The sequence below is a fragment of the Rana temporaria genome, chromosome 2, assembly GCF_905171775.1.
Source record: "Rana temporaria chromosome 2, aRanTem1.1, whole genome shotgun sequence".
In the NCBI taxonomy this organism is placed as follows: Eukaryota; Metazoa; Chordata; class Amphibia; order Anura; family Ranidae; genus Rana; species Rana temporaria.
Window position 1 is genome coordinate 389,843,675 of NC_053490.1, and position 72,089 is coordinate 389,915,763.

General features: G+C 44.1%; 1 protein-coding gene across 1 annotated transcript; it reads right to left on the reverse strand.

The window, feature by feature from the left end:
• Nucleotides 1-15,396: 15,396 nt before the first annotated feature.
• On the reverse strand, nucleotides 15,397-43,503 carry CD164L2 (CD164 molecule like 2). The gene is made up of 6 exons (XM_040339668.1): nucleotides 43,290-43,503; nucleotides 32,208-32,303; nucleotides 30,798-30,875; nucleotides 27,210-27,254; nucleotides 18,443-18,587; nucleotides 15,397-15,986 (listed from the first exon to the last, which is right to left on the reverse strand). Exons 1-6 carry the CDS (start codon nucleotides 43,348-43,350, stop codon nucleotides 15,968-15,970), a joined length of 444 nt encoding a protein of 147 aa, XP_040195602.1. The 5' UTR covers nucleotides 43,351-43,503; the 3' UTR covers nucleotides 15,397-15,967.
• Nucleotides 43,504-72,089: the final 28,586 nt, after the last annotated feature.

Consider the following 72,089-nt stretch of genomic DNA (forward strand, 5'->3'; position numbering starts at 1 on the left):
GTGTCCGTACCTGGCCCCACTGACTACAGCAACAGGAGGGTAAGACAAGGGTAAGACCAGAAATATACTGCAGCAGTCCCTGTTTGGCACTCCTTTCATTAGAAAACGATCAGTACCAGCAGAATCGTGAGTATATTACATTCATCAGAGTGGTGAGTATAATGCTTTACCATGAACTAAGAACTCGGAACCAAAATATATATATTTATATATATTAACGGGACACTTGCATGGGAGGAGTCAACAGGAATGATACAAGGCAGGCAACAAGGGACACAAGGGATATGTGCCTATTATTGCTATTAATGCTATTTTCTGCTATGTTCTGTGCCTGTAATGATATTGCTTTTCTGTGGCTTCTCCCTTGTTACCTCTCCCTTCCCTATGGGATAAATCAACTAAGATACAGCGAGACCCTGCTATGTGGAACACTCCTGGAACCCCTCGGGAGGACAGCAATATAATATAGTGCACATTGTATCTGATTTTTTACAGTAAACACATGAATCGGTCGTGAACGGGACTAAAAGTGGTAATCTTTCTGGGAAAATATAGCATATAGTGCAAACTCATCATATAGCATACATTACAAACTCATTATATTGCAGAGCTCTGAGACCTTGTAACAGAAGGTCACGGGGCGAGACCGACACCTGGAACTGATATACAAGAAGGGCCAGTAAATGAGCTGTTTGCTTCAATTATCCTCTATGCATTGGTAAGAAGAGAAATGTCATAATAAACTTAATCGGTGTAGGAGAAACACCAAAAGGGATTGTACGTTGTATAAAACTGTTTAAAACAAAAATTAAAGAGATACTGGACATGAATACTAAAGAAAGCTACAGACAGACAGGTAGCGTACAGACAGCAGTGGACACTTATGTATAAAGGTTACAAGTAACCGACCAGCTGAACTGTATACTATATACTGGAAGTCTATGTGTGGAGTGATCACGATACATTGAGAACATGTTCTGAAACTGGATAGCTGGACGGGAAAAATTCATAGCTTATAGCTACACTCCCCTGTAAGTACTTTACCCGTGTTTCGGAAGTGAACAGTTTTAAGACAAGGAAAATCCTCGGTTACGTATTGACAAAAAAACAGTTTAATACAGCCATATAAGTGAGCTGTTTGTGAGCTGCTCATTAGAGGAAAAAAAAAAAAAAATGGCGTAATCATTTTGGGTGGTGACGCCCAGAATTTCCTTTTAGGCCCTGTAGCCATATATAAAAGAGAGAAAAACAAGAAAAGAGAATACAATGGACACCTCGGCCCCCACAGGTCAAAAAGTGATTTTCTATAAAGGTTTAATAAATGGTAGTAGCCTCATCTTGGGGACTATAAGAAACATAGGTAAAATAAGCAGGCATACTGTAAGTCCAAGAGGGGTGAAGAATGACCACAAGGGGAAAGGTAACGAAAGGAGGGGCAATTCCAAAGGCCCCCCAGTTAAGCCAAAGCCCAGGCCCGATGTGCAAATTTGTGACACACGCGACAAACGGAGATCCCCAGCACTTAGAAAAATCATTAACTGGTAGAGGAGGACAAGCAGAAAAGGATAAGAAAAAGGATAAGAAAAAAGGAGCTACCAATATATTGGCTGACTTAGAAACACTCTCAGAGTCACTCCCAGAGATTAGAACAGATCAAGACATAGAAACAGACCTCGAACAGGGAAATAAGGAAGAAACGCAGGACATGACACTTTTGCCAACAAAAAAGGAAATGGAAGGAATGTTCGCTGCCTTAGAACGTTCACTCAAATCGCAAATGGAAAAAATGGAGAGAAACATGGGGCATATACTGGAAAGAGTGGAAGAAGTGGAGAAAAAAGTTGACCACAATGTAATCTCAGTTAAAAAATTAGAAGATGAAATAAAATCATTAAAACTGAATCAACGAGAACAGGCGTACAAACTAGAAGATCAGGAAAACAGAGATAGAAGGAAGAACATTAGGATACGCGGAGTTCCAGACACAACACAGGCTGAGGACCTTCCAGAAATAATAAGGAAAATATGTAATCCAATATTAGAGAGAGAAACAACCTCCCCCCTAAGAATAGAACGAGCGCATAGGATAAGACGTTCGAGAGAGAGGTCACAGGATTACCCAAGGGACATTATTGTTTGATTTGAAAGTTGGGAAGAGAAAAACCAACTATGGAGAAAACTGAGAGGGAAGTCGCCATTAGAATACGATCAACATATTATTAAAATATACCAAGACCTGTCACAAGAGACGTTAAAAAGAAGAAGAAGCTTAAAACCCCTGTTAGGAATCTTACAGGAACATGGTATACAATATAATTGGGGATTCCCAGCCTGCCTAATAGGCAGGAAAAACGGTATCTCTGCAAGATTGAGGTTCTTAGAGGAAGTTCCAGAATTTTGTCAGCGACTGGACATCCCAGTACCACCCAAAAAAGATTAACAATGTTGGAGCGACGGCGGAGGGGGGGGGGAGGGGGGGGGGAGGGGGGCTCAAATATAGTAAACAACGGGAGCGGGGTTGGGGAGAGGGAGGACCTGGAGAGTACTCCTTCCCCAGTCTCCCATGCGTGGGACATAGGAGACCGGGCTAAAATAGAATTCCACCTCAGCCGGAGGAGCAAAAGAGCGCCTGGAGCGCCAAATAAGAAAAGCTCCAAAAGACCAAAGGGTCAAGGATCAACCAGAAGGAAGGGGGGGGAGGGAGGGGATGAGAAAGCCCCATACGAAGATCATAGGGGCAAGATATGAGTGGTGGGGGGGTGAGGGGAGGGAGGGGGGGAGAAGGGGTTCGGGTGGGGGAGGGGAGGGGAAGATTAGGAAAAGGGGCCCAGATCTGTGTGCCATGCAACAAGGAAAAACAAATGCACTTGAGAAAAGCACAAGCAAAAAAAAAAAAAAAAAAAAAGAGAAAAATATGACAAATATAAATTTCTTAACATATAATGTAAGAGGTCTCAACTGCCCGGAAAAAAGGCATATGGTATTAAGAGAGGTTGAAAGGTACTCAGCGGAAATAGTTTTTTTGCAAGAGACTCACATAACATTGGATTCTAGTGTTAGATTGTATTCTCGGGCAGTTCCCACCTGGTACTACGGGGACTCTCCAAAGAAGAGAGCCAAGGGGGTCGCCATAGGAATAGGGAAGAATATCTCCTTCACAGTAGAAGACAGGAAAGTGGACCCAGAAGGCCGCTATTTGTTTTTAAAAGGAATACTCCAAGGGAAAAAATACACGTTAGCAAACATATATTGCCCAAACAGCCAACCACATAAATACCTGAGGGGGATCTTGAATGCTTTAATGGATTTTAAACTTGGACATGTAATACTCGCAGGAGACCTCAACCTTTCAATGGACTATCAACTTGATAGTACGTCCGGGGCACAGAGGCGAAATATTAAACAGCTAAGAATATTAGGGAAAAAAATGCACAGTCACTGTTTAATAGATCCTTGGAGGATAACATATCCAAATAGAAGGGACTACACCTATTACTCTTCTGTGCATGGAACATACTCAAGACTGGATTATATAATGGTAGACCACGAGTTACTGGAAGAGGTAGTTAAAACCTCAATAGGGGTAACTACAATCTCAGATCATGCCCCGGTAATAGTAAAAATTAGATTCAAAGAGATAGAGCAAAGAAAAGGATCATGGAACTTAAATGAAGAACTTGTAGGGGACAGCGAGGTAAATAACATAGTGAGAACTGATTTGGAGCAATATTTCACTCTTAATAATACACCTGAAGTAAGGGTAGCCACGGTATGGGAGGCCCACAAGGCATACATTAGAGGGAAACTAATTTCGATAGGAGCAGGGAAAAAAAAAATAAGAAAATTAAACATGGAAAAACTAACAACTGAGCTATTTGAATTGGAGCAAACGCATAAAGAGCGAGGAGAAAATGAAATATATCAAGAAATTGTTGCAAAGAGGGCCCAGCTCAGAGATTTGATGAAGGTTGAAACAAGGGACATATTCAAAAACGTTAGAAAAGAGAGGTATAAATGGGGGAATAAACCAGGGAAATATTTAGCAAGAATATCCAGAAAAAAAAAAAAGAAAAACTACATAGAAAAAATAAAAAATCAAGACGGCCAGATGAAATATAAGACGTCTGAAATTGCGGAATCCTTTCGGACTTTTTATAGTTCATTATACGCAATAAGAATAAATGAAACTCAAGAGCAGGAAAATATTAGAAAACAGAAAATTAGGGAATAATTAGAAGAAGTGAAATTACCTAAAATCTCTCAAAACGACATTTAATCCCTGGAGGCTCCAATAACTCAAGATGAGATATACAGAGCTTTCCAGGAAACACCGTGTGGTAAGAGCCCAGGTCCTGATGGCTTGCCGATTATATATTACAAAAAATTTAAAGAACTCTTGGTCCCAGAGATGTGTAATTATTTTAATAAAATAGGAGAGGAAGAGGAAATAAGAAAAGAATCCCTATTGGCAAATATTACTATTATCCCTAAAACAGGAAAAGATGGAACTCTGTGCTCCAACTACCGACCAATCGCACTGCTAAATGCAGACTTGAAGGTATATGCGAAAATATTAGCAACTAGGATAAAAAGTTTAATGCCGCAATTAATAAACACAGATCAGGCAGGTTTCGTAACAGGCAGAGAGGGGAGAGATAATAGCATAAGGACCCTGCTGTTATTGCAACATGACCCAAAAAAGAAACCCCCAGTCGTACTCATGTCTTTAGATGCCGAAAAAGCATTTGACAGAGTCGACTGGGGCTTTATGATGGAAACCCTACAAAATATAGGCCTGGGACCAAGGTGCATGAAATGGGTAAAGAATCTATATAGTCACCCGACGGCAAGGGTGAAGGTCAACAGGGGTATGTCGTCTGTGTTCGAAATGAAAAACGGAACCAGACAGGGGTGCCCGCTCTCACCTCTCCTATATGTAATAGCTCTGGAACCATTGTTAGCAAAAATTCGGGAAAACCCGGATATAGGGGGGGTGAGAGTGGGAGACGAAGAACACAAGGTGGCGGCGTACGCGGACGACATACTCCTATATTTGACCCAATCTAGGGTGTCCCTCCCTAATATTATAAAGGAAATAAAAAGATACGGTGAACTTTCAAATTTTAAAATAAACCCGATAAAAACAGTTATTTTGAATTTGGGGATAGATAAAAAAGAAGCTGAAGAACTACAGAAAGAGTTCCCATTCACATGGGAAAAAGAAGCTATAACGTATTTAGGAATAAAAATTACATCAAGATTTGAAAAACTTTACTCGGTTAATTTTGTCCCCCTAATTAACGAAATTAACCAAGACCTGAAAAATCTCGCAAAAAAACACATTTCTTGGATAGGTAAGATCAATGCGTTTAAAATGATGATATTACCGAAGATTACATATAAACTTCAAATGCTCCCAATAAAAATACCGCAAAGTTTTTTTAAAGTAATCAAAACAGTAATCCTGAAATACATATGGACAGGTAAAAAGGCTAGACTAAGTTACTCATTGTTGAGCATGAAAAAAAAAGGAGGGGGGTTGGGGCTCCCTGATATAAAAAGATATTACTTCGCTGTTAATTTAGCTAGGTTGGTAGAATGGTCAAATACATACACAAAAAAAAAATGGGTACGAATGGAAGAAATATTAAGTAGCACACAATTAAATAGAAATGTATGGATACCACCCAAAATGAGGGAATTGGGCACAAATACACATAGCATAACAAGGAACGTACTTAGAATATGGGACACAATATTTAGACGGGAAAAATGGGAGTATAACTCTCCATTGATCCCTTTAGTAGGCACAAATTTTTTTTCACCAGGTAATGGAACACGTTTTGGAAAGCTACTGGGGGAGAAAAAATTAAAAGATATTGTCACACGGGGGAAAATTAAACCAAGACAAGATATAAAGATAGGAGAAGGGGAACACATGTTGAGTGAATGGGAGTACATGCAGTTAAAACACTTTGTGAGCACATTACCACAACCAATTAGGGAAGACAAGACACTACACCCAATAGAAAACATTTGCAATATGGATAAGCCCCTGATACACGGTATATCAAAGGCATACGGGATACTAACTGAGCTTGAGTCCCAGGAAACTCTCCCCTTTTTAGAAAAATGGGAAAACGATTTGGGTAAAAGGATTGATAAACAACAAATGATAGGTGCAGTATACAATCATGCTTCGGACAACACCACCATCGAAGCAAACTACAAATGTATGGTCCGATGGCACTTGACCCCACTGAGAATGAGTAAGATCCACCCAAATAACTCAGAGCTATGTTGGAGAAATTGTAAGCAAAAAGGAACAACTATGCATATATGGTGGGACTGCCCGAGAATGCAGGAATACTGGAAAGAAATTTTGGAATATATTGTAGAAATAACGGGGGAGAGGATTCTTTGCAGCCCGCTGACCTGTTTGTTTCACGGAACTGAAAAAACAAAAAAACAATATGGAACAACGTTGGTTCCAGTGCTGCTAAATGCAGCAAAGGCTCTGATCCCAAAGAACTGGCTACACCCAAAGAGGCCTTCAATTAAAGAGTGGATAGAAAGGGTGGAATATATAGAAGAGATGGAGTATCTTGCCTGTAGAGAGACAGGCGGCGAAGACAAATACAGGGTGGTCTGGGAAAAATGGAAAGTGTTTAAATCTACAGAAAAGTTTGTCCAGGGAATGGCAGAAGCAGATAGGTGAGAAACCTAAGAGAAGACAGCATGGCACACAGATCTAGGGAGAGGGGGGAAAGGGGGGAGGATAAGGGGGGGGGGGAAGGGGAAAAAAAAAAAAAGGGTTAGTCATGTTATAATAGTAAGCAATGCAGCCAGACTGGTTAATCGGTAAAAGGATAATTCGAGATTTTCCTAGCTTGTGACGGAAAATATTAATTGTATGAAGACAGGAGGCGAGTATCTTATGCATTATCTTTCTTTAATAATGCCCATAGCAGAAATACAGTAAACATTTATTGTAACTTAAAAAATTCAAAGAACTACCCTTCCCAGCAGTCCCTGGGCCAGTGTAGCCCCTCCCAGACCGTAGCCTATATAAGGGACTGTCTGAGGTAACCTATTCCTCTTTCTTCATGCAAATTAGTGTAAACAGGAACCGAAAGTCCAATTAGACATCTCCGCGGCTGCCGGGAACCTTCCGACCGGAACACAACATCCGAATCTGGAGGAAACGAAAGGACAAGGCCAACACGGACCAACTTCATCCGGACCAGCTTCATCCCAACGGGGACTATAGGAAACCCAAACCATTCGGAGCCGACCGGTCAGTTGTCCTCAGGAACATGGACCAACGGATTCAGTCAACGGCATCCCGACTCCGGATCTGGAACGCAGTAGGAACCTCCATCTGCGGTGAACTAAACCCATGGATCGAAACGGACAGCAATCCCAACGGGGATAGTGAAAACGAACTCCCGGGGCGTACCAGCCTCCGACTTGCAGGGTGCGTGGTTCATCAGTCTAGAACGAGAGAGAGACAACCTCGTGACAGGGTTGGGTTGGGAGGGAAGATACTCGCCTCCTGTCTTCATACAATTAATATTTTCCGTCACAAGCTAGGAAAATCTCGAATTATACATCAGACAGGAGGCTCATATCTTATGCAAGTTCAAAGCTATAACAATGCATATGACCAATAACAATCAAAATAATCCACAACACTGACATAGATATGTGTACCTCCTGTTCAAAGCGGGATTGGCGGAAAAGCGGTCGCTGACAACAGTCCGCCGCTATAGTAAGTCACAGAGGAAACCGGGAAGAGAGGATTAACGTAGGAAACGAGGAGTTGAAAGACTTGCGAAGATCGCAGCGAGGCTGTCAAGGACATATAAGTCTGTAGACAGCGGACCACATACAGTTGTGGATGTGCGGGAAAGAACGGGTAGAAAAACCGATCGAAGTACCGTCTGGTCCAACGCACGACGGAAAAAGACTTGAGTCTCTGAGGCGAGGAATGACGCCTGGATATGTCCAAAGCCTTGACGTCTGACCCACGATGATGGAAATCAGACACAAGAAGACAGTAAGCTCGAAAGACAGTAACCTCAAAACAGAGTGTCAACGTCCCCCAGCCCGAGAACATGATCATGACCTTGGAAAAATCTTAAGTGTGCTGGTACATTGGGCGATTTAAACTTAACGCCTTCAAAATTGACACACCAACGGATCCAAAGAGTCCGCCCGATAATTGGCTATTACAGACCCTGGCGCTTGAACGGGGTCGACCCGTCGTTGATCACACCAAGTAACCCAGAGTCCCCAGGTAGATCGAGATGCTGATCTAGTCCCGGGGCCCAGTCCAAGGCAGGGAATCCCTAGCTGTTCCCGAAAGGTCGTAGTCTGCGACCGGAACCCCGATACTAACCATGTGAGGAGAGGTAGGATGTGCTTCGTGAGTAGAGGGTGCAGATCCCCGTTCGGACCAGCGAGGAGGTGGGGGGAATGAGGAAACAACCTGGGGAGTTCCACCGTCATCCTCAGAAGGAGGGGAAACCATGGTTGCGTCGGCCACCACGGAGTGAACCGCACGACTGATGCCCTCCGGCTCGCTAAGTGAAGGAGGACCCTGAGGGTCACCGGGAACACATGGTGCGCCTCCGGATCCGGCCTCCGGTTGTAAGAGCGCGGAAACTGGTGGCTGATACGGGGAACGAACAGGTCCATAGAGAAGGATCCGCGAAGTGAGCGAGGATCAGGGACCCTGACCGGTGCGATCGCCAATCGTTGGAATCGGTCAGGTAATGAGAATCCAATCTGCCACCCTATAGGGATAGTCTGTGGCATATCCCGCAATCGGGACGATGTTGCATTCCAGGCAGAGGTGCCCGAAGTCTTACTAGATCCGCTAGGATTCTGGATCAGGGGCCCACCAAGCGATCGACGTACCGGACTGCGGGTACGTTGTCCGAACGCAATAGCACACAGCAGATGGACGTGCGTGGCAACAGACTTCCGATGGCAAAAAAGGCCGTCAGGGGTGTACGTGTTGATGTGCAGCCGAGGGTTCTCTGCGGACCACGTCCTACCGGAGGACGAGGGACTGCACCGAGCACCCCAGCCGAGGCGGCTGGTATCCGACCCTATGACGAAATCCGGTGAGGAGTTGAAAATGTCTTGCCGTTCCGTTTGACGGCATAACGTAACCACTACCGTAGGTCCACCATGGCTTCACTTAGTTTGTATAGCGAAGCCCCTAGCGAAGATGTAGAGTCTCGAGTCTCTGGAGGGTTCGACAGTGAAGAGGGGCTGGAGAGTGGCCTGGATTGACACCGGGAACAGGCCGACTAAGCGAGTCAGTCCGCGTAAGGACACCCGCTGCTGCCCAGCATGATACTGATGTCTTTGCGGATGGCGGCTAATTGGGTATGGGTAGCCGAAGGATCGCTAGGTTGGTGTCCACCAAGAACCCCAAAAACTCTATCTCCTGAAATAGGGAGATAATAGGTGTTCATGATCTATGAGGAGTCCCAGATCGCGAAGCGATCCGACCATCCAGGAGGCGTGTTCGCTCGCTAGGCGAGGGGAACCAGCCATTAGAAGTAGGTCGTTCAAGTAGATGTTCAACCTCACCCTTGTTCCACAGGGCAGTAAGTTGGTGAGATTTCTCAAGCTCCCACCGGACGAAAAACCGCCTTTCTTCTTCCTGATCGGGAAGATGTTGTTGAGGAAGTTCAAAGAGAGCGGGTCCATCTCTACTATCGGCTGTTTGGTCCAAGGTCTAGCAACCTGTTGTCCATTAGGACGGTGTTTAGGTTTGAAAAACCGAATGGGATGGTGAACCAGGTATACGCCTGGTAATATAACTCCATTTGTCCTACCGTCTTAAAGATATCATCAATTAGCGTGATCCCATTGTGCTAGGTCAACCGGCTTACAGAGGCGGTAGCCTGCTCACTAAGGCGTAGGGTTAGGTGATAGGTCCAGAGATCTAAGACCCAGTACTGTGAGGTCCCAAAGGCCCTCTCTATTCCCTTCCTGGAATACTGAATGATTATGGGATCCACCTCTGGAGTGAGCACCACCGTATTTGGTAATGGAAGGGTGAGTATTCCACCCTCAACTTGTCCGGTTAGCGTACCGATCGATCTCCGGGTCCAGCATTCGATCTATTGGATCACCTCAGGTAGAGGTGCCCAGTCACCGGAGTGTGGGTGGCCAATCACCTCCTGATCGAAAAATGGTACTCCACAAGAGTCCAATAAGGTTTTACCCTGGGACCTAGGGTTGGCGTCGTCATGGAGCGCCATGTGCCCACTGCTCACATAATCATCATCATTATCATCATCATTGTCATCCTCAGACTCAAAGGTGTTAGCCGCCTCGTACTCCGCGGACGACTCTGGAAGAGTCCACGAGGAGTCTGGCTCAGTCCGTCTAGCGGATCGCTGCCTCTGCATGTGCATCTCCCCGAGGCTCGGGGGTCGATTGGAGTCTGGGAAGGCAGTGGGTCGGCAGGCCCGGGAGGGTACTGCCTGGGGCATGTTATTTACTTCCCCTGCCGGGGAGTCCGTGGGTCGGCAGTCCTGGGAAGGTACTGCCTGGGGCATGTTATTTACTTCCCCTGCCGGGGAGTCAGAGGGTCGGCAGTCCTGGGAGGGTACTGCCTGGGGTATGTTATTTACTTCCCCTGTCGGGGAGTCAATGGGTCGGCAGTCCTGGGAGGGTACTGCCTGGGGCATGTTATTTACTTCCCCTGCCGGGGAGTCCGTGGGTCGGCAGTCCTGGGAAGGTACTGCCTGGGGCATGTTATTTACTTCCCCTGCCGGGGAGTCAGAGGGTCGGCAGTCCTGGGAGGGTACTGCCTGAGGCATGTTAATTACTTCCCCTGCCGGGGAGACGGAGGCCACATTAATGTGACGGCGCATACGGGACGCCATGCCCTACTCAGGGGCATTATATCCTTGCCGGGAGATCCGGACATAGGGGTGCATGTGGGTTGGAACAACCGATGCCCTGGTAGTCTGGTCGGACCTACCGACCAGCTCAGGAACCAGTGCAGCACTGAGGTAGGTAGGGCCTTCCAGGGCTGCGTCCACCACTTCAGTGGCACCAGTAGAGAGTAAAGGATCTGTCGCTAGCCACAGGAGAAGAGTCAGCTGTCTGCGGACAGCACGGCCGTGCAGCACAGGAAGATACGGAAGTTATGTACTATAACTTGTATAGTAATTTCTATAATTCATTCAATTATTGTTATAATTTGTTTATTTATATATATATATATATATATATATATATATATATATATATATATATATATGTATTTATTTATTCAATTATATATAAAGTATAGTTTAATAGTTTATATTTTAAAATTTGTTTATTATATATATTTATATATTTATTTATTTATTCAATCAAATAGATTGTATAAATTATTTATTTATAGACATCTATGTTCATTGATTTATTTATATTTATTTAATAAGTCAATAATTTATTCATTCGCATAATTATTTAAATGTATTATTTATTTACATGTATTAATATATTCATTATATGTAGAATAGACTACAGGGGAATAAATTCCCAGAACAAGAACTGATGTTAATGTGACTGAAGGTGAAGGAGTGACAGAAGCAGGGGAGGGGAGGAATTCCCCACCAGCTAGGTGTGAGTGACAGAAGTTAGATGAGGGGAGATATTCCCCACCACAAGGGGAGCTAGACGTGAGGCTCGGGGCCTAACGTGATTCGCATAGATCAGTGAGATCTACACAGAGTTCCAACCATACAGCCGCCCGCACCCTGGCGTGGCGGCGATGGGGAGAGACGGTCTAGCACACGGAGGATGGGGTCCCCAGGACAGGTCCGCAGCAATGGCGCCGTCGATTCGTGACAATAGCGTGATTGGTGCAGGGAGATCCTCACCGCCACGCCCCCCTCAGAGATGAGACGCTCTGAGGAGAAGGAGAAGAAGGGAGGTAGGAAAAAAGGCGCCGAGATGTTAAAATGGCGCCGTCCTACCTCCAGTCAGAAAACGAGCAGTGTGCAGAGCGCACCGGGGGGGAACAAAAGAAGCAAAGCAGCGGTATAAAATAAACAAATAAAGAAGCCCAATGACTGTAAGATGTACACATCAGAGGAAACCGCGTTCTCTACAAAACGGGTGGCACAGATAGCAAAGTGGGAAAAGCATACAGCAAAAACTAAACGTTTATCATTTTTAGAAATATCAGTTGTGCTTCATAAGACAGAAGGTTGATAGAACAACACACAGATGAAGGTCTGAGGGGATCAGAGGGTATATACAGATACAGGTGGAAGTTGAAGGGAATAGCGGAGGAGGGAAAAACCTCCGTAGCTGTAATAAAAGCCGGGGTGGGAGGGGGGGGATCCCCAGCACCCTGTGGAAAGACGATGTGACATTAGGATCTACACAAATTAAAAAGGCTGCTGATAACCAAATAACAAGCAAGCCTACATAAAAATTATAAACATAGAGTAATGTACTTATCTGAGTTCTGGCTATGAGCAGAAAGAAAGAGGAATAGGTTACCTCAGACAGTCCCTTATATAGGCTACGGTCTGGGAGGGGCTACACTGGCCCAGGGACTGCTGGGAAGGGTAGTTCTTTGAATTTTTTAAGTTACAATAAATGTTTACTGTATTTCTGCTATGGGCATTATTAAAGAAAGATAATGCATAAGATATGAGCCTCCTGTCTGATGTATAATTAATGGTTTAAAAATGCCAAATTTATAATTGTATAGAAGAAAAGGAACTCAAACAAATAAATAAACCCCACGAATGATGCAAAGCCACAAGAGAGACGTTATGGGCGGTCGAACCGTGAGCTAGTCTCGCTGCTAAATGTGAGCAGAGTCTGACGTGAAAAAAAAGAAAAAAAAAATAGACAGAGTGGATATAGTTGAGCAATATTTTAATTAAAGTATTTGTAAATGGAATGCAGCAAAATAATACTGCAAACAAGGAGTATCATCTTTCTACCATAATCACTTTTTAATATTCATAACAAATGTTTATTATCTTTTATTTCTGTTTTGTTTGTTTATTATGTGGTAGAAAAGCCTTTATTGTTTTCTTCTTCCTCTTAGGGGATGGCAAGTCAATGTAGTACGCGGGAAGATAATGACATCACACACAGCAAGGAAGCACGTTCCACGCCTATGTGCACTGTGTTCCGCAGCCCTTGTGTTGATAGTATTGTTCCTGTGGGGAGTTTCTGTCAATCCTCACAGCAGGGGTGGATTGAGGGGGGTGGGGGGGACGGTGGCGTGGCAGTCAAACTCATTACAGGAGGGGGCACTGCGTGCGCATGGTGTCCTGTATCTCCATTCAGAAAGCATAGATACGCAAACTGACCACACCAGCATGGATATGCTTCAATGTATGGCATGGTCAAAATAAATCAGGAAAAAATGGGGAACTGGCAGGATCACCAGATATTTCAGGAGAAATAGGGATCTAAATGAAAAGAATAGGCTAAATTTACCTCAAACAACATAGTACACATACATGCAATTACAATTTTTGGGGCAACATACATATCAAGTGTATTCCTCCTACTGCAAAACCTGCAGCCAAAGCGTTACTAAACCCAGGACCCTGCATGCACTATATCAGGTCTCCCACAGTACACAGAACATGGAAATGCAATTATTTTAGTAAATATAAACTGCTAAATACCTTTTCTCATCAGCACTATATGGCAGTCTTGTGACTTCTGTGAGTGTCTGGTTAAAGCTTGTGTCCGGCTGAGCACTGGTTGAAGCTTGTGTCCGGCTGAGCACTGGTTAAAGCTTGTAGGAGGAGTTTTCATTCTCCTCTGACTGTCTTATGAGGCTGCGTGACCCCTTGACTTTCTGTCTGGACAGTGCTGATTGGCCCTGTGTTGATCACTTGAACCCTCCCCCCCCCCAAAAAAAACTGTCTAGCAATACACACCAAACTGAGCACGTGCAACTTGTCCCCTAGCTATGTACTATCAGGAAATACATTGGAGACCGTAAAAGAAGGAGAGGATCAGAGAAGACAGTATTTTTACACAATGCAGAGGATTAACCCCTTAGATTCCACAGTGCGTATAACAAGTATGCTTTATTGCATATACAGACTGATTTTACTGTTGTGGGTTTAGTAACACTTTAAAGGGGTTGTAAAGTCTTTTTTTTTTACATAACAAACATGGTATACATATCTCCTCTGTGCAAGGGTTTTGCACGGAGTGTCCCCGATCCTCCTCTTCTGGGATCCCTCCGCTGTTCCTGGCTCCTCCTCTTCTCGAGTGCCCTGACGGAGAAGCGATTTCCCTGGGGACACTGATGCAGGCAAGCTCCCATGTCCTGCTGCTGCGTCCATTGACACAGACACCAGTACCCGCCCCCCGCCTCCCACATCATTGTATTTAATTGACAGCAGCGGGAGCCAATGGCTCCCACTGCTATGAATCTATCCAATGAGGACCCCAGACACTGGCTGGAGCTGGTGTGCTCGTCCCTATCCCTGGAAAGACTGGGTTCAGGTAAGTAAAAGGGGGGCTCTGGGGGGCAGCTAAAGCACAGGATGCTTTTCAACTTAATGCATAGGATATATTAAGGTGAAAAACCCTGAGGGTTTACAATCCCAAAGCAACCATGTCTCTAAAATGAAATAGAGTTGCCATTAAATAGAGAGTTCCATATTTTCCGGCGTATAAGACGACTTTTTACACAAAAAAAAAACAGCCAAAAAGCAGGGGTCGTCTTATACGCCGGGTCAGTCCCTCGGATAGCCGCTGGATGTGCTGTAATACATCGCGGGGGGCGTGGTCTCGCTGCAATTGAATATGGCTGCTTAACCCCGGAGCTCCGCTCCTCCACAGAGCTACACAGAGCGCCCACCCGAGCTCCTCTCCACTAGAACGGGGGATATCAACACCGTTCATCCCCTGGATCATTACCCGCGGCAGCTCCCGATCATCAGGAGCAGGCAGGCTACTTACTACATGCAGCCCCCACAGCTTCCGGACCAAAATGGCGCCGATCGGAACAGAGACATCCCGCTGCCGAGCTCACTGTCTGTGTCTGACCCACATGATGATCAGGTATCTGACATGGAGGAGACAGCAGCAACAACCTCATCTGGACTCCTCTCCCTCCCTAAGAGGTCTGCCATGTTACCTGCACACTCTCCCACAAAGCCTCCTCCTGTGAAGAGACAGCATGGTGCTGAGCCTTGTAGTCTCACAGCTGAAGTTACTTCTACCTAGCCTCTGGCAACGTTTACAACCACAAGAAGGAAGAAATATGAAGCCTCAGAAGGGGGGTCGTCTTATATGGTGAGTACATGCAAAAACTCCTAAAATAACTGTAAAATTAGGGGGTCGTCTTATACCCCGGGTCGCCTTATACACCGGAAAATACGGTAAGTACATCTCTCCCAATACCAACAAACCAACACTTGTATGCGTTTCACTCTTTTGGTCCCCACTACGTTCTGTGGTTACTCCTGCTGACCTTTATGCTTATACAAGACTCAGTAGTGACCAGCAGGAACCAGTGAGTGCAGCAGGAGATCTGGACATTTCTGAGCAGACTTCAGAGGATTTTTCTGTATTGGAATGGTGTTCTGCAGTGGGGGACAGCAGGTGAGGTAAGTATTTATAACAATTTTTTTTTTAATAAGCAACTATTTTTATTTTACAGACAAGGTTGCTTTAACTGCATACTTGAAGTAAGTATGTAGACAGGGATGTACAGGCCAGGGACATTTCTTGAAAAAACAAAAGTAACAGAAAGCAATAGAAAATAAAGGTATACTCAGAGCTGTAAGAGTTTTAAATAAATTATACTTATGATAATAAACACAGTTAACTTGTGAGGTAATCACGTGATGTCCATGTTTTAATGTCTTTGTCATTTGAACAAATTCCTTGAGAGAAGGTGTGAGATGAGATGATCGGATGATCAGTTGATTGGAGATGTCAGGATGTCCTACTGTGGAGTTTCCTCCCTGCCAAAGAAATAGGAGACTAGATATCATCTATTGCAGAGTATTATAATGCAACTTCTCTAAACTGGGACACAGACAGCAGTAAAAACTTTTGGAGTAGGGCGAGGAAGTGTAATGCCTCGTACACACGATCGGTTTTCCCGGCGGTCAAAAGTCCACCGGGAAAACCGAGAACCTGCTCTGATTTTTTTCCCCCGTGTGCACACGAACGGTTTTCCTGATGTGTGATGACAGCTTTGGTCAGGAAAACCGGCCGTGTGTATGCTCCCTCGCAGTGTTTGCCATAGGAAAGAGAATCGTGGCGGGAAAAAAAGAGAACAAGTTCTCATTTTTTTGCTCGCAGTTTTCCTGTTGGGAAAACTGCTATGGAGCATACACACGGCTTTCCCAACCAAATGCAAACATGGCAGTTTTCCCGTCGGTCGTGTGTACGAGGTATTAAGCCTCGTACACACGACCGAGAAACTCGACGGGCGAAACACATCGTTTTGCATGTCGAGTTCCTTGTTAGGCTGATGAGGATCTCGGCGAGCCAAATTTCCCCATTCCCGACGAGGAAAAAGAAGACATGCTCTATTTTTGGCTCGACGAGATCCTCAACAGTTTCCTCGTCGAAAAGTGTACACACGAGGCCTTAGAATCTCCATCAGGCTTTGATTGTTTTTTTTTCTGTCACTATTTCTCATCAGTTCCTGTCCAAACAGGAAGAGATAGGAAATATGAACGAAGGCACAAACGGCATTCTAACAAATACTCTATTTGTAAAAAAAAATGTTTGCCTTGTTAGCTTAAAGCACAAAGTACTCATGTTTGCTCTTCCCCCCAGCCTCCACAGTACAATCACTGTCTGCTTTTTCCCCATACAGGTCCATATTTATTTCTTCTGACAGCTGCAGGCCCCCACACTGTCTGCAGCCTGGCAAAAGTCTAGTGCTGAGCTGAGCATGCCTGTGCACCAGAGTTCCATGGACTTAAACTGGCCATACCTGTACTGCAGGTGCGTTTAAAGCTATGGGATGTTGAACAGGCTTAGGTAGCCCTCACTACATTTTTTACCAGATGGACTGCAGACATCACCAGAGGCCACATCCATCAAATCAGGTAAATATGGACCTTTGGGGAAAGATGGAATTTGAGGGGCAACTGATTGTGAGTGATCACTTCCTTCTAAGGCCTGTGCTCCTCAATAGTCCATTCTGGAGATCACATGGCTTTATTAACTAAGCGAGCACCACAGCAACTCCTCCTGTGCAGTGTTAGTGGGACTTTCAAAACGTTTTATATCCATTTTTGGGAAATTAGACCATGGTGCTTGGATTCCGGGCTACCAGTATTTGAAACTTTTACTGCCTCAGGCATTGGGACTGTAATGCTTCACATGCTTCTCTCGAGTACTCTACACAGTTCAATGTCTGTAAATCATTTCAGTATGCTCAGGAAGGTTTATGAAAAGCCACAACAATGCCTCATTGTTGACCATGCATGCAAGACAAGCTAATTAATTTTTTATAAGGAATTGCAATGTACAGCACAGGGAAAAGTGTGTAGATTGCAGAGCTGAAGAAATACTTAAGTATAATGTGTTCAGTACAAACCTGATCTTCCCAGGAGCTAGTGGTGGTCAGAGGAAGTGGTTGACCTCATAGTGGTGTGAGCAGAATTACAAATTAATACACCATGAGCTGGGTGGCTTGGGCCCTTGTGTCTCCTGGGCCTCAGGTTTCCAGCTAGATCCACAATGCCCTAACCAGCAACAACCATAAATTGCAGGCCCTTGATAAGATCATGCTCCAAGCATGTAGGGAGTTGAAATGAATATGGATCAGGGAATGGAGTAAAACGGCAATAAGACCTGCTATTGTGTACAAGTGTGGCAGACATAGGAGAACTGGCTCTTAAATTAGTTACAAAGTGACTTGTCTTAATCTTGGGCCCCAGCTTCAAGGTTTGGCCACGTGGGGCAGCTAAGGCAAGCCATAGATTATGCCATTTTCATTCCTACAACCACAGGTTGCTCAACACTGACTGTGTTGATGGGGGAATCCCTCCACAGAGCTATTGTGTTCTCCTACCATAGGGGCGCAGGGAGCCGTCCCTGCTGGGAGAACACAAGGATTAAAACTAGTGGCTACAGCCACTGGCAATAATTGCCTTCTAAAAATCCAACATGCTGATTGTACCCAAGTCGATCGATGATTTAACTTGGGTACATTCAGTCTGCTCATAGATGTATAGAATCTCGTCCAGCCCTGCTGAACTGGCCGAGATTTGATATATCTATGGCCAACTTAAGGGGTGCCTCCAAGGGGGCTGGGGGATTTATGTGTAAACATGAACTAGTACTTAAAAGCAGGTCTAAGCAGTGAGTGGTCCTCTTCCTTTGCATTGCTTAGATTTCTATATAACGTTGCGCAACAGAACTCAAAATGAGAAAGTGCACAGTAGTAAAATCTTACATCGTCTGGTATTCTCCTTCTGGACCACGGAGATGTTTCAGAACAAAGTATCCAACAGTTTGTAACAGGATCACCAAAACCCCCCCTCCGATGAAGCTCCCTGTGTGAAAGACTGGAGGGGACACTTCATTGGACTTATTTGCATCTGAAGAAAGAAAGGCAAGATTAATTGATATATTCATTATGCCATTGCCTTTTTCATAAGGGCTAATAATTCTTAAGTAAAACCAACGAAAATTTGCTGAAGACTGAAATATGCTACTGTACATAAAAATTAGCACTCATGACTGAATAGGGCTAGTAATGTACAGAATAAGAGTAGCACGTTTTTACATCTCTATTATCTTGCTCCAGTCAATCTATCAACATCTTTTTGAATTTAATTCACATTTTTTGATGGATTGAGAAATTCATATGTTATAGTTTGGCACAGGGCACTGTATTGGTATTTAATGCACACTATTTGTTGATTGTTTGCAAATTAATTAATAACCATAGACACATGTACATATTTTTTGTTTTTTGAGTAACAAGTTCACAGGATCAGTGGTGGTAAAATATTTATATAAATATAAGTTAGCGCAATTTACTTCACAGATACACAAATCTATCAACATATTACATGGTGGCAGGCTGGGCATCTATCAACATAATAGATGCAGTACTAGTAATATACATATTGCAGAGAGCAGAGAAGCCAGATGCTAAAGTCCTAGTACAGGTGTCTGCAACCCGCGGCTCCGGAGCACCTTTTGAACTTTTGGCGCGGCTCCGGGGCACCTTTTTCAGGGTAACGAGTAATCTACCTGATTACTCTTACCCTCGCGGTAACGCCGTTCCCATTACTTGGGCGGCGTTACCGCAATTACATCTACCGCGCGGCGTGCGGGGGGGCTGGGGGGGTCATGTGGCCACAGGCCTGAGCAGGCCTGTGATTCGGTCACGGCGTGTCATGTAACTGGCCACAGAGCTGGCCTGTCTGTGCTCGTGGCCCGGGTGGCGCTGGCGCATGCCTCAGCCTGTCACGACTCGAGATCTCTCAGCACAGCCCCCGACATATCCCCCGCGGAGGCTCCGCTCCGGATCAAAGACTGTGGCCCTGCGAAGAGAGCGAGACAGACGACGAGTGACACAGACAGTAAGAGCACTAGAGCAGGCAGCGCAGGTGAGGACCGGCATCATGTGTGGATTTGAAGTGTCTGGGACTGGGGGGGGAGCGGCCTAGTCTAGGGCTGGGGGCTGGGGCCAGCCTGGGCATGTGGAGGTGGAATCTTATCTGAAATATTGTACAGTATTGCATTTGCTGGGCATGTGGAGGTGGAATCTTATCTGATATTGACAATATTCGATAAGATTCCACCTCCACATGCCCAGCAAATGCAATACTGTACAACTGGCTCCCAGTTTTTTTTTCCTTCGGAAACGGGTGCAAGTAGCTCTTTATGTCTTAAAGGTTGCAGACCCCTGTCCTAGTACAATATATTGTAATGCAGATGATCCTATAATATAATAGTAGCTCAATAACTTTACCAATAAAGTGAAAGGTACAGTTAAAAGGCACAAGAAAGTATAAATTGCAAGTGTTTCCTTAAATGGAATTAACAAATATTTACCAACATCCTGGAGCCGCACACCACTTCTAAAAGGTAAAATCTAATTTATTATTTAACACATGTACAAACACATACACTCCTCGCTACAGCATAATAATCAATAACGATTTTGCCATTTTGAAGTGATGTGCAGCTCTAGGACTTTGCTAAATGGTGTGTGGGAAAGATGGGCCCCGGAGGAGTGAGCACCTGTGAGCTGGAGTTGAGGATTGCAGCAGAATCAGGAGGGGGGCTTCATCTTTTGTGAGTAGTATTAGGACAGGTTCATCCTATTGCGATCTGTGTTTAAATTAAACTGAGATTATGTAGTACGTGTGGTTTGAGATTCTCAGTGGAAGTGGTGTGCGACTTTCATGCAATTTCCCTGCTGTGCGTTTCTGGAGTGATTTTTTTTTGGGCTTGGGTTACTATTACTACCACCACCGCCACTATTACTACTCCCACTACTACTACTAGTACTACTACCCTGGAAAGAAGGAGAATAGTTCAGACAAAAAAAAATTTAAATCACACCAAAGTAGCATAAAAAACACACGTACATGCATTTTGATACATTTCTATTGATGTCTACGGGTCACAATATTGCACTGCATTGCACCAAAGTAGCTTAGGTCCCTTCCCAAAACTTGCATCGCAGTAGTCTTGCATTAATGTAAACGGCCACTATTGAAGACAATGCTATTTCCATTGTCATGCAACTGTGTGTGACTCAAGTTGCATCAGAAATCACACTAATGTGAACCAGGTCTTACAGTATTAACAAGTCATTACGTTTATTAGTGGCAAATATTGTTGTGTTATTATGGGTCTCAAAATCAAAGGCCAACAGACTTCTTGTCCAGTAACTACATAAAACAAAATAATAAAGAATAAACCGCGCTAAATGCTACATACAACAAAGTTAATCATGAAACACTAAATTTAATTAAATTAAATAATAAAAAACACCAAAAAACACACTAAAAACTACAATCACTGGAAAAAGTCCCCAGTGAAAAAAGTGCTCATGCTGTTGGAACAGTATTGAAGGTCTCATACACAGTGTTATGAGACTTGAAATATGGATGGAAAATTCTGTGCTCCTTATGTGCTTAAATTGGGTGCCCCCCTGGTAGATGTGCACTCACCCTTGGGATTGGACCAACTATCGCTAGTTAGGTCAAATGCCTTTGTGGAGTGACCCCTGTAGGAATCCTCTGGACCGGTGGTTAGATATGGTAAATAATCCTCATGTGGATAGATATAATAGAAAAAGCCTCATTGCGCAGTACCGTTTAAAAAAGTTTATTCCAAAAGAATAAAAGAAGCTATTTTTAACCACTTAAGGACCGCCTCATGTACATATACGTCAGCAGAATGGCACAGGCAGGCACATGTACGTATATATACGTGCCCTGCTTGACGTGGGTCGTGGGTCCGATCGGGACCCCCCCCCTGTACATGCGGCGGTCCCCGTGGCTTCAGGAGCGATCCGGGACGACGGCGCGGCTATTCGTTTATAGCCGCTCCGTCGCGATCGCTCCCCGGAGCTGAAGAACGGGGAGAGCCGTGTGTAAACACGGCTTCCCCGTGCTTCACTGTGTCGGCGCATCGATCGCGTCATTCCCTTTATAGGGAAGACGTCATTCCTAAAAGCCACACCCCCCTACACTAGTAAACACACACAAAGTAAACCCTAACTCCTACAGCGCCCCCTGTGGTTAACTCCCAAACTGCAACTGTCATTTTCACAATAAAGAATGCAATTTGATTGATTGATTGATTGATTGATTGATTTATTGGATTTGTAATGCGCCAAATACTGACCCGTCAGGGAAGCGTCTAAGCGCAGAAGACATACCTGTAAATAGATAAATCAAGTCAGGGAAAGAAAATAGAAGGAAAAGAAAAAAGGAGAGTACAAAAAAAGCAAACTACAAAGGAACAACAGGGAAAACTAAAGTGACACAGCCTGCTTTTCCCTCAAAAAAACAAGTTTTTATCCTTTTACGAAAGGCCATAATGGAGGGGAGAGACCGGATAGAAACAGGGAGACTATTCCATAGGGCCGTTGCTCTCACAGAAAAGCGTCTACCCCCGAAGGTAAGCAGGCGAGCAGATGGACAAGTGACGAGACCAGCTGTAAGTGATCTAAGTCCTCGTGCAGGGGTGTATCGCGTTATCAAGGAATTCAGGTATTGTGGGCCCGTCAATTTAAATGCATTTTTTGCTGTGAAAATGACAATTGTCCCAAAAATGTGTCAAAATTGTCCGAAGTGTCCGCCATAATGTCGCAGTCACGAAAAAAATCGCTGATCGCCGCCATTAGTAGTAAAAAAAAAAAAAAATGCAAAATAACTATCCCCTATTTTGTAAACACTGTAAATTTTGCGCAAACCAACCGATAAACGATTATTGCGATTTTTTTTACCAAAAATAGGTAGAAGAATACGTATCGGCCTAAACTGAGGAAAAAAAATGTTATATATGTTTTTGGGGGATATTTATTATAGCAAAAAGTAAAAAATATAGCATTTTTTTCAAAATTGTCGCTCTATTTTTGTTTAATAGCGCAAAAAATAAAAACCGCAGAGGTGATCAAATACCACCAAAAGAAAGCTCTATTTGTGGGGAAAAAAAGACGCCAATTTTGTTTGGGAGCCACGTCGCACGACCGCGCAATTGTCTGTTAAAGCAACGCAGTCCCGAACTGTAAAAACCCCTTGGGTCTTTAGGCAGCATTTTGGTCCGGGGCTTAAGTGGTTAACAAGACCCTTGCTCGCTCGCTTCCGCTCTCCCGACACTCCTCTGCTACTATTGAGTCAGCTTGCAGATTGCAACGTCTAATGGTTCGGTCATCCAAGGCTCCGGTATCCGAACTACAGCTATGTGCCGTTCAGGATCCATTAGAACAAAACACCAGGCAGGCTGTATGTAAGTTCAAACAGGAAGACCTTTATTGGAAGTACACAACACACTTTTAAACAGAATTTGGAACCTTCCACCCCCAACAATCGCTTTCCTATTGGTCAATTGTAAAGTACATCGAGTTCTCCTTCAGGTCCTCATAACCATGCAAATGAGGACTTGAACATGAGTCAGCAGGGATTGGTCCGATAGCTTGAATGGAGGGACTGTTATGTGTATTGAGACAGAAGCCCCAGGGGGCAATCAATGTACACAATAGCCAGACACAGAACAATGTAGCAGTCTGGCCGTAAGACAGAGCAGAAGACCCCCCACTGTGTAACAGATTTCAAGAGTTACCCTTCAGCATTCCAAGGTCCATGACAGTATTCAACTTACATGTAAGAGTGCCTGATATCCTGGCATCTGGAGTGAACAACAGGTAAAAAAGTAATCAGTGAAAACTGCCCGATTGATACATGAAGCCGCTGTGGCAGTGAGGGCTCGATTTCCTGGTTTGGACGTCTAGGCGGAAGTGTGTCACGATCACGTGACGCAACCTCTATGCATTTCGGCCTTCAAGAAGTTTCCGCAACTTCCTGAAGACAGACAATTTGATAGGCCGAAATGCATAGAGGTTGAGTCACGTGATCGTGACACACTTCCGCCTAGACATCCAAACCAGGAAATAGAGCCCTCACCACTACAGCAGCTTCATGTATTGATCGGGAGGTTTTCACGGATTACTTTTTTACCCGCTGTTCACTCCAGGTGCCAAGATATCAGGCACTCTTACATGTGAGTTGAATACCTTCTTTTATTCTTTTGGAATAAAGTTTTTTTAACGGTACTGCGCAATGAGGCTTTTTCTATGATATCTATCCACATGAGGATTGACCATATCCAACCACTGGTCCAGAGGATACCTACAGGGGTCGCCCCACAAAGGCATTTGACCTAACTAGCGATAGTTTGTCCAATCCCAAGGGTGAGTGCACATCTACTAGGGGGGCACCCAATTTAAGCACATAAGGAGCACGGAATTTTTCATCCATATTTCAAGTCACAGCACTGTGTATGAAACCTTCAATAGTGTTCCAACAGCACAAGCACTTTTTTCACTGGGGACTTTTTCCAGTGATTGTTGTTTTTTAGTGTTTTTTTTGTGTTTTTTATTATTTAATTTAGTGTTTCATTATTAACTTTGTTGTATGTAGCATTTAGCACAGTTTATTCTTTATTATTTATCAATCGTTACATCAATTTACACTGCAGCTGCTCCAGTCTTGTGATGATCTTTCCTATCCATGACATTTTATTATTATTATCATTACCTTTTAGTATCTGCATCACTGTCCTTTGGCCCTTATATATTTTATCACATAAAACAAAATTCCAACTGATGCTAGTCATGAACCTAGTATGGCTGCTTATACAATGCCCAATTGGTCACATAAAAAATGTATCACTTTCTGAACATTGACAGTTGCATACATAATGGTAAATATAGTCTGAAGACCTCAACTTTACCTTTTCTGCTCATGTAAGTATAGTGTTGATGAATTTATGAAAAGCTGCATTAACCAAAAATAGCTCATAGGAGGCATTCAGTCTATTACACAGAACTATATTTTGAAAAGGCATTAGCAGAACTGAATTCTCTGAAGTCTATGATAATGGTAAATGATAATGGTAATGATAAAGATAATGGTAATTGTAATTGATAAAGATAATGGTAATTATCTGTCTGCTGTTGTAGAAACACAGATTATAGTAATCTTGTGTGTACAGAAAGGATGCTTCCAGTGGATGCTGTATGAGGACAACAACATTTTCAAAGGATATGTACTAGTAGCGCCATAGCGGAGAAAACATTACTTTACTTAAAGAGAAACATCACTTATTTTTAAAATTGAAAAGTTAGCAGCTACAAACACTTTAGCAGCTGACTTTTAAAATGTAGGTACTTACTGGTCTATGAAGTCCAGTGCTGCCTTCCTGCTGCTGATTCTTCTTAGTGTTGTGGGTCCCGGTGCCACCATTTTGAATTTGGAAGCCAGCTTCCTACTACCCAATGGGAAGATCACGTGGCTTAGCTACTTAAAGACCACCCACTGCATATAAACTGCGGCAGGGCGGCTCTATTGCACAAAACAATGTACCTGTACATCATTTTGTGCAATAGATAGAGGGGGGGACGTGCCACAGGGGGAACCAATCAGTGGGTTCAGCGAATGTGATGTCCGTTGGCCACATGCGATCACTGCCCTGAGATTGAACGGCGGTCTGCCAATGTAAACAAGGCAGACCGCTGTTCTGTCAGAGATTAAAGCGGGAGTTCACCCGAATTTTTTTTTTTAACATTAGATTGATGCTCATTTTGTCAAGGGGAATCGGGTAGTTTTTTTAAAATCAAAGCAGTACTTACCGTTTTAGAGAGAGATCTTCTCCGCCGCTTCCGGGTATGGTCTTCAGGACTGGGCATTCCTATTTGATTGACAGGCTTCCGACAGGCTTCCGACGGTCGCATACATCGCGTCACGAGTAGCCGAAAGAAGCCGAAAGTCGGTGCAGCTCTATACGGCGCCTGCACAACCGACGTTCGGCTACTTTCGGAAAATCATGACGCGATGTATGCGACCGTCGGAAGCCTGTCGGAAGCCTGTCGGAAGCCTGTCAATCAAATAGGAATGCCCAGTCCCGCAGCCCATACCCGGAAGCGGCGGAGAAGATCGCTCTCTAAAACGGTAAGGACTGCTTCGATTTTAAAAAAACTACCCGATTCCCCTTGACAAAATGAGCATGAATCTAATGTTAAAAATTAAGTTTTCGGGTGAACCTCCACTTTAACACAGCCACATTGTGTTCCTGCTAATCAGGAACACGGATGACTGTGTTCATCTAGCGAGTCCACCCCCCACACAGTTAGAAAGCATCCCCTAGGGACACTTAACCCCTTGATCGCCCCTGGTGTTAACCCCTTCCCTGCCAGTGTCATTAGTACAGTAACAGTGCATATTTCTAGCACTGATTACTGTAGTAATGTCAATGGTTCCCAAAAAAGTGTCAAACGTGTCAGTTCGGTGTTCGATCTATCTGCCGAAATGTCTCAGTCCCGCTAAAAATCTCTGATCACTGCCACTAGTAAAAAAAAAAAAATGCTATAAATCTATCCCATAGTTTGTAGACGCTATAAATTTTGCGCAAACCAATAAATATACTCTTATTGGGATTTTGTTTTACCAAAAATATAGCAGAATTCATATGCCTAAATTGATGAAGAAATTTGATTTTTTTTATTGGATATGTTTTATAGAAGAGAGTACAACATATTGTCAGTCTTTTTTTGTTTTTAGCGCAAAAACATAAAAAATGCAGGGTGATCAAATACCACCAAAAGAAATCTCTATTTGTGTGAAAAAACATACATCATTTTTTTTGGGGTACAACGTTGCATTGCCACGCAATTGCAGTCAAAGTAACGTAGTGCCGTATTGCAAAAAAATGGCCTGGCCTTTAAGGGGGTAAAACTTTCCCGGGCTGATGTGGTTAGTGAGAATAGTCCTGCAGCTTCCTAAGGAATGTGGCATATCCCAGCAGACTGCAGGTGGGGGAGGGGGTTGGGAAGAATTACATCATTCTCTCCTGGAAATGTATTGAGGAAGTGAAGCAGGTACCTATCAGAAAATGGTACCCAATCTCATAAATAAAAAACTAATCTGTTTTGGGGGGCAGGGCAGGGGTGGAGAGGAGGATAAGTGGCACTTTCACTTTAGAGTGATGCTCCATTTAAATTGGGTTATATAGTTACTTCAGGTAATAATTAGAACTTTTACAACAGGAGTGTCCAACCTGCAGCCTATTAGCAGCATGCGGCCCAAGATGTCTATGGATGCACCCCAACACATAATTGTAAACATACTTAAAAATTTTGATTTTGGGGGGAGTTTTTTTGTAAAAATGCGTTTACACTTAGCAAACACATGTGGCCCAGGAAGGTCAAAAATGTGGACACCCCTGCTTTACAACAAATGCTACCTACAAATTGGATATGCCTAAAAAAAGAAAAAAAAGTATATATATATATATATATATATATATATATATATATATATATATATATATATATATATATATATTTATATATATATATATATATATATATATATATATATATATATATATATATATATATATATATATATATATATATATATACATACACACACACATGCAGTTTTTTATGAGACATTATTATTACTACTCACCTTCAGGAAGTATTTCTTCGGGCTCAGCTGACCTGCTCTCGGGGACTAAGCAGAACAAGACAAACATTATTACCATGTCATTATATTGCAAAGCTTTGTTAGGCTGGGTTCACACTACTACACTACTTTCATCCTACTTTGCTCTGTGTTCAATGTTTCCCTATGAGAGCGTCTTGTAGCGTCCTACACAAGTCGGTCCGACTTTGAAAATGCTCCCTGTACTACTTTTGGTCCTACATTGATCCTACTTCAGGCCCATTGAATATCATTGAAGTCGGACCAAAGTAGTATCCTGTTCATGAAAGTAGGATGGATGTAGGACCAATGTAGGATAAATGTAGGACCAATGTAGCAGAGCAAAGTAGGATGAAAGTAGTGTAGTAGTGTGAACCCAGCCTCAGGCTGGGTTCACACTTGTCCTACAACGGTCCTACATTGGGAGCTCATGTAGCATGACGTGTGAAAATCAATGTTTCCATATGAGAGCTGTCTTAACTGGTCCTACACAAGTCGGTCCGACTTTGAAAATGCTCCCTGTACTACTTTGGTCCTACATTGATCCTACTTCAGCCCATTGAATATCATTGAAGTCGGATAAAAGTAGGAGCCTTGTCCTAACCATCCGACTTTTGACATCCGACTTGTGATTACAGCAGCAGTAAAAGGAATTTATCTCACTCTGGGATTGTTTTGATTGGTCAAAGAACAAGTCAGACTATCACAAAGTCGGATCAAAGTAGTATCCTGTTCATGAAAGTAGGATGGATGTAGGACCAATGTAGGACCGATGTAGGACCAATGTAGGATCAGTGTAGGACCAATGTAGCAGAGCAAAGTAGGATGAAAGTAGTGTAGTAGTGTGAACCCAGCCTTAGACTGGGTTCACACTACTACACTACTTTTATCCTACTTTGCTCTGCTACATTGGTCCTACATTTATCCTACATTGGTCCTACATCCATCCTACTTTCATGAACAGGATACTACTTTGGTCCGACTTCAATGATATTCAATGGGCCTGAAGTAGGATCAATGTAGGACCAAAAGTAGTACAGGGAGCATTTTCAAAGTCGGACCGACTTGTGTAGGACGCTACAAGACGCTCTCATAGGGAAACATTGAACACAGAGCAAAGTAGGATGAAAGTAGTGTAGTAGTGTGAACCCAGCCTTATACTGCTTCCCTGTATAGCGCCACAGCCCACATCTCTCATTTACAAAATGATAAATATTGAGTACAGGTGTATAGGGAAATTCCAAACATGTGATACAACTGGGCTATCTGGCTGGGTTCACACTATACTACACGAATTTCATCCTACTTTGCGCTGCTACATCGGTCCTACATTGGTCCTACATTGATCCTACATTGGTCCTACATCCATCCTACTTTCATGAACAGGATACTACTTTGATCCGACTTTGTGATAGTCTGACTTGTTCTTTGACCAATCAAAACAATCCCAGAGTGAGATAAATTCCTTTTACTGCTTCTGTAATCACATGTCAGATGTCAAAAGTCGGATGGTTAGGACAAGGCTCCTACTTTGGTCCGACTTCAATGATATTCAATGGGCTGAAGTAGGATCAATGTAGGACCAAAGTAGTACAGGGAGCATTTTCAAAGTCGGACCGACTTGTGTAGGACCAGTTAAGACGGCTCTCATAGGGAAACATTGATTTTCACACGTCATGCTACATGAGCTCCCAATGTAGGAGCGTTTGTCGGACAAGTGTGAACCCAGCCAACATTAGTATTAGTAATTAGTATCTATTAGTAATGGACAACACTACTTCCAAAGCAACTAAATTAATGTAAGATTACCATGTATTTAAAAAGAAAACCTGTATTCATTCTCTTCTTATTCAACTACATGGATTGAATATGCTCTCTGTACCTAAGGCCGGCCATACACTGTTTGAATCTGCGGAAGAGGCCAAGATTTGAACCATCATTTAGGCAAGCTGAATGTACCAAGTTGATCAATCAACTTGGGTGCAACCAGCCTGCTGGATTCTATTGCGATTAACGCTAGTGGCCGCTATTAGACATGTGCACACTGAAATATTTTGTTTCAGAATTTTGTTTTCGTCCGAAAAATAAATGTATTTAGTTACTCCCAAAATTAGTTTTTATTTTGTTTATTTTCGTTAAAAAATGCATTCGTCCAAATATCCGAATGAATTAAGGTCAAATCTGTCATTGAAGGCTTATGGTGTCTGTTGAATGTTCTAAGAAGATTCGAAGGAGCAGCTAAACTAAAAAGGAATAATTCCAAACCAACTGCTTGACTTCTAACCACACCTCTGATGGCTGACAACAAGGCAGATGACTGCATGGTTGGTTAAACATAAAGATGAATTGGGTTTTTGCTTTTGGTAATGCCTAAATGTATGTCACTAGGAGGTGGAGATACTATATTGTTCCTAAATTTTACATTACAAATGAATTTATTTCGTTTTTCTATAAATTATTACTAGGAAATATTTTAAAATGGTCATTTTATCCGCCTTGTTATTTAAACAATTTATTCACTATCTTAATTTATTTTAAAACTCTGTATACTGAGAAGAATTGCTGTATAATGGAGATATATTTTACTTTTAACGCCATTATCTGTGAATAGCTCTGTGTTCAGTCTCTTTTTTTTGCCTTTGATAATTTAAAATTGCTTCCAACAAAAATGCATGCATTCTTATATCTATAAATTTGCATAATCCTGACACAGATTTGTATGAAACTTTTTAACATGGGAACTGTGCACAAAGAAAATAAAAGCATTCAAGCCTCAATCTTCCAACCCACTCTGCAATAAATGTCACCAATAAATGTCACCAAGATTGGATAACTGTAGTTGATTCAGTGAGCAGTAGGAGTTACTTTAAGCCCAGGTTCACACTGGGTACGTTATGCTTCGATTTGAGATGCGATTTCACATGTGAAATCGCATCTCAAATCGGCGGCATTTGCCGGCAATTGTCGGCAATGACACCGTCCTAATCAGTGCGACGCCACATCTGCGGCGCTGCACCGATTTCAAAAAGTAGTTCCTGTACTACTTTTTGCGATTTCTGGCTGCAATTTCATTGACATCTGTGCAGAAAATCGTGTGAGTTCAGCTGAATTCGCATGGCTTCACTCCCGCAGCCCAGTGTGAACCAGGGCTAAAAGTGTTTGTCTTTTTATACTACAAAACATTTCACAACAAAATGTTCAAGCAATATACAGTAGATGTGAATAATGTATTTATATTAAATGATTATTAACTATTAAAAGCGTCTTTGTCTCATAAAATCAGAATAAAAAATAAATAAACCACCATGGAATGGCTCCATATTATTCTCTACTTTTATGCACCTTATAGAACTTTTCACAATTTCCACCAAACAGAAACTAGTGATGTTAACACAGGTAGAAACGTGTCTGCTAAATGTTTAGTTTGACCTTTATATATAAAATACAGCACACACTGATAATATAACATGGGTTTGGTGACGTGAAATTATCTATGCTGGAAAAGCTTGAGTGAATTAATAAAATATCATTGCTGTTATCACCTGCATGTCTTTTTTGAGAGTGAGAAATTACCTGCACACATGCTGCTATTATTTGTCACTGTACATGATTCATACATCTCTTCCTTGATAGAGCCACAAGTGCTGTTTTCTAGAGAAAGAAGAATGACTGTTTAGCGACTATTCAACAAGTATAGAATATTAAATGCAACAGGTCACCTGCGAGGGCTTTCGGCCGAGGGCTTTCGGCCGAGCGGACATGTCTGGTGAGTCGTACAGACGACCAAACATGTCCGACGGACAGGCTTCCAGCGGACATGTTTATTAGCATGCTAAGAAACATTTGTCCGCTGGAAACCTGTCCGATCCGCCGGAAAATTGTCCGGTCGGCCGTACAGACGCCCGAACATGTCCGCGGACCAGTTTCAGCAGACATGTTCGGTCGTGTGTACGAGGCCTCAATGCAAACAATGTGTCTAGCACTGGCAACAGCCACCAATTTATTTTCCATTCTGCTTTCAGAAAATATATTATGGTTTGGGGTTCTAAGTAACTCTCTAGCAACAAAATGCTGATTTTACCAATTATTTACAAATGAATTCCAAAGCTCTCATCTCAGCTTGTTAATATGAACAACATCAGAAAAGGCAAAAGAAAGGATTGTGAGCTTAACCTGGCTGAACCAATGTTATCTCCTCCACCCTGGCAGATTCTGTCGACAAAGCCATCGATTTGCACCTAGTAGCCTCAATGATTATGCACACTAAAATACTTTATTATAGTGGAGAGCAGACAGCGGTACTACACAGTATTACTCTAAACTGTGGCCTGCATGTTACACCCCATTTATAAAATGCAGGATGGCATGTGCAGGTTGTAGCAGAGAGGACGTCATTACTGGAAAATAAATCAGTTACATAAATTTGCAAATCTGTCCTGTCATTATTATTTCCCCCCAATTTGTACATAATTCCTGATCACGCTGCTTCATAAATGCGCATTATTATTTTTTTCGTTGAATCTGCAGTATGACCACAGTTCAATAAACTTTTTTTCAGATCCTCAGAGAGTTCTTTGCCATGAGGTGTCATGTTGAACTTCCAGTGACCAGTATGATAATAACAAAATTAACACACCTGCTCCCAATTCACACCTGAGACCTTGTAACACTAATGAGTCAAACTGGGGAGGGAAAATGGCTAATTGGGCCCAATTTGGAAATTTTCACTTAAGGGTGTACTCACGTTTGTTGCCAGCGGTTTAGACATTAATGGTGTGTTGAGTTATTTTGAGAGGACAGCAAATTTACACTGTTATACAAGCTGTTCACTACTTTACATTGTGGCAAAGTGTAATTTCTTCAGTGTTGTCACATGAAAAAATATAATACAATATTTACAAGAATGTGAGGGGTGTAGTCACTTTTGTGAGATGCTCTGTATATATATATATCTATATATATATTTCATAAAACAATTCATACCTGAGGAGCCACATGTTATCCATGCACAGGAGGAGGTGTTCATATTGGGCTCACTTTCAGTACAGCCAACACAGGAATCCAGCTGCTTGCATCTCTCTGTGTTGACAAGGAATAAACAAAGTTCAAATGTCATTTATGCATTTATGTAATAAAATTTTATAGGGCTGCAACTAACGATTATTTTCATAATCGATTAGTTGGCCGATTATTGTTTCGATTAATCGATTAATCAGATAATAGCCTTAAAAAAAAATGTATTGAAAAAAAAATTTGGGCCAATTTGTTGTTGGGCAGATTACAAAACACAAATTGCCACAAAAACACATTACATGCTTTTCTGCAGCTTCTCCATTAAAGTATATTGAACCCAAAAAAGCAAAATAGCACCGTTTTGCGTTAAAAAGTCCTTCCCTTTCCAAATGCACAGCAGCTGAAAAAAAATCATGGATGTGAACGTGTCCCATAGGAAAACATGTAAATGAACTGTAGTGTGTTTCTGCAAAAAGCACCAAAAAATAGAGGTGTGAACCCAGGCCTGAGATCTTTAGTAACATAATGGGGTTAAAAAAAACAAAAATATGTACAAAAAAAGCAAATAATCACTACTGTAAGGGGTTCATTTTTTTACTGTGGGACAGAGAAAGTAATATTTACAGTAGCAATTAGCTTTTTTGTACTATAAAGGGCTAATTTTAGTTGTTTTAACCCCATCATGTTACTGGCCGATTAATCGATTATGAAAATTGTAATCGATTAATTTCATAATCGATTAGTTGTCGATTAATCGATTAGTTGTTTCGGCCGATTAGGCAGGAGTAAAACTGTAGGGACCCCCACATCTGAAAAAAATCTCTCGGGTTGCTGGCCCCCCATAAAATTGCACAAAACAATATGAGCATCTAGGTAAATCAGATCAACTCAGGAGTTGGTGAACTCAGATGGGAACAGCAAAAGTGTACAAAATGTGGGGAGTTGAAAGAAAGAACAGAGGGCCAGATCCACAACGAGCGGGCGCAACGTAACTTTTCCGATTTAAGTTACACCGCCGCAAATTGCCTAAGTTATTGCCCGATCCACAAAGCACTTACCTGGAAATTTACGGTGGTGTATCCTAAATCCGGCCGGCGCAAGGCGGGCCAATTCAAATAGGGCGAGTCCCATTTAAATTAGGCGCGCTCCCGCGCCGGACGTACTGCGCATGCTCCCGACGCTATTTTCCCGACGTGCTTTGCGCGAAGTTACGTTGCGCCGAGGTTTTGTGAATCGCGACGGGTAAAAAGGAGTTGCGGCGGGAAAAATCAAAAATGTAAAAAAAAATTGACAGCTACGCGGGAAAGACGGGTATACTTTTACATGGTGTACTAACTTTACACTTTGTAAAAGCAGCCCTATCTTTGCGACGGCAAACTAACACTTACGGCGACTTCACGAAGGGAAAAACCTTTGTGGATCTCCGTAAGTGCTAATTTGCATACCCAACGCTGGTTTACGACGAGAAATGCCCCCAGCGGTGGTACTGCATCCTAAGATCCGACAGTGTAATACAATTACACATGTCGGATCTTAGGGATATCTATGCGTAACTGATTCTATGAATCAGCCGCATAGATAGAAACAGGGATACGACGGCGTATCAGCAGATACGCTGACGTAACCCTTTTGTGGATCTGGCCCAGAGTGCTGGAGGAGGGGGGAATATGGGATGTGTTCCTCCCAGACTTGGGTCACGGATCAAGTAGATTGTCTATAGATAGGACAGGCTATTAAGATTCAAAGATGGCAGGGCGTAATTACACCATGGTTCCCATATTTTAGAAAATTTGGGTTGTGAGTCATTAAAGATACTAAACAATTTTTCACTGATTAACATTGGATTCATGCAGTCTTTGCTTAAAGTGGTTAGTGAGAGTTTCTTCCAGGCTTTGGCTATTGTTTGCCTTGCAGCTTAAAACAGGTACATGACCAGTTTCTGTTGGTGTGGCAAGAGGCCTGGAATTGATTGATGAAGAAGGGCTATCCTCACATCTTTGGGGGAATAGTAGTTAAAAAAGGGTTTGGAGTAGTCTGAAAGTTCTAGACCAGAACACAGTCAGTTTTGGGCAGGACCACTAGATGTGGAGTACATTTAAATGTTGACCACAGCCCCTAAAACACTTATGACTGTAATTTGGATTTGCATGAGCTATTCAGGCCAGGACCCAATACCACAGAAAAGGAACCTTGTATGGGCATTCCCAGATTTTTTTTTTTAAAACTGATCTGCCTTATTTGTAGAGTCAGCAAATAGCGAGACTAATTCAGTTTGGTCTGAAGTGTGCTCACCACTCTAGTTTCGAAGTTGGCTTGGTTTATATGTTTTTCCTATTGAGTTTCTTGGTTAGTATGAAACCAGGTTTATTTTCACAAGAATAAAATGTGAGCTTATAACAGTGTAAAGCTTTAGCTGCTCTGTCAGCAAGTAGGAGATCTAATTCAGTGGCTGGGGTATCTTACGTTTTCTTATTTGGAGAAGGGTGATATTTCCTTATGCCTTGGCCAAGAGGGAAGAAAGTTTGCAACTTCTGTGGTCATGTAAGGCGTTTCTAAGATCCTATCTATATCAAATGTCCTCAAATAGTTACCTTATGGGCCTTCCATAGAGTTTTTGGAGTAGAGACAGAGCCCATGTTTTCAGAGAACAGGGTCTGGATGTGAGCCTGGAGTTTATGTCCAGGCTCTCCTTAGGCTCCTGAGATGTGAATTTCCGGTCCTGGAGAAAGAGAGGTGGGGGAGGGGACAAAGAAAAATGGAGAGAAAGAAGAAGGGATAGAATGAACAAGAAAGATGGATAGGGAGAGAGAGACAAGGGGAAGAAAGGAGAAGAGAGAGCAAACAGTAGGGTAAAAAATATTTGGAAACTGTTATTGGGGGGAGGGGGGGTGACACCATATATTACCGCACCAGGTGACACCAACCCTAGTGACGCCACTGCTCCTGAGAATAAACTCACTCAGCTACCAACTTAATGTAGTGTGAGCCGGGTAAGTTACTCTGGAGAAGAGTAGGTTTCAGTCATGGCAATAGCAGGGAGTGGTTAGAATAGTGAACTTGTCAACCAGGAGTAGATGCTGTAGGAACATGAAAACATGATGGAAAAATGCATGCTCACATAAGTTGGGCGCATAATATGTGACGGTTGTTACTTCCTGGTCCAAAAATGTACCCTGCAAGAGTAAGTATCTCCCAGTGGGGTCAACAATTTCTAGAATACAGGAAAACAAAAGGTTAAGATGAAAAGCTATCAAGACCCCTCTTTTTCCAGGGAAGAGGCAGTAAATAAAATAAGGGGAAGTGTGGGGACAGGTAACATCATGAAGATGAGTAGAAAAATATGGTCTCCTGCAAGCAAACAATAGGGTGTCCACAAACTTTTGATCCTATAGGTACAAGTCACACAATTCCAGACACTAACTTTAGTTAGTTGCAGGGGCAGATTCTCTGGGGTTCGTGATCACTGAAATAAGATGAATTCTAGTCTCTTTAAGGCAGAACTTAGTAAACGATATTGCCTGTGCTCTCCCAGCAGCTAATCTTTCCCCATTACTGACTTACCTTGCCTTGTTCTATACTTTGTCTCTCTGTAGAGAAAGCCAGCCCGGTATAGGTAGGGCTGTGCTTCTTCATGTTAGGGCATACAGCAAGGAGAACAGTGAGCAGCACAGTAAAGAGCTCTCCAAATCTCCTCAGACTAGCAATAAAGAAATCTAGGCCTTATGCCGCGTACACACGATCATTTTTCGGGTTGTAAAAAATTACGTTTTTCTTTTATGTCATTAAAAACAATCGTGTGTGGGCTTCAGAGCATTTTTCGGGTTCTGAAAAATGGGCAAAAAAAATTCGAACATGCTCTATTTTTTCACAACGTTTTCAACGTTGTCGTTTTTCGATTTGTAAAAAATGGTCGTGTGTGGGCTTTAACGACGTGAAAAATCTGCGCATGCTCAGAAGCAAGTTATGAGACGGGAGCGCTCGTTCTGGTAAAACTACCGTTCGTAATGGAGTAAGCACATTAATCACGCTGTAACAGACAGAAAAGCGTGAATCGTCTTTTACTAACACAAAATCAGCTAAAGCAGCCCAAAGGGTGGCGTCATCCGAATGGAACTTCCCCTTTATAGTGCCGTCGTACGTTTTGTACGTCACTGCGCTTTGCAAGAGCATTTTTTTTCACGATCGTGTGTAGGCAAGACCGTTTTAATGACCAAGTTGAAAAAAAAAACTTAGTTTTTTCTAGAGCCTGAAAAACTTAGTTTTTTACAACCCGAAAAATGATCGTGTGTATTATATCTCTTATTGCAAAAATACAAAATGTGAGGCTTTTAGGCACATTCTGTGCACCCACATGTAAGGGAACTTCTGATTGGCTGGATGTTGGTGTCAAACTGTACCAGTCACCATCTACTACTGGTAGATGAAAGCTTTTGCCATATTGTGGCCAACTCCTGGCTTTAGGCCCACTTGAGGCCTGGCCTTAGGATACAATGTGAGAGGGTGAGATGAGGCAGGGTTTATCCAGTAATTACAATGTTTTTACAGACAAAAGCCACAAATATCGTGCAGTCCCTGGACAGTATGTAAGCAGCTTCTTTAGGCTGAAATGTAAGAGGGAGAAGTTAGGCAGTTTTTATCCTGAAATATAAATCAGAGTGTATTATTTCAGAAACCGAAGCCAAACATAGTACAGTAGTACAGTAGTTAGTTAAATAGCATGTAAGCAGTTTGATTAGGTTGCAGTGGTAAAATTGTCACAAATAGTGTACAGTTGATACATATTATGTAATCAGTTTGATTAGGCCACAATGTAAGAGGGGGAATGAAGCAGATTTTTTCATGAAATAAAAATTAGAATTGACATTTCTTTTGGTGGTATTTGATCAAGAGCGAAAACTTTGAAAAAACTATTTTTTTAACTTTTTGCTGTAATAAATATCCCCCCAAATAAAAAAATAATAATAATTTCTTCCTCAGTTTAGGCCGATATGTATTCTTCTACATATTTTTTGTTAAAAAAAAAATCGCAATGAGCGTAAGAGTTATAGCACCTACAAAATATTTTTATTGTAATTTTTTTTTTACTAGTAATAGCGGCGATCTGTGATTTTTATCATGACATTGCGGCAGACATATCTGACAATTTTCCTTACATGTGACTTTGTGTTGGTCTATCAGATAAAATCCATTTAAGTTTTTAGTTGTAACATGACAAAATGTGGAAAATTTCAAGGGGTATGAATACTTTTTCGAGGTAAAGGGAGGGGTGGAAGACCTCAGCCAGTACAGGGAGTAATTAGTCCTTTCCAGAAGAGAAGAAGGCTATAACAAGGAGAGGGGGTTGTGCAGAGAAATGACTAGTCACATTTTCTAGCAAGTTCAAAGGCAATTTTAAGTGAATAGGAAATAATTTATGGAAAGGAAAAAACACTGCTAATAAGCATGTACAATTCTAGTCCCAATAGAGGCACCCGTTATTTTGTTTTTTGTTGTTTGCTTTTTATTGTGATGTATATGTGCCGAGCCTGGGTATGCCCAAAAGGTTTTGTATCTTAAAATTTGGAACTTAATAAAAAAAATAAGTATACTTTAGATGCTTCTAATTTCCATTTTTAAATTGGGGACAGGGTCTGTATAGTGTTGGACAGACAGTGAATATAACCTTTTGGCTTAGCCTATCTTTATTTCTTACATAGCTATATAGTGCTATGCAGCCATCACTGACTTCAGGCCCCACTCTGAGGTCCAAATGGGGCAGTATCACAATGCAAGGCAACCAGCCCAAAATAATATGTACAGTAATTTGTACTGGCACAGGGGGGGGAACTTCCAGTCCAGTCCTCCCCTGGGAAATACCTAGCATGACTATATATGTTCCTTAAAAATATCACTTAAACTGGGAAGCAGTTTTTCCGTTTTTATATTTTCATTCTTGATTTTGTTTACAGTCAACCCCCTCAGTACAGAAAGCCTTCTGTGTATGTATCAGAATATGCAGAATAGACAGCTTGTTAGCAAAGTCATGGGAATGCAATAAAGCACTTACTACACTTTTTAGCAGTATGGCCCTTTTAAAATGTCTTGCACCAGATTTAAAACATCTCTGTCGCCATATTTGGAAGCTTTACCACAGTGTGCAATTTAAAAAGAATCACCACCATTGTGTAGATAACTAAACTGATGGTAATTGAGCTGGTGTATGGAGAAAGGCAAAGTGCCGGTCTCTGTACACTGTGTAGCTGGGCGGCATTTTTGCTGCCACTACCCTCTCCACTACCCACATTTTACTGATTGTCAATGACACTGTTGGCTTCACAGCAGGCTTCTAGCAGCCAGTGATGCTTACAGTAAGCAGAGCCTAATGGGGAAGCAAGAGACTAGTTTGCCAGGAAGCTGAGGGACAAGTTTGCCATGAGGTCTGTTCTCTGTGATTGACAGCAGACAGTAGGCAGATTCCATAGCCAAAGGCAGGCTGTCTATTGGCTATGTAATCCACCCGCTGCCTGCTGTGAATCACAAGGACAGCGAACCTCATGGGGAATTAATGTCTCTTGGAGATGCAAAAGGCAAGGAGAATGTTTAGATGCACTGAGGACAGAGTGTACGTATGGACACTCCAGCAACCTGGCACTTCTGCACATGGTGCTTGCCCCACATTCATGTACTTGTTTCCAACAGGTACATGAATCTGTTACCCATGCTGACATTTTTTATACGGAGGCACAATCGAATACTAAAGAGTGTTATAGATTCTCTTCATAAATTGTATGAGTGTGTTTTTCTACTATAAGTCTAGATTCACACTAATATGGAGCAGAAAATGCAGCGATCCATGAGCATTTCCCACACCGCATTCAAATTGCACTGTCCTTGCGATCTGCAGTCTGTATCAGTGCAATCTTAAAGATCCCTCAAAAGCAGATTACAAACACAGTGCATTTGCATGCATCAGATCACATAGTACAAAAGTACCATGCAATCCGGTTGTAGTACAGTTCCAAAATTGGTGTATACATGACTTTGGTGTGATGCACTGCTATTTAAGCCCATTCAACAGCGCACTAAATTGCATATTAATGGAACAGGAATGTGGTGCAGTTCCCATGCAAGTCGCATGGGGTTCATAGTGTGAACCAGTGATAGGTGTTGAGGTATCTAACCTTCTACAGCTGTACATGAAAGGTTATATATATATATATATATATATATATATATATATATATATATAAAACCAAACTTGTATTACAAGGCCATGAATGACCTTACCTTACCTGCTTTTCAAAGCAGCTACTCTTTCTCTGCTTGCCAGACCGTTTATAAATCAATCAATCAGTCAGGCCAGCAACAATAGACAATTTATTAAAGTGCCTGAAAGGATAGATAACAGTTTTCTATTATCCACAGCAATCAATAAAAAGAAAACTCTGATCTTGTACAAAACTAAACAGTATGAAATCTTCTATCCTAAATTGTAAAACAAATTAATCAGTTGGAAATAAAATATTGTCTTATGATTGGGCTGTAACATATGTTGAAACAATACATATGCGTGATGTAACCGATGGGCAGATTGAACAAGTTAGTTAGCTGCTGTCCAGGTGGGTAGTTGGGAGTGGTCATTCCCCAGAGACAATTTTAGAAGAGGGAGTTTGCGAAGAGTGCTAGCACATTGTGAGTTGCGAGACTCGTAAGGGATGGAGATTAGACCCGTAAGAGCAGGAGAAGGTCGCTCACTATGGCCTGCATGTAGAGAGTTTTTACTTGGGGTTCGCTCTGAAAACACCAGTTCTGGAGAAATGGCTCTGAAGGACTATGACTACTGGTCTAAACTTTTGCAGGTATGCCGGGGCAGCACACAAGCCTATAGTTAGGGAATTAGGAAATTATCAAGTCTTGCCTGTTGTACTGTGAAAGGTCTATTTCTGCACAAAGTTTTCAAATGTTGTCCTTGCCTGGTCTGAAGTTACTAAAGAGGTGCATCGTAAGTAACGGGCACACTCATAGGGCCAGATTCACAGAAGAGATACGACGGCGTATCTCCTGATGTGTATCTATGCGACTGATTCATAGAATCAGTTACGCATAGATAGCCCTAAGATCCGACAGGTGTAATTGACTTACACCGTCGGATCTTAGGATGCAATACTTCGGCCGCCGCTGGGGGGAGTCCGTGTCGTTTTCCAGCGTCGGGTATGCAAATGAGGTTTTACGGCGATCCACGAAGGTACGCGTGTCCGTTACGTCGTCGCAAGCCTTTTTTCCCATCGCAAAGTTAAGTGTGCTATTAACATGGTGTAAAATTACTCCACCATGTTAAAGTATGGCCGTCGTTCCCGCGTCGATTTTGAATTTTTTTTTTTCGGCGTAAGTACGTTACGCACGTCACGATTCACAAACACGTCGGGCCGCTGTAATTTTGCGCAAAGCACGTCGGGAAAATTGCGAACGGAGCATGCGCAGAACGTCCGGCGCAGGAGCGCGCCTAATTTAAATGGTACACGCCCCATTTGAATTGGGCGGGCTTGCGCCGGACGGGTTTATGTTACACCGCCGCAAGTTTACAGGTAAGTGCTTTGTGAATCAGGCACTTACGCTGATAACTTGCGGCGGTGCAACGTAAACGGGTTACGTTGCGCCGCCGCAATTGTACCTGAATCTGGCCCATAGTTCTCCGAGTGGTTCTTACCATTGGGGAATGAAGGTATTCGTGTAGAATGGCGTAATGTAAAAACACAAGTGGTTGCCTAGAGCAATGGAAGTTAAACAAACAGCCTTTAGATAGCGTGTACCGGTTATAAGTGGTACGGCCTCTAGCAACAAGGAAGAGGTTGGCACTCCGTTCGTCAACAATGGGAGTGGATTTCACCACATAGGTTCCCCATCCTGTACAGCAGTATGGAAGGTCGAGAGTTAAGTTGAGATCACGTGTATAACCCACACAGAATGCACGGCAAGACCCATTTTGCTACTTGGGAGTAGTAGGGGAAACCGCTGTTGTGAACATTGGCTCAGCATGTCCCTCCTAAATGCAAGTTGGAGAGAGTGTGTACATTGTCACGGGGAACCAAGAGTTAAGCGGAGAACAGTTGTAGTGCCAGTGTACATGGTGTACGTTCATCTCTGAGAGGTCCACCTTAAGGTTGAGTATTCCCACATGGCAGCCTCAGCCATGTCCCAGGGCATTAATTAATGAAGATGGTATAGGTACCCCACATGTGTAATGTGACCCATGCCTAACATAGCCCAGAAGAAGATACGCAGGCCAGGCCTTCCATGTGATCCAATACTTGGCGCCTAACAAGTTAATAAAAAAAATGGAGGACATGACAACAACTACACTACCGCCCCACCACCTGCCCAACAAACCATTGGTGAAAATGGTAAGGTAAAGAAGGTTTCCCAGCTGTCCAAAGGCATAACTATAGCTGACACTTATTGTGCTACTGCTATGGTGCTAGCACTGGTCTCATTGGGAGCCCAGTACTGTCTTTATTCAATATCATTTATCCAGTATTCAACAGAATTTTTTTAATTATTTATAATCAGCACATGGGCAGAAAAAAAAAACTGCCTTAGAAGCATTTTTCTTTTATAAAGCTGAATGCAGCTTTATATTAGACAGTGTGTCTATGTAAAATATAACATTTTAATTAATATTTTAGAGCAACTTTTAGGGGCAAAAAATAACACCCCAAACCTGCATACAGGGAGAAGCGTACTGGCATCATTTGCGTATAAACGCATACGTATGCATGTCATTTCAGCCTCTTGCAAAGAAAAACTTAATAGTCTACCCATTAAAATGAAACTACATGCATTCACCTTATGTATTCACCTTCACTTATGTATTCACCCTATGATTCCCCTAGACTAAATGAGCATCCATCTAAGGTTAAAAAAATGTTTTACGGTGAACTCCCGCTTTAAGTCGCATAAATATGTGCTAGACCAGGGGTCTTCAAACTATGGCCCTCCAGTTGTTCAGGAACTACAATTCCCATCATGCCCAGTCATGTCTGTGAATGTCAGAGTTTTATAATGCCTCATGGGACGTGTAGTTCCGCAACAGCTGGAGGGCCATAGTTTGAGGATGCCTGTGCTAGACCAAGCATTTTTCATGCTGGATTTTTTGCTAGCAGAAAGATCCTGTATCAATGGAATTGTTTTAATATGCCCACATGCATGCAGCCTAAAGTAAATGTACATACAGTTCAGGAGCTCACACATGCTTTAAAAAGCTATGCTCAATTAATAGATATGCTTTTAGAGTGGAACAGGTTTCAGTAATGGAACTACCCAGTACCCTACTACGATGGACGTTAGATAGACAGGGTGCCCTATAATGACTTTTCTGTATATGTACAGTAGATAGTCCCCTATCGCTAGCCTGAGAACACTGATAAAATAAAACGAGTTGGATTTAGCATTACAGCGAATGTGAAAAAAAATTAAAATACACGATTTAGATACTTCCAAAGTCATCTTTTTATATTTTTAAGAATGTTTATGTACATTTCTCTAATGTGTTGAGGCATCAAATATACACATTTTAAGACTACCTAAACAACTTAAATCTAATGGTTCACCCTTTACTGTGCCAGGCTGTTATATTTTGAAAGAAAAAGCAACAAGTATTAGATAGTACAGTAAAGTCTTGGTTTGCGAGCAGAATTCGTTCCAGAAACATGCTTGTAATCCAAAGCACTTGTATATCAAATAATTTTTTGTCACAGGGTATAAAAGAGAAGAGAGGCACCTCTAAGTGTAGAAATAAATTGCTAAATGTTGTACCTTCATTAAATGTAACCATATTTCTCCACTTAGAGGCTCCTCTCTTCTTTTTTTATACTCAGTTGACGCTACTCTTATATCAAGACATCGCTTGTATATCAAGGCAAATTTTATTAAAACATTTTGCTTGTCTTGCAAAACGCTCTCAAACCAAGTTAATCTCAAACCAAGGTTTTACTTATTTTAAACCTATTTTAAACCTATGATGAAAATGAAAGATCTTGCTTTGTGGCAGTTTTCAGTTGCTGGAGAGGTACTTACCTGCTTCACAGAGGGATAACATAGCAGAAAGTAGAGCTGCAGAGTACACGAGATACTTCATACTGTAGCTGGTTGAGAAGCCAATGGCAATCCACAAAAAGGAAAAAAAATATATACAGATCACACTTTAAAAATGTTATGAGCTGGGGATGCTCAGCTAAGCGTGCATATATTCTGTAAGAATGGGGGAGGCTAAGTGTGGACGGTTTGTCTCTGACCTGGTAACTGATCAGTTAAGAAGAGGAAATTGAGCTGATGACAGAAACCTGAGACAGAAGCAGAACATTGCACCTGAAGAGACAGAATCCTGAAGTAAAAAAAAAAAAAGCAGCTTATAGTTCTCCGCAGGTGTAGAATTTAGCAAAGTAATTGTTCAGTTATTCTATTATACAATAGCTGAACCCAAAAGAGGTATAATTTTAACTTCATTATAGACCAATGTTTGGATGATTTACAGCTCAGTAGCTTCCTGAAAAGCCATGTTTAACTTCCATCTGCTATAATTTAATAGATGTATTGCTACAAATTATAATACCATCATTTTACATAATTGCTTATATTACTTTAATTAGATTTTAAAAGATTAAAATCAGCTTTTCCCTTTTAGTAGAAGCTGGACATTATTCATTCCCATTGAGTCTTTCCTAACAAAGTCTAATTCCAACGATGTTCTCCTTTGGCTGTCTATCCAGAGGCTCTCCCTATGACTAGAACTGTTCAGAATAACATATTTTAAGTAGACGCGGGTACATCAAATTGGGATATAAGGCTGGATTCACACCTATGCATTTTTTTTAGTGCATTTTCAGTTTTTCAGAAACACACTACAGTCCATTTAATGCCTCGTACACACGACCGTTTTTTCCGACGGGAAAACTTGCATGTTTTCTTCTGGTCGGGAAAACCAACCGTGTGTATGCTCCATAGCAGTTTTCCCGACAAGAAAACTGTGAGCAAAAAAATTAGAACTTGTTCTCTTTTTTCCCCGCTGCGATTCTCTGCGTTTTTTTGCTCTGCAGTTTTTCTATGGGAAACACTGCAGTGAAGCATACACACGGCCGTTTTTCCCAACCAAAGCTGTCATGGCAGTTTTCCTGTCAGTAAAACCGGTCATGTGTACACGGAGAAAAGCAACCGAGCAGGTTCTCGGTTTTACCCTTGGTTTTTCCGGTGGACTTTTGACTGCCGGGAAAACCGATCGTGTGTACTAGGCATAACATGGTTTCCTTTGGGTCACGTTCACATCTGTGCATATTATGGAAAGGGCCAGGGACTTTTTTCTGGTTTTTGGTTCCATAGACTTCAATGGATCAAAAACGTTTATTGAAAAATGCACCTGGAGTATGCAAACTGCAACCTGCATAAGTGTGAACCAAGCCATAAAGAATAATGTGTTAAAATTTAAAAAAGATACTGCATCAGAGGGAGAAGCGACATATGGTGATACTTTAACACTTTACCAGACCAAACCTGTTTGTGGATTCTATTTAATTAAGAACCTGACTACAAGGCTGTGACAAGACAATGATAGCTGACTACACATAGTTTTCTGCAATTCTACTGACACTTAAGGCACCATTTAAAATATTAATGAAATTGAATATTCATTTAAAAGGAGTTATGCTGAATCTGTTCCAGTGTGACTAGTCGCAGAAGCCTACAGACATTGAAGTGTGAGGGATTGAAGGTCCTGAGTTTATTTATCATGTTGGAGAAAAAATATAACAACAGTCCCTTAATAAGCTGGAGTATGATCTGGTCTGTACTGAAAAACATGCGCTACTGTTCTGCAGGAAGAGAGAAATGCCTGGGCAACAAAGGGATTGACCATGTGTGTGTGAGCATAGCTGAGTATCTACAATGTACACTGCTCAAAAAAATTCAAGGAACACTTTTGAATTAGAACTCCTGGGATATTGATCTGGTCAGTTAAGTAGCAGAGGGGGAGGGGTGTATACAGAGGGGATTGTTAATCAGCTTCAGCTGCTTTGCTGTTAATTAAAATGAACAGGTGCACTAGATGGACAACAATGAGACGACCTCCAAAACAGGAATGTTTTTTCAGGTGGAGGTGTCTGAATTTTTTTTCCCTACTCATCTTTTCTGACTGTTTTTCACTAGTTTTGCATTTGGCTAGGGTCAGTGTCACTACGAGGCGATACTTGGACCCTATAAAGGTTGCACAGGCAATCCAACTCATCCAGGATGGCACATCAATACATGTCATTGCCAGAAGGTTTGCCGTGTCTCCCAGCACAGTCTCGAGAGCATGGAGGAGATTCCAGGAGACAGGCAGTTACTCTAGGAGAGCTGGACAGAGCCGTAGAAGGTCCTTAACCCATCAGCAGGACCGGTATCTGCTCCTTTGTGCAAGGAGGAACAGGAAGAGCACTGCCAGAGCCCTACAAAATGACCTCCAGCAGGCCACTGGTGTGAATGTCTCTGACCAAACAATCAGAAACAGACTTCATGGGGGTGGCCTGAGGGCCCGACATCCTCTAGTGTGCTCTGTGCTCACTGCCGGACACTGTGGAGCTTGATTGGCATTTTCCATTGAACACCAGAATTGGCAGGTCTGCCACTGGTGCCCCATGCTTTTCACAGATGAGAGCAGGTTCACTCTGAGCATATGTGACAGACATGAAAGGGTCTGGAGAAGCCACAGAGAACTTTATGCTGCCTGTAACATCATTCAGCATAACCAGTTTGGTGGGTCAGTGATGGTCTGGGGAGGCATATCCATAGAGGGATGCACAGACCTGTACAGGCTACACAGTGGCACCCTGTCTGCCATTAGATATCGGGATGAAATCCTTGGACCGATTGTCAGACCCTACGCTGGTGCAGTGGATTGCTCCTGGTGCACGTCAATGCCGGCCTCATATGGCGAGAGCATGCAGCCAGTTCCTGGAGGATGAAGAAATTGATACCACTGAATGGCCCCCACGCTCACCTGACCTAAATCCAAAAGAACACCTCTGGGACATTATGTTTCGGTCCAACCGGTGCCACCAGTCTGTTCAAGAGCTCAGTGATGCTCTGGTCCAGATCTGGGAGGAAATACCCCAGGACACCATCCGTGTTTTTTCCTTTACTTTCTGTTTTTCCTGAGGTACTGGTGATATAGCCAGGGCTTTCCAGGTGCCCCCTTGGAAGGCCATGGCACCAGGGCCTCAGGGAACTCTCTGACTAGTGCATGCGCCATTTTAGATCTTGAATGCCTTATTATTGGATAGATTGCTTTAAAAAAAGGCCTGGATTCTTTCCTAAATGTACATGTAGCACTACCCCCGAAGGAGCTGCTGGTTTGAATTTGGGCCTGCCATTACCTTACCACGTTCGTCTTAGGGGTCCTCCTTGAAGAGTTATTCACAAATGTCTGCACCAACACTTAGTCTCTTTTTCCAAGGTTTTATTAACTACTTGGCCCCCGAGGACATCATATGACGTCCTCGACTTTGTGCAGTGATATCTGAATGATGCCTGCAGCTACAAGCATCATTCAGATATCACGTCTTCTGCCGGGGATTCTCTGCACAATAAGAATGATCAAAGCGGCAGTTCTGCCGCTTGATCGTTCTTATAGGCAGCGGGAGGGGACATCCCCCCTCCCGCCGCCATCCGGTGCTTCTCCGGGCTCTCCCGTGCCATCAGGGGCCCGGAGAACGAATTGGCCGGTGCTGGCTGGGAAGCATAGAGATGACTGGTGACCAAATGGTCACCAGTCATCTATATGACCGTTGGAGGCCCGGGCACGATGTTATGACGTCACGCCCGGGAAGTAAACAAAGCCGCAATCGCGGCTGTCGGCATGAGATCGGTGAACTTTTTTTCACGATCTCATGCTTGTAAGCCTGGAGGAGAGATGTGGGGTCTTATTGACCCCACATCTCTCCATAAAGAGGACCTGTCACAGTGATTCCTATTACAAGGGATGTTAACATTCCTTGTAATAGGAATAAAAGTGATAAAAAAAAAAAAAAAGTGTAAAAATAAAATAATTTTTTTTTTTTTAAACGCCCCTGTCCCCGGTAGCTCTCGCTCAGAAGCGAGCACGCATGTAAGTCCCGCCCACATATGTAAATGCCGTTCAAACCCCACATGTGAGGTATTGTTTCGTGCGTTAGAGCATGTGCAACAATTCTAGCACTAGACCTCCTCTGTAACTCGAAAATAGTAACCTGTAAAAAAAATTAAAGCGTCGCCTATGGTGATTTTTAAGTACCGAAGTTTGGCGCCATTCCATGAGTGTGCGCAATTTTAAAGCAAGACATGTCAGGTAACTATTTACGCAGCGTAACATCATCTTTCACAATATACAAAAAAATTGGGCTAACTTTACTGTTTTGTTATTTTTTATTTCATGAAACTGTTTTTTTTCCCCAAAAAAGGCGTTTGAAAAATTATTGCGTAAATACCGTGCAAGAAAAAAAGTTGCAACGGCCGCCATTTTATTCCCTAGGGTGTCACTGGATTCAGCAACCACCGGATAGGCCTCTCTCACTGACCTAGCAGCCGGTGCGAAGCTCGTTCAAAAGTCTCTGCCACAGACTTGATGAGTGCCGTTGTGTCGTTGCACAATCCTCTGCCACAGGAGCTAAACTACAGCTCAGATAACTTAAATTTACAAATAGCGCCTACCCAACAGGGGCAGGGCGCTACATACATAATATAACTTGGTACTAACATTTATAGGTAGAGTTCATTCGGGGAAATCCGATTGCCTCGCGGTGGATCAGCTAGACAGCTCCAACTCTTCTGGGATGCTGTCCACAAGGTTTTGGAGTGTGCCTATGGGAATGACTATTCTTCCAGAAGTGCATTTGTGAGGTCCGGCACTGATGTGGTCGAGAAGGCCTGGCTCTCAGTCTCCCCTCTAATTGATCCCAAAAAATGTTCTATCCAGTTGAGGTCAGGACCTCTGATGCAGACCAGTCAAGTTAAACTCGCTCATCCATTTCTTTATGAACCTTGCTTTGTGCACTGGTCCAAATCATTTGGTGGAGGGGGGATTATGGTGTGGGGTTGTTTTTCAGGGGTTGGGCTTGGCCCCTTAATTCCAGTGAAGGGAACACTTAAAATGTCAGCATACCAAGACATTATGGACAATTTCATGCTCCCAACTTTGTGAGGAACAGTTTGGTGTTAGCCCCTTCCTGTTCCAACATGACTGCACAACAGTGCACGAAGCAAGGTCCATAAAGACATGGATGAGCGAGTTTGAGATGGAGGAACTGGCCTGCACAGAGTCCTGACCTCAACCCGATAGAACACCTTTGTGAAGAATTAGAGCGGAGACTCCTCATCCAACATCAGTTCCTGATCTCACAAATTAGCTTCTGGAAGAATGATCAAACATTCCTATAGACATACTCCTAAACCTTGTGTACAGCCTTCCCAGAAGAGTTAAAGCTATTATAGCTGCAAAGGGTGTGCTAGCTCAATATTGAACCCTACAGACTAAGACTGGGATGACATTAAAGTTCATGTGTGTGTGTGTGTAAAGGTAGGCATCCCAATACTTTTCACAATACAGTGTATACAGTAGGTCCATATATAAATTAAATATAAATTAAAACAAAACAATCCAAATGAATTTGAAGTGCAGATTTTCAGCTTTAATTCAAAAGGTTGAACATAAATATCAAGTACAAATTTTTACAGCAGGGAAGGTGGAGGGAGGGGAACCTAAGTGTAGTATTAACAGCATAAGTTATTGCTCAAAGTAAAATGCACTTACAAGGTATAAGGTGAACACATGCATTGTCATGAAAAGATCATCATCCTCAAGGGCTGTTACTGTCCAAAACTTCTTCCGGGGGCTGGAGGCATCCAGGAAGTTAGAGCTGCCTTGCGTGGACCACACAGGAGGAAATTATATCAACGGATGGGTGGGACCCAGGTCAAGGAGAGGATGAGAGGCCTGTTCTTCTTCTAATCCTCTCTCCGACCTGCATTCTGCTCATCTTTTACGTGCATTTTACTTTGAGAAATAAATTGTGCTGTTAATACTACACTTAGGCCCCATACACACGGGAGGATTTATCCGCGGATACGGTCCAGTCATATAAGGAATTCCACGCATGCGTCGAATCATTACGACGCATGCGGGGGATCCCTTCGGACGGATGGATCCGGTGAGTCTATACAGACCAGCGGATCCATCCGTTGGGATGGACTCCAGCAGATGGATATGTTCTGCATGTCAGCGAATATTCGATCTGCTGGAATCCATCCCAGGGGAGATATATCCGCAGAAACAGATCCGCTGGCGTGTACACACCATAGGATCTATCCGCTGAAACCCATTTGCTGGGATTTATCTGCGGATGGATTCTATGGTGTGTACGGGGCCTTAGGTGCGCCTCCCTCCCCCTTCCTTTCTTTTGTTTCTTACTAGACATGTCCATTAAGAAAAGCATTTAAGCATTTAATTTGTTAATCTAGGTATTTCGTTTAGTTCAATTCGGTTGTTTCATTCAACTCGTATTCGGAATTCGTATTCAAAATTTTCTTCGAATTTGTTTAAATCGTACATTTTGGAATCGGTCAAAACTAAAATGTCATATTGTTTTCGATTTAAATGCAGCAAAGTGAACAAACAAAAGAAAAATCTTCATCAAATGATTACAATGACTCTTTTTTTAATCACCTCTGGCTTAACAAAAACAGCATTATTTTGAAATGGTATTCTAATAACACACACAGATTTTGATTTCAGCATTATGTGTAGTTAGAATTCGACTGGAGTTCAAAGGTAAAATTCGATTCGAATTTCAGTCCAAATTTCTGAAATTCTGACAAATGTTGTTATGTTATTTGGAGCATTCTGTAAAATTTGTTTATATTGTAATTCAGGCATTTGGATACATTTGAATCTCCAAATAACGAAAAATGTGTCCAAAATATTTATTTGGAACTAAATGAACAGCACATGTCTATTTTTTACAGAGTCTTTAAAGTCCCACTCCCAAGGGGGATAATTCCCTGTTTTCAGACATCTGGGATGCTGGCAACAGGACACTTAGTTTTGTTGATGATGGAACCCCTTTCTTACAGAGTCTTTGGACACACTCTGGGGAAGGCTGCAACCTTTTATAACTTTCTCCTGGACTATGGAATTTTTCTAAAAGACTGTGGCCCGGATTCACCTACATTGGCGCATATTTATCCCGGCGTAGCATATGTAATATACGCTACGCCAACGTAGCGCAGAGAGGCAAGCACCGAATTCACAAAGCACTTGCCTCCCAAACTGCGCTGAGTTCCCTCCGCGTAAGCCGGCGTAGGTGGAAAAGGGTGTGAGCCATGCTAATGAGGCGTGACCCCATGCAAATGATGAAGATCCATCCATCCAGAGAGCAGCATCGCCGACCTCCTCTCACCGCTGGACACAGCCCAGCGAATGACGCGCTGAAGCTGTGACATTACTTATATAGGGGAGGCAGGGCCACCCGTCACGTGACCCCGCACCCTCTGATGCACCCTCTGCTACGTCACTGGGTAAGCCCAGTCTTCCCTCTTCCTGGGCTTCCCCAGTGACGTAGCAGAGGGTGCGGGGTCACGTGACGGGTGGCCCTGCCCTGCCTCCCCTATATAAGTAATGTCACAGACCCGAACCCGAACATCCAGGTGTCCGCTCAACTCTATCTCTAAACACTGCAGAATTTATCCGGCTGCTTCTGTCTTCTGTAACATCATCTATAAACACCAATGACCCAGTGCCACTGAAAGCCATGCATGTCCATGCCATAACACTGCCTTCACCATGTTTTACAGATGACATTGTGTGCTTTGGATCATGAGCTGTTCAAAGCCTTCTCCACAATTTTTTCTTACTGTCATTCTGGTAAAAAATTTTCTTAGTTTCATCCGTCCAAAGAATGCTTTTCCAGAACTGTTCTGGCTTTTTTAGATGTTTTTTGGCAAAGTGTAATCTGGCTTTTCTATTCTTCAGGCTCATGAATGGTTTGCACCTTGTGGTGAACCCTATGTATTTGCTCTTGTGAAGTCTTCTCTTGGTTGTAGACTTTGACAAGGATATGACCACTAGTGATGTTGCAAACCTAAAATTTTCGGTTTGCGAACGGCGAACGTGAACTTCCGCAAATGTTCGCAAACGGGCGAACCGCCATAGACTTCAATGGGCAGGCGAATTTTAAAACCCACAGGGACTCTTTCTGGCCAGAATAGTGATGGAAAAGTTGTTTCAAGGGGACTAACACCTGGACTGTGGCATGCCGGAGGGGGATCCATGGCAAAACTCCCATGGAAAATTACGTAGTTGTCGCAGAGTCCGTTTTTAATCCATAAAGGGCATAAATCACCTAACATTCATAAATTGTTTGGAATAACATGCTTTAAAACATCAGGTATGATGTTATATTGATCAGGTAGTGTGAGGCTTAGGGTTACAGATAGGGTTAGGGTTACAGTCAGGATTAGGGTTAGGGTAACAGATAGGGTGATGGTTACAGATAGGGTTACGGTTACAGATAGGGTTAGGGTTACAGATAGGGTTAGGGTTACAGACAGGGTTAGGGTTACAGACTGTAACCCTAACCCTATCTGTAACCCTAACCCTATCTGTAACCCTAACCCTATCTGTAACCATCACCCTATCTGTAACCCTAACCCTAACCCTATCTGTAACCCTAACCCTGTCTGTAATAGGGTTAGGGTTCACAGTGACAGACCAAACTGACAGACCAAACTCCCTGTTTAACGCACCGCAAACACCTGCAAACAGTCCATTTGCACAACCGCAAACTCATCATTTACACAAGGTTGGATACCAAGCTAGCCATGTCCCGTTCCTTGTCCTCACTGACGTCAATGAACGTTTTGGAGATTGCAGGCGATGGTGGTTTTTCAAAGCCTATGGTCGTGCTGGAGGTAGATCAGTGATAGCTAAGTGACCCAGAAAACAATGATTCTGCAGTGTGGGCCCATTGTTGGCCTAGTAGGCTTTAATGATCACCCTAGATGATCACAAATAAAATTAATGTTTTTTATATGCAAAATTATCCAGCCGATCGCTTTTGGTCTGTTCACAATGAAGCAACGACCTTATCATCTGCGGTGTGCCAACATTGCCAACACACTCATAGAGGTGGTCGCTTCATTGTGATACGCAAGCCCCTTCAACACAACAAGGTAACGATCACGAAGGGGAATTGACACATGTATGTGCCTTTTTTTTTGTTTTGTTTTTGCAGCCACAGTGCAGCACCAGAGGCCAGAAAAATTAGGCATGTACACATGCCTGAAAAAGTAGGTATTGTTGCAGCTGCTGCTGTAGCAGCGGCCAGAAAAATTGATGTTTTCCAGGCAGAAAGTGCACTAAAACATTGCGGCTTGAACCCTATTTGGTGGCGGATAAGTCATGCAGATATAAAATACAGCAGCGTGTGGACCATTTGTAGCCCAAGGAAGCTCATCTCATCAGGCCTTTAGTCAAATGTATCGCCCACTGTCAGTCCCTTCGGGATCCATGCCTCATTCATCTTAATAAAGGTGAGGCAATCTAGACTTTTTTGACCTAGGCGACTTCTCTTCTCAGTGACAATACCTCCTGCTGCACTGAAGGTCCTTTCTGAAAGGACACTTGAAGCGGGGCAGGCCAGAAGTTCTATCGCAAATTGGGATAGCTCAGGCCACAGGTCAAGCCTGCACACCCAGTAGTCAAGGGGTTCATCGCTCCTCAGAGTGTCGATATCTGCAGTTAAGGCGAGGTAGTCTGCTACCTGTCGGTTGAGTCGTTCTCAGAGGGTGGACCCCGAAAGGGCTGTGGCGATGCATGTCCTCCATCAACAACACGTCTGTAAAGCATCCTGTCCTTGCCGGGGGGTGGTCATGGTAGGAGGAGGATTACTTTCACCTCTTCCACTGTTAGATTCCCGTTGTGCTGTGACATCACCCTTGTATGCTGTGTAAAGCATACTTTTTAATTTATTTTGGAACTGCTGTGTCCTTTCCGACTTTCTGGTAATTTGGTTACATTTCAGGCACTTTATGCTTATACCGGGGGTCTAGTAGCGTGTCCACCCAGTACAGGTCGTTCTCCTTCAGCCTTTTTATACGAGGGTCCCTCAACAGGCACGACAGCATGAAAGACCCCATTTGCACAAGGTTGGATGCCGAGCTACTCATGTCCCGTTCCTCATCCTCACAGATCTCACTGAAGGTCTGTTCTTCCTCCCAGCCACGTACAACACCACGGGTACCAGATAGGTGACAATGAGCACCCTGGGATGCCTGCTGTGGTTAGTCTTCCTCCTCCTCAAAGCCACATTCCTCCTCTGACTCCTCTTCCTCACACTCCTCTTCCAGCGTTTCTGCAGGTCCAGCAAGTGATGCTGATAAGGCTGTTTCTGGTGGTGATGGTGACCACAACTCTTCCTCTTCCTCTCGCTCATCTACAGCCTGATCCAGCACTCTTAGCAGGGCACGTTCCAGGAAGAAAACAAATGGGATGATGTGGCTGATGCTGCCTTCAGTGCGACTGACTAGGTTTGTCACCTCCTCAAAAGGACGCATGAGCCTACAAGCATTGCGCATGAGCATCCAGTAACGTGGCAAAAAAATTCCCAGCTGCGCAGAGGCTGTCCTAGCACCCCGGTCATAAAAATACTCGTTGATGGCTTTTTCTTGTTGGAGCAGGCGGTCGAACATTAGGAGTATTGAATTCCAAAGTGTCAGGCTGTTGCAAATCAAGCGCCTCACTGGCATGTTGTTTCGCTGCTGGATATCTGAAAAGTGCGCCATGGCCATGTAGGAACGCCTGAAATGGCCACACACCTACCTGGCCTGCTTGAGGACGTCCTGTAAGTCTGGGTACTTATGCACAAAGCATTGTACAATCAGATTCATCACATGTGCCATGCACGGGACATGTGTAAACTTGCCCAAATTCAATGCCGCCAACAAATTGCTTCCGTTGTCACACACCACTTTGCCGATCTCCAGTTGGTGCGGAGTCAGCCACTGATCCACCAGTGTGTTCAGGGCGGACAGGAGTGCTGGTCCGGTGTGACTCTCTGCTTTCAGGCAAGTCAAAACCAAGACGGCGTGACACTGTCGTATCTGTGATGTGGAATAGCCCCTGGGGAGCTGGGGGGGGGGTGCAGTTGATGTGGAGCAAGACGCAGCAGCAGAAGAGGACTCAGCCGAGGAGGTTATCGAAGAGGATGGAGTAGGAGGATTAGAGGAGGTGGCAGCAGACCTGCCTGCAAGTCGTGGCGGTGTCACCAACTCCTCTGCAGAGCCACGCATTACATGCTTGGCAGCCGTCAGCAGGTTTACCCAATGCGCAGTGTAGGCGATATACCTGCCCTGATCGTGCTTTGCAGACCAGGTATCAGTGGTCAGATGGACGCTTGCCCCAACACTGTGTGCCAGGGATGCCATGACTTCCTTTTGCACAATAGAGTACAGGTTGGGGATTGCCTTTTGTGAAAAGAAATTTCAGCCAGATACCTTCCACTGCGGTGTCCCAATAGCTACACATTTTTTTAATGCCTCAGACTCCACCAGCTTGTATGGTAAAAGCTGGCGGGCTAAGAGTTCCGACAAGCCAGCTGTCAGACGCCGGGCAAGGGGGTGACTCTGTGACATTGGCTTCTTATGCTCAAACATGTCCTTGACAGACACCTGACTGTGGGCAGATGAGCAGGAACTGCTCAAGGTGAGAGACGGAGTGGCGGATGGTTGAGAGGGGGCAAGGAGAACAACAGTGGTTGACGTGACTGAAGATGCTGCACCAGGAGGAGGATGGTGGCTTTGAGCTTGTGTGCTGCTTGTACTCGTCATCATGTGTTGATCCCATAGGCGTTTGTGATGTGCGATCATGTGCCTTCGCAAAGCAGTTGTACCTAGGGGGGTGTTGGATTTTCCACGACTCAGTTTCTTTTGGCACAGGTTGCAAATGGCATCACTGTTATCAGAGGCAGACACACAAAAAAAATGCCACACTGCTGAGCTTTGCAATGATGGCATTCTGGTGGTGGCAACAGCATGCGTTGATTGGCGTGCTGTCTGGCTGACCCCGGGTGCCGATACATGCTGTCTGACTGTGTCACTAGCTCCTTGTGACGACCTCCCCCTGCTTCCAACTCGTCTCCTGCTCCTCCTCTCTGTCTCCCCATCTGAACATTCCCCCTGTTCTTCTTCTCTTCGAGCGGGCACCCATGTGACATCCCCGGACACATCGTCATCATCAACCGCTTCACTTGTATCTGACAACTCAGCAAAGGAAGCAGCAGCGGGTACATCATCATCACACCATACGCCCATGTGTGTAATGCTGCCTGACTGAGTCATATCCCTTTTATCTACAACCTCTGGCAATAATGGTTGTGCATCACTTATTTCTTCCAACTCGTGTGTAAATAACTCCTCTGACAGATCAAGTGAAGCAGCTGTGATGCTAGTGTTGGGGGTGGCGGCATGCGGGCGAGCGGTAACTTGAGAGGTGCCCGAAGCTGAGCTGGAGGAGGATGGTGCGTCAAGGTTCCGAGCAGAAGCTGTAGAAGATTGGGTGTCCTGTGTTAGCCAGTCAACTATGTCCTCAGAACTTTTCGAGTTCAGGGTATGTGGCCTCTGAACACTGGGCATTATTCTAGGGCCAAAGGGAATCATAGCACCACGACCACGACGGCCCCTGCGGGGTGGCCTGCCTCTGCCAATCATTTTTTTTATTTGTTTAGTTGTACTATGCATGCAAGCTACTGTGACACCAGATATGAGTGGCACTGTGCACTGGCAGAAGTTGGCAGAGTAGACGCTGTAGGCCTGACACATGCCTGCAGACAACTAACTGCTATTCTATTGCATTCAAAATTGTTTTTTTTTTTTATTTAATCTACTATGCCACCAGATATATGAGTGGTGGCACTGGGCAAGTGGGCACAGTATACACTATGAGCCTGACACACACTGGCAGCCAGGCAACTGACTACTATTCTATTGCAGTCAATTTTTTTTGGTTTTTAAATGTTATCTACTGTGCCACCAAGATAGATGAGTGGTGGGTGGCACTGGGCACAGTGTACGCTGTGCCCCTGACACATGCTGGCAGCCAGGCAACTGACTACTATTCTATTGCAGTAAAAAAAAATGTTTTATGTTATCTACTGTGCCACCAAGATAGATGAGTGGTGGGTGGCACTGGGCATAGTGTACGCTGTGATCCTGACACACACACGCTGCCTAGCAGGCAACTGCAATTAGAAAAAAAAAGCAGACTGATATACTAGCCCTAAAAAGGGCTTTTTGGGGTGCTGTCCTTACAGCAGAGATCAGATGAGTCTTTCAGGCCTGGAGTGGACACTGAAAAAACACTAGCCTAGCTATAGATTTCCTTATAAATTCAGCAGCAGCAACACTCTCCCTCCTCTCACTAAGAATGCAGGTTCAGAATGAATCTAAAATGGATGCTGCCCGAGAGGTGGGAGGGTCAGGGAGGGAGGGTATGCTGCTGATTGGCTGGAATGTGTCTGCTGACTGTGAGGTGGGTCGAACATTGCATATGTTCGCCCGCGACGGCGAACGCGCGAAAATTGCCACAAATTATTCACCGGCGAACAGTTCTGTACATCTCTAATGACCACCTCCTGGAGAGTGTCCTTCACTTGTCTGGATGTTGTGAATGGTTTTTTTTTTACCATCGAGGGATCCTGCTATCATCCACCACTGTTGTCTTCCGTGGAGGTCCTTTTTATGTTTCTGAGCTCTCTTCTTTCCTCAGAATGTATCAAACTGTTGATTTGGCCACTCCTAATTTTGCTGCTATCCCTCTGATGGATTTGTTTACTTTGAATGCATGATGTAGGTTCACAGCAAGGGAGTCCAAATGCAAATACCACACTTAAAATCAACTGCAGAACTTTTACCTGCTTAATTGATGAATTACATTAATTAATTAAAAGATAAAAATATCTAATTTCACCGCCAGCCTCTGCTTCCTGTTTTTGTAATTCGCTGTGCCACTCTTAACATGCAGGTTTGTGTAAATATAAGCAGAGGTGTAATAAAAGATGCCAGGTTTACTAATAACATTAGTTAAGTATCAGTTAAAAACATTTTATTCAAGTTTCTTAAAGTTTTTTTATAAATAAAGTTTTAAATTCCTTGTGACAGCAATATAAGTGATAAAAAAATAAAATAAAGAGACAGTGTAAAAAAAAAAAAAAATTCAAAGAATGTAAATACAGTTATAGCCTTTTTTAACAATAGAAATACAGTACAACCTTGGATTGCGAGCATAATTTGTTCCGGAAACATGCTTGTAAACCAAAGCACTTGTATTTCAAAGCAAATTTCCCCATAAAAAATAATGGAAATTCAGATGCTTCGTTCTGCAACCATTTATTCATAAGTCCTTCAGTTTATAGTCCATATACAAATATTATAGCAATGTGATAGATTGTGTAACCATAAAATGTCTATCTACAAATGGAAGCCTCCACAAGGGGATTAGAAGCAAAATCCAGCAGGAGCTACAGAGTATAAAAGAGAAAAGAGGCACTTCTAATGCCGCGTACACACGATCGGTCAAACCCGATGAGAACGGTCTGATGGACCGTTTTCATCGGACCAAACCGATCGTGTGTAGGCCCCATCGGTTATTTATCCATAGGTTAAAAAAAATCAATCTTGTTTTAAATTTAACCGATGGATACCTAACCGATAGAAAAAAAACGATTGTTTGTAGGCACGTCCATCGGTTAAAAATCCACGCATGCTCAGACTAAATTAGGGGACGGGAGTGCTCGTTCTGGTAAAACTAGCGTTCGTTATGGAGATGGCACATTCTACATTTTTAAAATGAGTGCCTTGTTTATTGCAGCGCATTTGTTTCTTCGTTCTATTGCTAGAATAAAGTCGTTCTTTTGCTGATGGTATTTAGACAGAGTTCTCCCATACTGACTTATTTTATTGTTTGCTTGTGATCTCATGAATAATCCTTTTTTTTTTTTTTTTTTTTTTTTAAAGCCAGATCTCCAAAATACATTTTTGTACTCCACATCTTCTTTTTTTTTTTCAGTTATTTTTTTTTGATCAAGTTATCACCACAATTTTTTTGTTTTTGTTTCCCCCCTCAAGGAGGTTGTGTCCTTTGTTAATTACACATTGTATTTCTGAAATGTTTTATGGATATTCACCAGAAAAACATAATAGACAAGTATTTAACTTAAATTAAATCTCCATTTATTCTGGACCAAAAAATTAAACATGAAGGGCAACAATGCAGCCAAATATATGCAGACTTTGGACCCCAAAGGCACATTTCACCATGATAAACAACAAAATCAATAACATGAGGAGTCCCTCTAATTGGAGTCACAATGTGGTCCCCAAATTCTTAGAAATCAGAAGCAGCAGCAGATGTCATACATGACCCCAAGCTGTGGTACTACAACAACCTTGGTTTTCTGGTAGATCAGCTTGAAGCCAGGGAATCACTTTCTGGTCTTCCTTGCAGCCTTCCTTCCACGGCTCCCTGCAGCGTTCCTTCCACGGCTCCCTCCACGGCCCCTTGCAGTTGGTGAGAATGTGGCAGCAGGAGGAGGAGGAGGAGACTGGGCCGGGTCACTGAGTTGTGTGGTCTCAGTCAGCAGGCCTCTTCTTCCCCTCTGAATCACAGATGCAAAAACATCCTCTGACAGGCCCCGTTGGCGCGCCTCCATATTTTGCAGCTGGTCAGCAAGGTAGGTGCTGTAGTCCTCAACAGGGTTAAGGGGGGCCCTCATGATTTTAGCTGCCTCCCTAATGACCCGCAGACACTCCTCCTCCAGTTGGGACATGCGCTTTGTTCTTTTTTGGCGCATCTGGAGGGGAGGCACCTGTGATTCAGTGCTGCCACTGGGCCTGGGCACCTGCTGACTGCCACTCGGCCCAGCCTCCTCCTGTCTGCCACTCACCCCTTCCTCCTCCTGGCTGTCACATTCCAGAGCCTCCTCCTCTTGGCTGAGCTCTTCCTGTGTATAAAAAAGGGACATGGTTTTATTTTTTGCTTCATCAAGCACACACATTTTAAATCTCGTCATGACTGTTGCATTTTTTGGTAAATTGAACAGACTCTCATTCTGACCCCTGCAGTTGGCATCCCTGTCACTATCATTTCTGCCCACGACTTTTGTTTGTGTTTTCAAGCTTTCATTTTGGCTCAAAAAACATCTTGTTAAACCAACAATAATTTGAGGCCAAGAAATATGTTGTAAACTACTATACCTGACTGAAGATGTTCAGATCTGGCTCCTCTAGAGGGAACGGTGGAGGGAAGGGTGGAAGGAAGACTGGAAAGTGATTCTCTGGCCTCGATCTGATCGTCCAGAAAACGGAGGTGTTTATAGTACCACAGCTTGGGCTCCTGTACTTCATCTGCTGCTGCTCCTGACCTCCGAGAAGCACGGACCTGTATAAAACGCTTCTTGTAAGCATTCCTCATGTTATTTATTGTATTGCTTATCATGGTGGAAGTTAGCTCTGGTATCCAGGTTTGCATATAAGTGACCAATTGGTCAATTGTTGCCCTTCGAACAATCTTGTTATAATATGATGGATTTTTTATTTCCCACAGTTTTTTTAAATTGCGATATTTGTCGATGAATCGCATCATATTCTCGGGCTCTCCCAGCTTTTGCATATTCAAGAAATTTCTAGAAGAGAAAACCAAAAACATATAAACACTAGGGTCAGCTTTAATTTACATAATCTTATCACAATCTTGACCTTTAAAACACAGTGTCTACTGCTGCCACTAAATGCTGCCCAGCTATGCCCCATTGTTGTGTAATGATGATTTAACTGCAGACCCTGTGTTTACATTTAAATAAATAAGTGGCATTAATATGCAAAAGTAATGAGAGCATTCATCAAGGCACCATTCATGTGTATATATCATGCCCCTCAGCATTGATGAGATGATACACTGCTTAATTACCTCTGTCCAACAATCACAATCATTGCCTAATCTGATACACAGTAAAATAAAGATGTTTTTCAGTCTCGCATATATATATTGTAGTAGTCTCCGAGCAGATGGAGAGCAAAATTGCATGGGGGGCCCCAAGATTTAATTGCTCAAGGGTCCAATCAACATAACCCCCCATCCCTGCCTTGATATCATGACTCAAGTATATATAGGCCTCTGCTGACCCCACTTTCATTTTTACCTTCATTTAGGTTGGAGGTCACTTCCGCTCGTCCAGACTCCACGTAATCAACGTAGTCACGTCGTTCTCCTTATATACCCAGCACATGCGTGAAACGCCGCCCTCTACGCCCGCCCATGACAGACCTTTTCCTCTATTCCACGCCCCTTCTCAGTGTCAAACGACAATATGGCGGTGGCAGATCCCCCGTCCCGACGAGGAAAGCCCGGAGGCCCGAACAACCCGATCCAGGGCCAGACGCTACAAAGCCACAAATATGTCACTTGAAGAGATGGTGGAGATGGTGAAAATACTGCGCAGGAAAGATTACGATGGCGATCATGGCCCATACCACACCCCTAATCGGAGGAAGGCCAAATAATGGACAAAGTGGCGAGGAGTCTTTACGAGAAATTTGGGGTCAGGAGGTCCAAGGAGCAGCTCCGTAAAAGGTGGTCTGACCTGAAATTGGGGGAGCCAGAGCAGTATAGGAAGATCAGGAAAATTATTGACAAAAGTAGGTATTTTTCATGTGTTTGTTGCAATTATCTTTATTATATCTTTGCATGTTTTTCTCCATGTGCTTGTTTGGCCTGGTTGTACTTGTGAACATGCCAACTTTCATGTTAAGTGGGCAAAGTGTAGTATTTTACGTTCGTAGTAAACATCGTTCCTTCCAAATCCGATATTTTCCGCAGATCCAGGAAAACCACACGTGGTGATGCCTATTTGGCGTAAACCAACGTTTATAAACATTGTTGTCAAGATGATGTGTTTGTTGGACCTTACTAGAATGTGAAATGCAATCCGGATTCATTCACAGTGTGAGGATAATAAGCAGCTGGTTACACATCTGGACTCAGGAGCACATGTGTGTCCCCCATAAATAACCTTTTTATTAGGGTCTCACACAAAGGATACTTTTGGGGTGCCTCCATGTGTGTCACTTTGACAAAAAGCATCAGTATTCCAGCTTGGGGAAACTCAGAAAAACAAAGGTGATGATTTTTGGAATGATCCCAAACAGACAATTGTACCCCTCTTCCAAGCAATGTTTTCTATTTCTGCCCTCCAATATCTGTGTGCTGAGTATACCTTTTGTTTCATTTTATTAGGGGAAAGAAGAATGGGAGGACATCATTCGGCGGAGAAGGCAAGGAAGCACAGACATGCAAAACACCACCAACCTCAGCATGTGGAGGAGGTAGATGTGGAAGAAGGAGAGGTTGAAGGAGAGGTGGAAGAAGGGGAGGTGGAGATTATCAGCACAACAGGTCAGTGTCTGTCACCACAGCTTCAGGTAAAAAGAGATGTAGGCCTGCATATTTTACTAAACCCTTTTTTATTTTTTTAGGCGATGAACATGGTGGTGTCACAGCATCTACTAGTACACATTTCTCCAGTGCTAGTGCAAAAATCGTGATACAAGAAATAATGGAATGCAGTAGTGAAATGGACATTATGAGGAATAGGATGAATGTCATTGAACAAAAATATAAAAGCATCATTGACATGATGTGCCGTATAGTAGACTGACCCCCCCCCCCCCAAACATTTTTCTATGTTGTGTTTTGTGCCCAAATTTGCATTGAATAATCCACAAGCCAAAATTTGAAGATGCACACAGTGTGTCAACATGTGCTATCTGCCTTTACAGGATATCTATGTCTGTGCTTTGTGGGTGCAACCCCTTCCTCGCTACTCAAGTAGGTGAGAGGAAGGGTTTGCACCCCCAAAACACATCCATTGATCCCCCATGATGGCAGATAGCACATGTTGACATTTGGCATGGAATCAGGATACAAATCCCCATTTTGCCACTCAAAATGTGTGCATCTTCAAATTTTGGCTTGTGCCAGGGTGACATCACCCCATCACATGTGTTTCTAATTAAGGTTGAACTTTGTAAGTTCCACTGTTTGTAGATATTTGCTTGTTTGAAAAAAGCCTGGTTTTAGGCCACAACAAAAAAAAAAACTGAAACTTTGAAAAACGCACAAGTTGTGCACGGGATAAAAACCAAAAAAATATATATATATATTTTTTTACATTCAAATTTTAAAAAGGCACAAGTTGTGCACAGAATGAAACCCCAACCAAAATAAACATTTGTGTGGCTTTTTCTTTCTATGCTCAATACTAGTTTGTATATTTAAAAATTAGTGATTACTGTGACAATTGTGGTTATTTACTAAAACAGAGAAATACATTTGGCACGACAAGTGCACTAGTAGGAGAACCAGATAAAAGAAACCAAAGCAAGAATGACAAAACTGTAATTTCAGAAATCAATTTTTTTTTTTTGGTTAAATTAAAAAGTAATATGCTCTGGCATAGCAATGGCCCCCCTACCCGTGAAGTACTCAACATATCGATCACAAGCATCTCGAGCAGTTCGGGGGGCCAAGCCAGTACGGCCAGTGTCCAGGCCAGTCAGGTTCTCAGATGATTGTCTGGCCTCAGGCCCAATGTTGGATAGGTATGTGTCGGAATGCCTGCGCAAATAATTATGAAGTATGCAGCAGGCAAAAACAACAATGTTCAGCTTATATTCCGCCATGTGCACGGCTGTCTGGAACAGGTGGAACCGGCTGGCCATTATCCCGAAGGCATTCGATAACACTCCGGGCTCTGGCCAGCCGGAAATTAAAAACCCTCTTCTCCGGGGTGAGGGTCCTTTGGGGAAACGGCCTCATGAGGTGTTGTCCCAGGCCAAAAGCTTCATCCGCGACAAACAAGAAAGGGAGTCCCTCCACATTGTCTTCATCCCGTGGCAGTGCCAGGCCACCAGTCTGAAGACATCGGGCAAACTTCCTCCCCACGTCCACATATATAAATTCATACTGTGCCGACACCACCGCCATCAACACAATACTATGAAAAGCTTTGTAGTTAAAATAGTATGACCCCGAACGGGGTGGCGGCATTATGCGGACGTGTTTCCCATCTATTGCCCCTTCGCAGTTCGGGAAGTCCCACCGCTGGGCAAATTGGGAAGCCACAGTCTGCCATTCCTGTGGCGTGGAAGGAAACTGTGGAGTCAAACAAAAAAAAATAAGTACTTTGGCACATAAACATTGCAATCACAATACAAAATACATCCTTGTCCAACATCAGTATAACATTTATTATTGGAGTGAGTATTTCATGCCAAAAAAAAATAGGCTCACTTATCAGACTCCTCGCCCCTCTGATGGGCCATTAAACATTTTAAGGGGGGGAGGGGTTCTAGCTGAGTTTGGGGCCAGAAGAAAAAAACCTCTAGCACTCTGCCAAAATGGAATGAGAAAAAATATATTGGGACACATTTTAAGGGGGGGGGGGGGGCAGAACTACAATGGAGCAGACAAAAAACAAGTTGGAAACAGACTAGGCTAGGTGTGTTTGGGCCTAGGATAGCATGCTGGACAGGTTAGTGAAGGGAAATATGCATGTAGGCCAAAAAAGGATCATTCAAAGCTTACAACATGCATGGGGACAAAGGGGACATTCACAGCATATTACTTTTTTTTTTTTTTTTTTTTTTAAACATTTTTATTAAGAATTTAGCAAGACATACAACCATTACTCTGACTGGATGCAACCAGTAGTACAGTACATGAGGAACAGGGATAGGTACAGATAAGTAAGGTCAGACTGTGTCAATCATAAAAACAGTACAGAAATGGTACCAAAATAGCCTGGAAGCAAGAGTTCGGGCAACATCTATAAGCCTGTGGTAGAAGAGCATAACAGGACACCTGAGAGTTCCCGAGCCCATCTAGGGCCCTCCCCAACCGTCAACCCCGTAATGAGCTGTCTGTGGACGGAGCGGGCCCCAGGGCACAGGACACCGGCAGTAAGCGATATGGGTAAGGGGGGGGAGGGAGAGAGAGAAAAAAAAAAAAAAAAGAGGGGGAGGGACCTCAAGTAGGGAGACAAGAGACCAGCTGTGTATGGGACAGAGACATTACTGTCCCGAAGGCAGGTTCGTGGATACGTCCGCAGGGAGGGTTGGGCCCACCAAGGCGCCGGATTCCTTGTAATGGCTCCAGCAAGCCCACGTTTCTCGATATTTGTCATGTGTGTCATTGGCACGATGGATAAGTTGTTCCATGTCTTCTATTTTCTGCACCCGGAGGTGCCAGTCATGCAGAGTGGGGGCAGAGGTAGACTTCCATCTCAAGGGGACACACTGTGTGGCGGCGTTAACCAAGTGTAATGTTAGGGACTTGCGGTAATGTTTCCTAGGTACAACTGTATGGTGCAGTAAGTACTGTGCCGGAGAGAACTCTAAATAGTATGTAGTGATCTGAATGATACTCTCGTGGACCGCCTTCCAAAACGGCACTATCACGGGGCAATCCCACCAAATGTGGAGGATAGAGCCCGTGGCCTTGCCACACCGCCAGCAAGCAGCGGGAACTGCAGGGAAGATTTTATGTAACTTTTCCGGGGTGCGGTACCAGCGAGTACATCATTTGTATCTATTCTCCTGGGCTGACACATTGACGGATCCCTTGTGGGCGTGTTCCCAAATGCGGTCCCAGTCTTCGTCTGACAGGTCAAGGGATAGGTCTGAATTCCAAGATGATCGGAACTGGTCAGTGGGAGGCACCTTGGACAGTAGCAGGGAGTATAGCGCGGAGATCAAATGGCGTTGTGGCCGGTTTGTAGCACAAATCTGTTCTATCGGGGCTAAGTCACGGGACCATATCATGGGCGTCCGGGCACCGCCCAGGAAATGTCTTATTTGGAGAAACTTAAAGAACGGTATAGTCAACTGCGGGAGCGCGGAGGTCATTTCGGTCTGGGAGAGCAAGGTTCCGTTTTGAAAGAAGTGAAAGAGTGGGGTCGGGGGTCACTGTGGGGTCACTAGCCGCAATGCTAGGGGGGAAGTCCGGGTTAAGAATCAAGGGAGTCATCGGTCCAGGTGATGGTGACAGACCGGATTTACGGCATACCGTTCTAAAGTTCATGATTGTGGGTCCTATCAGGGGATGCTCCAAGCAAGGTTTAGGGACTGAGCGGGCTTCAATCCACGAGAGATGAGCGATGGGAAACGAAAGGAATTCATTCTCCACGGCCACCCAATCCTTGTTACTGGCATGGAGGTGCCAGTCCACCACCCTCGCCAGTTGGCACGCCCTGTGGTAAAGAGTAACGTCAGGTAATCCCAACCCTCCTTTGAGTTTCGGCACTATCAATTTATCCCAGCTTAATCGAGGGGAGCGGCCGGCCCAGAGGAAAGTCCTGCAGCACTGTTTGACAGCAGTAAGGAAAGACTGCGGTAATTTAATCGGTATTGCCTGCAGCAGGTACAGTACTCTAGGCATGACATTCATCTTCAGCACCGCCGCTCTCCCAAACCAAGAGAGATGACCCTTGGTCCAACACTGCAAGTCCTCCTTGATAGCCTGTAGAGCAGGAAGAAAGTTAAGAGCAAAAAGATCCTTTAAGTCGGGGGGTATTTTGATACCCAAATAAGTAATACCGCGTGTCTCCCATCTAAATGGGAAGGATTGCTTGCAGTGCGAGACCAACGAGTCCGGAAGGGACACATTTAAAGCCAGAGACTTGTCGATGTTTATTTGGAGGTTGGAGAGGAGTTTGAACTTCTGGAAGTCGAGCAACAGATTGGGGATCGTCGTGATAGGGTCGGACAGGAATAAGAGCACATCATCTGCGTACGCAGCTACCTTGCAACTTTTACCGCGAACCTCAATGCCCTTAATCGTCGGGTTATCACGCAGTCTACGCAATAACGGTTCCATTGTGAGTACAAAAATTATTGGGGATAAGGGGCACCCCTGTCGCGTGCCATTTGTGAGGGAGAAGGCGTTTGACAGCCGGCCATTGACTCTGACACATGCAGTCGGGACAGAGTACAGTGCCATAATCATCTGGATAAGGCGGGGGGGAAGACCCAGTCTTCCAAGCACTGCCTCCATGTAGTCCCAAGCCACTCTGTCAAACGCCTTCTCCGCGTCCAAGGAGAGAAGAAACCCCCTCCCCTTGGAAGACTTCAACCAGTGATGTATATTGAGCGCCTTTATGGTGTTGTCCCTGGCTTCCCTCCCAGGGACAAAACCTACCTGGTCCAAAGAGATGATGTTAGGGAGGAGTGGGAGCAAGCGATTCGCTAAGATTTTGGCGTAAAGTTTCACGTCGACATTGAGCAGCGAGATTGGTCGGTAGCTCGATACCAGGGAGGCGTCTTTGCCTGGTTTGGGAATTAGGGAGATGTGTGCATTAAGTAAGTCTTTTGCGTGATGAGTGGAGGTCGGAAGGGCATTAAATACAGTCAGAAAGTGTGGTAGAAGTACGTCGGCAAAAGTCTTGTAGTAACAAACCGGTAGGCCATCCGGGCCCGGGCTTTTCCCAGCTTTCATTTGTTTTAGGGCGCCCTGGGCTTCCTCCATCGTAATGGGGGCGTCCAATTGTGACCAGTCGTCCAGTGGGTCAATGACGGGGCCGTAATCTGTTAGGAATTGGTCAATAAGCGTACGACGGGTAGCAGCAAGGGTAGGGGTCGGTTGCGTGGGCAAATTGTAGAGTTTAGAGAAGTATTGCATGAATTGGGCCGCAATGTCATCCGAGTTCGTAACTGTGGTCCCCGACGCAGACGATATAGAGTGTATTCTATGAGCTGCTCTCTTTTTCTGGAGAGCTGATGCTAAAAGCTTCCCTGCCTTGTTCCCGAACTGGTAGAAGAGTTTATTAGTAAGGGCATATCTACGTTTCAGAGACTTCTGGATTTCCCCAGGAGTTCCTCCCTGGCAGCTAGCAGTTCAGTGTGCGTGCTTGTCGCTAACGTGCCTTTGTGGGCGCGTTCAAGTCGTGCGATTCGCTCAGTTAATGCGAGTATGTGTGTTTTCCGCAGCTTGTTGCGTTTGGCGAGCAGTGAGATAAAACCCCCCGGATTACGCACTTGTGCGCAGCCCAGATCGTGGTCTGTGATGTCTCACCCGTCCCATTTTCCCTGAAGTAATGTGTTAGGGTCTCAGAAACCTGCCTGGAGTTGTCCGGGTCGAGCAGTAGGGAGTCATCCAGTCTCCAGATCCCCGATCTAGTGCGGTGGGAAGGGATCGTCAAAGTCACTGAGATTGGGTGATGGTCAGACAACAACATGGGCCCAATAGTAGCGGAAGCGAGGGAGGTGAGATCGTTCTGCGAGACAAAGAAGTAATCCAACCGTGAGTACTTATTATGCAATGAGGAAAAGTACGTAAAATCCTTGACATTCGGATGAAGTGTGCGCCATGCATCGTGTAAAGTGAGCGTCGCCAGTTGTGTTTTTATTGCCCGCAACGCCCTATAGGTCAGGCAGGAAGAACCGTTAGATGTGTCAAGAGCGGGTGTCAGAGGCACATTAAAGTCGCCCCCAACGACCAGTGTGCCAGATTGGAAGGCAGTCAATTGATATAAAACCGAGCGAAAGAAGGAAACCTGTTGTGAGTTTGGAGCATAAATATTTGCGATCGTGTATGGTAGGTCATGTATCGTACCCTTAATGAAAAGAAATCTACCCAGTGGGTCACGCTGAACTTCCGTAACTAGCAAGGGGCAGTGTCTAGATAGTAGAATGGACACCCCTTTTGACTTTGCAACGTCGTTTGAGGCATGGTAAACTATTGGGTAGTTGCGGTCTTGTAATTTAGGGATGCTGTCGGACCTGAAATGGGTCTCTTGTAGTAAAGCGATCTGCGGTCTCTCCTTTCTGAGCAGGACTAGGATTCGAGAGCGCTTCTCGGGGGTGTTAAGTCCGCGAGCATTTAGCGAATACAATTTAAGGTGCTCTAGGGGCTGTGCCCCTACCGGGTCCGGCGGTGAGCCAGTATGGGCGCCCAGCATTATGTGAAACCGTGCAGGTGTCGGGAGAGGGGGGAAAAAAAAAGGGGGGGGGGGGAGAGGAGGGGGGGGGGGGGGGGGGGAAAGGTGAAGGGTCTATAGGTGCCTGCGACCTACAGGCCTAACAGGCAATGTAACCGATTGGGGAAAGGACTACGTCCAGTCACCCACTTTTTAAAGAACCAATCTGTGAGGTACAGAGTGTACCGCGGTCCTCCACTCCAGCCGGAGCGTCAGAACACCAGACCACCACTGTGTGGGGGTCCACCAGGGCCTGGACAACCGATAAGATCCGAGAAACTAGTCCTAAGTGTGTAACAGAAATCAACAACTATCTATGGTAGGAGGGAGTGACTGAATGCCACCTCAGAGCAGGTGTGTTAACCAAGCATCCAGATCTGTGGGGTATGATAGCCATCCCGGCAGGTATGTCGAGAGCACGCGGAAGCAATGCACCGCCAGTCTATGGGGCCGCGCCCTAAGCCTTCCTAACAGGAGGTAAGTAAGCCCCAGGCAGCAATTAGCCATCTGCACCCACTCGTTCCATGCCCACCCCCCAGGGCCCTTCACACCTATTGGGGGCGGCCCTTCGGGCCATACCTAGATCTCACCCCTTAGCCAGAGGGGCTCGAGCGACTAAGAGCAGGGCAGATATTCCGCTCACTGGCGGGAGATGGTAGACCGTAACGAGGATCGGCCTGGGCCGAGCATATGCCGATATTCTAGAGTCACCCCCCCCCCCCTCGTAATGCCATTAAGTAAAAACAGTCAACAGAGTAAAAACATTAAAAACATTAAATAATGCCCTGCGCGGTCCGCCCTTAGTCGGGCCATATGAGGAGACCACTAATAAGTAGTAATCAGTACACTCCCCCCCCCCCCCCGTTTCAGAGTGCACAAGTTTATACCGGAGTACTCAGAGTCCCCAATGTATACTACCTATTACGATGAGTTCATTAGTAGTGTGGGAGTACAGTCGTTTCGCCCGGTACTTCAGGATGTCATCCTGGTGAGCGAAGAGAGACAGCTGGTGACCTGCTGAGCTTGACTGAGTGATGGCCGTTGGTATCCGGGAGCTGGAGGGCAAGGCAACACAGACCTCCGCAGAATACTGCACTGTACTCAAAAGTCAGCCGGTGTGGAACGAGGTCCCAAAAGAGGAAGTCCCCTCTAAGGGGTGTATAGGCGGTGGGGGACCGCGGTGAGGGGAGATGAATCCCTGCGGTAATCATCGAAAGTTCCAGGCTGGTGAGCGGGGGGGGAAGAACGTCCGCCCGGTTCGAGGGCAGAAGCGTCTGCGGTGACATGCGGCTGCGACATGACGAGTAGTCTCGGGAGGCACGGTGTCGCGGGGGTGTAGTGGCCACTCCGATGACCGCTCGGCAGACCTCAGGGCAGTTCAGGAAGTGATGCATGACTGGGGGACACCTGGGCGTGTCCGGAGCGTAATCTTGACGTGTTCCCGCTAGGCATCTTGGGCATTGTAGTATGCGATGGAGCTAGAGCAACTCCGTGACGCTTGACAAGACGGCCTCTACGTCTTCATGCTGGAGAAAAGGCGGGAAGAGTACAGAGCTGTCGCAGTTCAAGTACACATTGACACCACCCTTTGCGGTTGGGCTTCTGAGGGGGTACATCCACTGGACAGTCCAGAAATAAAGCTGACATAACCATTGTTCAAATCAGGAAGTTAGACCGTCAGAGCGTGAAACATTAAAACAGTAATAGGCAACTTGACACAGTCTCCAACACTGTACCTGATGGTGTGGCGTTAATAGTCTCTTCTTGCTCGTCGGGCACCCGGAGCTGATGGAGAGCCACGGGACTCTCTGGGATCATAGGAGCCAGGAGGGTGCCTTTGGTCTGACGGAGACCTGCGCCATCGGGTGGCTTGGGTTTCCATCGGGACCTAAGATGGTTTGCTCCATCTGCCCACCGATCTGCGATACGGGGAGTACCAGTCTGGCACCGGAATCAAAGGCAAGCCCATAGCTTCACAAAAATGAGGGAGATCCTCTGGGACTTTCAGTAGGGCTGTTTTACCGCGATGTGTAGCCGACAGGCAGAAGGGATACTTCCACTTGTAGCGGGTATCTTGGGCTCTGAGGGCATCCAGCAGTGGCCGTAGGTCCCGGCGGTGTTGGAGAGTGATCCCCGACAGGTCCTGGTATAGCTGGATCGGGGTCCCCTCATGCAGGAGCCGTTGGCTTCTGGCTCTCTGCAAAATGTCCTCCTTAAGCCTGAAGTCCACCAGGCAGCACACCACGTCCCTGGGTGGGTCCGTGTCTTTGCCCTTAGGGCGCAGGGCACGATGAATCCTCTCCATGGGTATAGGGGTTTGCGGGGGCCTGCCCAGGATGCCGTTGAAGATGTCGGTCACTTCGCGTTGTACCTGGTCCCCCTCCACCGACTCAGGCAGACCGCGTATTCTCAGGTTCCGGCGGCGTCCACGATTGTCCAGGTCCTCCAGATGCCTGTTGACGTCCCGGAGCTGGAGGGTGTGATCATCAACTTTGGTGGTGGTTCTGATCAGCACCTGGTCATGGGCCTCCAGCGATTTTTCAGTTACCGCCACCCTGTCTGTGAGGGAACGGATATCAATTCGCAAGTCTGCGATGGCTGCCGAGAGAGTGTCCTTGATGTCCGTTGCTATGGCTCTGAGGTCCAGGATATTCAGTTGAGGCAACGGGACATCAGTATTAGGTCGTAGGCTGTCCGCCGGTGACGGGAAAGAGGGGACTGATGGTGCCGATAGTATAATATCCGATGCGGCATTTTGAGAACTAGGCGCTGTGTTCTGGGCATTGTTGAGGCGGGAAGACGCCATGTTCCCCCTTGATGACCGGAACATGTCCGGGATATTCTGTCCCTGGGAGTCCGCCGGTGCCCTCGGGGAGCGGGAGCGAGAGGTTGAGGTGTGCCTCGATGAAGTTCCCATCACGGCAAGTACAAATGGGGTGTCAAAACACTGCTAATGGAGGCTAGTTGCTCTGAGGTGGCAGGAGCTCAGAACTCACGCGTCCATCTTCTTGCCCAGTCCGGCCACGCCCCCACAGCATATTACAATCATGGTAATTAGGGAATGATGCAAGAAATACAAAACATTAACATACATTAAATACATAGATTGTGATGTGAAATGAGAAAACTTACCTTAATATAGTCCTTCTGTATCACTTGTATTATGGCAGAACACGTCTCCGGGATGATGATCCCAAGCGCCTGGGGGGAGATGCCTGTGGAGAACTTGAGGTCCTGAAGGCTTCTCCCAGTCGCCAGGTACCTCAATGTGGCAATGAGCCTCTGCTTGGCCATGATGGCATCACAGTGTCCTGCCTCGTTATATAGGGAGACAGAATATCCAAAAGACGGTGGAAAACGGGGTCGGTCATACGGAGAAAGTTACTGAAATCATCAGGGTTATTCTCCTGGATTTCCCTAAGCTGAGGCATATGAGAGAATTAGTCAGGCTGGCGCAACCAATTCTTGGCCCATGAACTCTTCCTCGCCCTGTTCACGGCCACAGATCTAGAAAGATTATGAACTGCAGAAGACAGCCTATACGCAGCTCGAACTCGAGAATGAGAACACGCTTCCAACATGGCTTCAAACCGGTCGGCTGGTCAGAACGCACTTAAAACAGAAAGCAACCAAGTACAGCAAGGCCTGTAAAGAACGACCTGAAAAACAGAAAACGAGCGGACAGGAACGCACTGCAAAACAGATACGACCTGACTGCAAGCACTGAAAGACAGATACGAACCCACAAGCACAAACTGAACCCGAGAAAACGATCTGCAAAGCACGGAGACTG

Bases quoted from the DNA above. Each gene is read 5' to 3' on its own strand.
- CD164L2 (XM_040339668.1), bottom strand. From the start codon at position 43,350: ATGAAGTATCTCGTGTACTCTGCAGCTCTACTTTCTGCTATGTTATCC. The intron at 32,304-43,289 runs GTAAGTACCTCT...TTGTCAACACAG, and splicing joins GTTATCCCTCTGTGAAGCAG to AGAGATGCAAGCAGCTGGAT. The intron at 18,588-27,209 runs GTGAGTAGTAAT...TTCTTTCTTCAG, and splicing joins CGAAGAAATACTTCCTGAAG to ATGCAAATAAGTCCAATGAA.